The following is a 71,723-nucleotide window of genomic DNA, read 5'->3' as shown; positions in this document are numbered from 1 at the left end:
GGACCCCACTCAGCAGACCACACTCCATGGGGTGACACTAGAGTTTATGTACCTTGGTTTCGCTAACTTTTTTACTTATTTACTTCTTTATATATATGCACATTGTTACCAGAAGGCGGCGGACTGCAACTCCACTGCAACTTTAAGCTTTGAATAGTGTTGTGCCTAATATAGTACAACCCCATCAGGTGACCGTGCATACTGTGTACTGGTGTTTGTGGCTCCCTCAGAGTTAATTTTTCTGCACATGTATTTTTTTTCTTTTATAAATGCCCAGAATTTGTAATATTATATTATTCAAGAAAGTTATAGGGACCCTTAACCCTTAGGCGACCCTGGACGTACCCGTACGTCCAGGGCCACCTCCCCACGTTCAGAGCGGGGCCGTGCCCGCTAATCAGGTAATCGGAGGCAGCTGTCAAAGATGACAGCTGCCTCCGATTACCGGCTGCAACACTTCCCTGGTGTCTAGTGGGTGAGATCGCTCCTCCAGCGATCTCTGTACCTGATGCCGGCCGGGGACCTCTCCAAGATGGCACCGTCCCCGACTCGGCACTCGTTTGTTTTCGGCTGAAGCAGCCGAAAGCAAACGAGTGCCGATCTCATTGATCTTTGCTGTATAACTATACAGCAAAGATCTCAATGAGAGATCAAAGTGCATATACTAGAAGTCCCCCAGGGGGGCTTCTAGTATATGTGTAAAAGTAAAAATAAAAGTGATGTTATAAGTAAAAAGCCCCCTCCCCTAATAAAAGTCAGAATCTCCCCCCTTTTCTCATAAAAAATAAACATGTTTGCTATCGCCGCGTCCGTAATTGCCCGAACTATTAATTTATCACATTCCTGATCTCGCACGGTAAATGGCGTAAGCGCAAAAAAAATCCCAAAGTGCAAAATTGCGCATTTTTGGTCGCATCAAATCCAGAAAATTTTTTATAAAAAGCAATCAAAAAGTTGCATATGCGCAATCAAGGTACCGATAGAAAGAAAGAATCATGGCACAAAAAATGAAACCTCACACAGCCCCATAAACCAAAGGATAAAAGCGCTATAAGCCTGGGAATGGAGCGATTTTAAGTGACATATATTTGTTAACAAAGGTTTGAATTTTTTACAGGCCATCAGATACAATAAACGTTATACATGTTATATATAGTTTTAATTGTAACAACTTAAGGAACATATATAACAAGTCAATTTTACCCCAGGGCGAACGGCGTAAAAACACAAACCCCCCAAATAAAAGAAATGCAGGGTTTTTTTCAATGTCACCACACTTTGAATTTTCTTCTGGTTTCGCAGAGGAGAGGTTTTCGCAGAGGAGCGGTCCCTGCTTGTGAGCCAGCCGGGGGTCTGCGCCGTAATGGCACTGATCCCGCCTTAGTAATCTATTGCTCTTGGCTGCAGCAGCCAAGAGCAATAGAACACAGATCTTATTGATCTATGCAGGGAGACTTCTAGTTAGTGTATTTAAAAAAAAATAATAATTTATTAACCCCTTCAAGACCGAGGTCATTCGTGCCAGGATGTCCGGGCCAAATTAATGCAATGTTCCGCTCTGCCCTCTAAGAGCCATAGCGCTTTTATTTTTCCACCTACAGGGCTAATTGCGGTGTCTTTATTTGCGCCATGTTCTTTAGTTTTTATTAATATCATATTGGTGTAACAGAATAATTTTAATCGCTTTTTATTTAATTTTTTTCTGATATATATATAAAAAATCAGCAATCCTGGTGTTTTTTTTTTCCGTTTACACCATTCACCGTGTGGGAACAAGAATGTGATATTTCAATAGATCAGAAAATTCCGCACTTTTTTAATTTTAAGGCTATGTTCACACTACGTAAGTTTCCGGCCGTAGCGCGCTCTGTGATTAAGCGGCCAGAGATTTACGTAGTTTGCGTACAATGGAAAGTATAGGATCTACGGCTGCACAGTTCACACTACGTAAGAACTTACGCCCGGATCGTATGCGGCGCCGTAAAAAATAAACCAGACCATTGTTTCGGGACGGAAATGCTGTAACTTATGCCCGTAGCATTGATTTGCCAATCCAAAAGGTTCTGTGGGGTGTCCGGGGCTAGCCGAAAATATACAAGTAAAATACCGCTGTCAGATCGCTACGTATGCCGCTCGGGAAGCGTACGTACATTACGGGCGGAACCTACGTAGCCGGCCGCAACTTGCGTAAATCCCGGCCGGAGTTTTACACGTATATGTCCGGACGCGAAAAATATGCAGCTGGACATATACGTAGTGTGAACATAGCCTAAGGGTGCCTTCACACATACCGACTCGGAGCGTTAATAACGCTGCGAGTCGGCTAGGTCCTGGCAGATCACTGTCAGTACATACATGCAGCGGTCTGAACAACAGCTGCGTGTATGTAATTCTGCCGGCCGCTTAACCCCTTCTGATGCCGCCCGCCTCCCGCTCCGCTCTGTATACATACCTCCTCGCTCCACGGGGTCCCGGCGTCCTGCTCTCGCGCCTGGCCAATCAGTGTGTTGCCCTGCCGCAGCCACTGATTGGCCGGGCGGGAGAGCAGGACACTGGGACCCCGTGGAGCGAGGACAGGTAATGTATACAGAGCTGGAGCGGGAGGCGGCCAGCATCAGAAGGGGTTAAGCGGCCAGCAGAATTACATACACACAGCGGTTGTTCAGACCACTGCGTGTATGTAATGACAGTGATCTGCCAGGACTTACCCGACTCGCAGCGTTATTAACGCTGCAAGTCGGTATGTGTGAAGGCACCCTTTAACATGCAATCAATAGACTGCATATACTGATCTATGCTATTAGCATAGCATAGATCAGTGTTGTTGGCGATCTGTGCATAGAGCCTGTCTGAGAGCAGACTCTATGCACAGCTGGCCGAACAGACAGGACGGCGGTAAGAGGCTTACCCCTGCCCGTCGGTACAAGCTTCTCCTGTCACTGAGTACCTTAAACGCCATGATCTATATAGATCTGAATACACATATCTAATACAGCGACATCTAGTGGCAAAACTTTAGTACTACTTTCATCACCACTTCTGCACAATAAGTACAGGTGTCAGACTAACACAGACACAACCAGACAGTGGGCCCTATCTGAACCACCCACTGTCCCTGCCTAATTGCCTCAGCCGACCCTAGGCGGTCGCGGACAACCACGGAGACGTTCCCTGCACTATATACGTGATACACAAAACAATACAGACAGACGAACACAATAAGGAATAGTAAACCAGGCTGGGTCAAACCACACGGGCAACGTAGTACAAAATCAGTAATCCAAAAGAGTAGTCACAAGTTAGGCAGGAGGTAGAAAAACGAGTAGCAGTAGGAGGGATAGGACGGGGAGCGCAGGAATATACAAGGGAGAGCTGGGACCAGGAATACACCTAATTAGCCAGCGCTGGGACTCAGTCTGTGCTTAGCTTTTATGCTGACCAAGAGCCCGGTCTGGATCCTTATTGGACCGGCACTCTGATCTTCCAGGTACAGACAGGCAGAGAAACCTGTCAATCACAGCAACAACACAGGTGTAAAATCAAGACCAGGAGCTTCTCAGCTTAACTCCTGCATAGCCAGAAGCTGAGAAGCAATCGGGTGTGGCACACAAAGGCAAAACACCAGGTCCAGTTCACACAGGCTACTGTAGATTCCTGACAACAGGCTTTTACAAAGGGTGTATCCAATAGTAACACCCGTGGTAGGACACAATTGTCTTTTATTATTTCTAAAAACGTGCTTCCTTTGCTGCAGCTACAGGTTTCTGCTTTCCAGTTTAAATTGGGCTAGTTCATGTCCCCCATAATAATATCCTTATTCTGCTTTGCTGGCTCATCTATTTGTCTTATCAGGAGAATTTTTGCTCCTTTCACTATACTTGGAGACATATAACTTACTCCAATTGTTTTTATTTTTATTCCTCTCTTCTCTTATTTCCACCCAAAGAGACTCCACATTATCATCACATATATCCTCCCGAAGAATGGACTAAGGGCAGGATTTAACATATAGGCAGACACCTCCACCTTTCTTGTTTTACAATAATTTCTGAACAGGCCATAACCCTGCAGATTAACCGCACAGTCATACCTATCATCCAGCAATGTCTCGCTTATCCCCACTATATCATATTCCTCTTTTGCCATTATCATTTCTTATTTCTTTTTAAGGGTACAAACACACACAGCAGATACGCAGCAGATACGCAGCAGATTTGATACTGTATTTGATACTGTATTTGAAATCTACCATAGTTGTGTAATAAAGCAAGTTTGCAATTTACATACACAATTTTTGTTATCATGGAAAACACAGCACTTCCTTTCTTTAGACTTTTTTTCCCCAAAGAGTCTAAACACAGGAAGCATAGGAAACTTTACTTCACAACCGATGTTGATTTTGATTTTAAAAGTCTTAATTAATTCTGCTTTGTACAAAGCAAAACGAATCTGATTCGTTCATCTCTAGATATAATGACATTGACACATCACAGAATTTCAAATTTCCAATATGATCATACCAGTGCCTAAATTACATTTAGGGTGTGTTCACATGTACAGGATCTGCAGCAGATTTGAAGCTGCCGATTTGCTTTGAATCTGCAACTTCAAATCTGCGCCATCAAATCTGCTGCGGATCCTGTACGTGTGAAAGCACCCTTACACATAAAAACCTTACAATGATAATATTATCATCTGATGCCCAGGAAGAACTGCAAGGGCACCGATTTTTCATAACCAAAGATGTTCTTTCATTTGCACCATGCAACTTTGGGAGATCACAAATATGTCAGGGGGTACTGCATACCCCATTCACCCTTTTCTGCAAAACCCACCATGTCAAGCCTCTGCAAAGCTGCACCCCCACTTTATGCCCTCTGTCATATACAGATGTTACTTAAAATGTACCTGTCGTTAAAAACTTTCAAAATCGAAATCAACAGAAGATGTGATATAAAGCAGGTTTGCAATATACATTCTTATTTTTTTTTTTGTTGTTATCATGCTGAAAAACAAAGCTGAATTTACCAGAAATCCAGGTCCAGTCTCCTGGAGGCAGCTTTTCTGACTTGTGCTGGTTGAAAAAAAACTGACTAAACACAGTAGTTCCAGCCATTACATAGTGTCACAGCTCACTGTGTCCATCAACCACATGACTGTCTTCTCTGTGAGCGCTCATATAGCCTGGGATACACAGGACTTCCTGTTTTCTGACTCTCTGAGGAAAAAAAAGTGAGAAAACAGGAAGTGCCATGTTTCCCATGATAACTAAAAAAAATAATGAATGTAAATTGCAGACTTGCTTTATATCACATCTACTGTTGATTTAGATTTTGAAAGTTAGAACGACAGGTACACTTTAAGAAATATCCCTTAAAAGGACCCCCCTCCTCCTCTGTCTATTAGTGACATAGTATTGATCTGATGCACAACGTCACAAGGACAAAGCCTTGATTCCGCATTTCTCAATTTTTCCCTAAGACCGAACTAGAAGCTCAAGGCAGAAGTGGGGGCAGCACTTGATGGGATAGCTTCTAGTTTGAGCTTCAAATCCTGATTAAAATACATTAGACGGCCATAAAGAAATCATCATGGGCCCTTCTCCCATCTCCTAATTGTGTTTGTGGTAAATAAATGTAAAGTAATCAGCCCCTGGAGGCACATTGAGTCCTGATCATTAGACACAGGAGCTGCCTGCTGTCACCAGCAGGACACACACACTGCGACGCATAATAGTACACAGTACATGACATATAATACCCGACATAGCACAAATAAGACAGGAAGAGGACAACTAAACATTGATTTCTTTCTTAGAAGCAGCATTTCCTAGGCTGCCCAATACTTTGCTTATTGTATAACAGCCTCTCCCTTCTTCTTAAGTGCTCTTTCTCTAACTATGTATACTTTATTCAAAGAATGAATCTGTTTTTTTGTCAGGTTTATCGCAATAACAGATACACACGTCTTAAATAGAAATCTGGCAAGTTGCCATTTTTGCGAATGGTGCCAAAAAAAGAGTCCCAGATCTTGTAACACTGGTGTCACATATGGATTGTCAGTGGTAGAAAACCCTTTGCGAATAACTTATTAGGTAATTCTGAATGAATAAATAGAGGAGGTCCTCTATTTGGAGAGAAGTTACAAATATACTTTACCCCTGGAGAGCCTACCATGATAGTACATTACAGACACAGTTTATTTTGTAAGGCTATGTTCACACTACGTATATGTCCGGCTGCATATTTTTTGCGGCCGGACATATACGTGTAAAACTCCGGCCGTAATTTACGCAAGTTGCGGCCGGCTACGTACGGTCCGCGAACCTACGCCCGTAAGCTACGTACGCTTCCCGAGCGGCGCACGTAGCGATCTGACAGCGGTATTTTACTGGGATATCTTCGGCTAGCCCCTGACACCCCACAGAACCTTTTAGATCGGCAAAACAAAGTGGAAAAAAGAAGAAATCACCACTCCGTACAGGACCGCATGTTACGCTACGGGCGTAAGTTACAGCATTTCCGTCCCAAAACAATGGACTGGTTCATTTTTTATGGCGCCGCATACGATCCGGGCGTAAGTTCGTACGTAGTGTGAACTGTGCAGCCGTAGATCGTATACTTTGCATTGTACGCAAACTACGTAAATCTCCGTCCGCTTATTCACGGAGCGCGCTATGGCCGGAAACTTACGTAGTGTGAACATAGCCTAAAGCTTAAAGTGGTTCTCTGGACAAAACTCATATTTAATAATTGTATCGCCCCACAAAAGTTATACAATATCTAAAAATACTTTCTCTACTGCTTCTGGCCGCATACTGCTATTTTATCTGCACTTACTGCAACCAGAATTCTTGTACTCGTATAGGAAAATGCTTTCGTCATGTCTCGCTGGCTAGGATCAGGTGCCATCTTGGGTCTGTGAGTTGTCCAGCGTGATGTCTGCTTGGTGGGCCTGGTCTTAGCATTGGGGCACATAAGAGGCTTTTCCCCTCCCCACTACCCATGTGTTGCGAGACTTGGTAACTAAGAATATATACAGAGGCAGGGGCTATCAATTTCTGCTCAGTTACCAAGTCTTGCAAGACAGGGGAAGTGGGGTGGGAAAAGACAAGGCCCACCAACCAGGCGTCACTCTGGACATGGACTCAAGATGGCACCGATCCTAGCCAGCAAGATTTTTCTATGGAGTACAAGACTTTTAGTCATGGTAAGTGCAGATAATATAGCACTATGCGGCTGGAAGCGGTAAAGACAGTATATTTAAATATGATATATTTTTTGTGCAGCAATATGATAGTTAAATATCAATTTTGGCTGGAGTACCTCTTTAATTTTACCTGTGGTGGCACCATAGGGAATTAATGTTCCTCCAGACATTACAATTCATCAGGGTATTTTCTAGAGACCCTAATAACAAAGGACATATTAAATTATTTTTCAAGGCCCTGTAAAGATAAGTGGAAGTTTCTAGTGCCAACTAATACTGACGTTGGCTTTAACTGAGGGGACAAATGGTTAGTCAAGCGTAAGTCAGTACTGGGCATCAAGAATGAACTTGGGCCAGGAACCCAGAAGAACGATATGCGAAGAAACCAGCACAATGTTGGAGTCATAGGAGGTCACAGAGAATAAGAATAAGAAATACCAGCACTCCGGAACAGGATAAGGGCACTTAATGAATGGCACCAGGCATGAAGTGTGAGGAGGCAGGTGCCAAAATTACATTAAGGAAGGTGGAAAATACAAACCATTGGCTGCCATTGTTTATTACACTAAGATGGGCAACACCCTTGTGCTGCTCCCCTAAAGATGGAAAATTAGGTTATTCTGATAAACTGCACATATGCATTAACCATGATTAATGCAAACAAAATGTGAGGTCTATACATAGGTGACATTTGATAAGTTTGTCAAGAGTGTCCATTTGAGCACTATGTATAATAGAACATGTGCTGGATGTAAAAGACATGCAAAGAGTTAGAGGGCTGTGCTGGTCTCTTGAGGAGTCATGCAGTCCTGACATATCATAGCCTGAGAATCCCGCTCTAGTGCATGCATTGTATGCAGATAAAGCTAAAGCCAGTACAACTCGCTTCATATGCATATGGAGTCCTGGAAAACATGGATACAGGCTATGTCTATGTTCACATTATGTAAGAGACCAGCCGGGTAACGGAACGTCCGGTCTCAGAAAAGATCATCAGAAAAGATGATCTTTAGCGCTGCAGAGTTCTGATGCAGGCGCATCTGTACGCGCCCGCATCAGAACTTCCCACTGCTTACTATGGAGCGTGCGGCCGAGTGAGGCTCGAGTTGCGCTCATCTCACTCAGCACACTGATTGGCTAAGCGTCTTGTCAGGGATCCGGAGAAGCAGGCCAGAGAGCGGACAAGTAACATATTAGCCCGAAAGCAGATTTAGCTGTGAAACTTGCGTCATGAAATCAGTTGTAAGGGTAGCTTCACATGTACTGGATCCGCAGCGGATTTCGCGCTGCGAGTTTGCAGTGAAATCCGCTGCAGATCCTGTAGTGTGAAGCTGAATGGGTCCCATACACTCAGCGGATCCGCTGCCTGTATGGAACCCGGCTCCTTTAACCTCCTGCTGCTGGCCGCCCGCAGCCCTGGCCCCCAGCATACATTACCTGCTCTGCGCCGCGGCTGTGAGTGACGCTCCCGGCTCCCCTTGCTCCCCATCACTGGTTGTGCACTGATTGGCTGATGGGGAGCGAGGGGAGCCAGTTGCCTCACACACAGCCGGTGTGGCCCCGAACATACAGGTAATGTATGCTTGGGGCCGGGGCTGCGGGCTGCGTCATTTGTCTTTCAAGCATGTTGAAAGACAAACGACTTTAATAGCAGCTCCCCGTGGCAGCTGACAGCGCTCGTTTGCTCTTCACTTGTCGGCCCATGGAATAGGGGCTTAACCCATCGGCACCTTGTCTTCATTTTGCGGGATGCCAATCAAACACCCAACAGGTACGGCATTTGCCCATGTAAATGCTGCAATTTATTTTGATTGTGGCATTTAAAGTGACTCTGTACCCACAATCTGACACCCCCAAACTACTTGTACCTTCGGATAGCTGCTTTTAATCCAAGATCTGTCCTGGGGTCCGTTCGGCAGGTGATGCAGTTATTGTCATAAAAAAACTAACTTTTAAACTGGCAGCCCCGTACTTTTTGGCCGTGGCTTCAACATTTTTCCTATTCCTCTGCAGTGAAAACTACACAGGTGCCTTAACGATCCAGCCCATGTGCCATCCTTACACAGCTGATGAATAGGAGACAATCTGCCTGGAGCATTCCTAATGATGAGGAGGGTGGGGAGGAGGGACAGAGGGTGTGCCTGCCTAATGCATACACAATGTAAGCCACAGACAAAGGACACAGGGCTGCCAGTTTAAAAGTTGTTTTTTATGACATTAACTACATCACCTGCCGAACGGACCCCAGGACAGATCTTGGATTAAAAGCAGCTATCTGAAGGTACAAGTGGTTGTGGGGGGACAGATTGTGGGTACAGAGTCACTTTAAAGGTTTAATTGGCTGATATTGATCATTAGCACTGGGATCATCTGCTGCAGATAGCAGCCAGCCCCTGCTGTGTAATGGAGCAGTATCAATTCTTAAAGAGCCCCACAGCCCGCACAGCTCTGGGAGTTGGGTCATGACATCACCATTTTATCCAGGAAGTGAAGCCTTAATGCAGTAGTAAGTGCAGGGAAACAAACTTGCAGACCTGTGTCAAACTGGTGTCGCCTAAAGTTTCTAGGCCTGTGCCCTAGGCCTGCGACACCTCTCCACTCCTCCTCCCTGCCCTCTTCATCATTAGGAATGCCCTCAGGCAGGATTTCTTCTATTCATTGCTTGTCTAAACACTGCATATGTGCACCACTTAGGGCCTTATAACTCCAACAGATTATCTGACAGATTTTTGTAAGCCAAAGCCAGAAATGGATTCGAAAAGAGGAGAAATCTCAGTATTTCCTTTGTGTCCTGTTCTCTGTTTATAGTCCATTCCTGGCTTTGGCTTAAAAAAATCTGTCACATAATCTGTTGGTGTAATAGGGCCCTTAGACAGGTGATAATTAGAAATCCTGCCCAAGGGCATTCCTAATGGTGAGGAGGGACAGAGAGGCATTGCAGGCCTAGGGCACAGACACAGGGCTGCAAGTTAAAAAGTTGTTTTTTAGGACAATAACTGCATCACCTGCCGAACGGACCCCAGGACAGATCTTGGGGAAGAGGGGCAGATTGTGGGTACAGAGTCGCTTTAAGCCTGCTTCATACACCCTTGTCTGTCATGTTATCTAGGGCAGTCAGGTTACTGTATAGATATAGGTTAATGTACCTGTGCACATTTTAAATAAAACAAGTTTAAAAAAAAACAGAAACCAAACACCAAATAGCCGATACTGTATACAGATGACTATGCTTGAGCTATAAAGTTGCTCTCTATAAAGCCGAGCTGAGCCAACTAGTATTCAGAAAGGGCAAATGTCAATTCAAAAAAGTAGTTTTATTAGGACAGAAGGTTAAAAAGATGTTTTTATTAGCTTGTAAAAATGAGACCATCTTCTTGGTTTCTTACACACAGCTGTAATACTGCTACTTTAGTGCCATCTCCTGGACAGTTTAATAACAGACACAGATGCTGAATATCCAGATAAAAGTCCAAAAATGATGACAGAAAAAAATGGCCACAAATACAAAAGCTTATGTATTGCCTTGTTTGGGACATTGGCTCTTTAACCAGAGAGAGGTCATGTGATCTTTAATGCGGTTAGTTGAGATGTGCAGCCAATAACAATGCATTTAAAGGCCACAAGAATGTTGCAGCAAAGTGTTCATGTGGCCTGGCTGTGCGATTCATTGTCCCTTGTGGAGGCACTACAAGCCAGCACCTATATCACTGATTGACAGGCATGTATGGCAGCATATCGAGCCATGTAAAAGGGTCCTAACTAGAAATGAGCGAACCGGGTTCGGGACGATCTGAACCCGAACTTTCGGCCTTTGATTAGCTGGGGCTGCTGAACTTGGATAAAGCTCTAAGGTTGTCTGGAAAACATGGATACAGCCAATGACTATATCCATGATTTCCACATAGCCTTAAGGCTTTATCCAAGTTCAGCAGTCACCGCTAATCAAATGCCGAAAGTTCGGGTTCGGATCGACTCGTGCATGCTCGAGGTTTGCTCATCTCTACTCCTAATGTAAAAGATTACGCTGAACTAAGATGCATGATGGTGGCACAAACATATCAACATTTTCTGAAAGTTACCATTAACGTAAACTAGACATTATAGATATGGCAAACAAAGTGTATAAAACATAAATGTGTAGGAGATGAAAAGGAGAGGAGAGAAGGAAAACACACTGATACTAGAGATGAGCAAACCGGGTTCGGGTTCGAGTCCATCCGAACCTGAACGTTCGGCATTTGATTAGCTGGGGCTTCTGAACTTGGATAAAGCTCTAAGGTTGTCTGGAAAACATGGATACAGCCAATGACTATATCCATGTTTATCACATAGTCTTAGGCTTTATCCAACTTCAGCAGCCACCGCTAATCAAATGCCGAACATTCGGGTTCGGATGGACTCGAGCATGCTCCAGGTTCGCTCATCTCTAACTAATACCTCTCTCTATTAAGTCTTCTATTACCAGGATAAAGTGAACTGTACTGTATGAAGAGCTGTGTACAAGATAAGAGTTGTCACTTATATTAACCGCATAGAGGAGCACAGTTTATGGCTGGCTATACAGGAAAATGAATACTTGTTGTAGGTATTATACTGAACACAGTCCCTGAGGGGGCAGTCCAAGACTTTAATAGTCCTTAGACCCTGTGTCATGCCACATTCTCATGTCCTGCACATGCCATAACAGTGTTGCAGAGTGTTGTCCTAAATATTAAAATCACTTAAATTCTAAAAATTCAGGTTTACCTCCACTTAAAGGGGTTATCCAGCGCTACAAAAACATGGCCACTTTCTTCCAGAGACAGCCCCACTCTTGTCTCCAACTTGGGTGGGGTTTTGCTGCTCAGTTCCATTGAAGTGAATGGAGCTTAAAGGGGTTATCCAGCGCTACAAAGACGTGGCCACTTTTCCCCCTACTGTTGTCTCCAGTTCAGGTGCGGTTTGCAATGAAGCTTCATTTACTTCAATGGAACTGATTTTCAAAACCCCACCCAATCTGGAGACAACAGTAGGGGGAAAGTGGCCATGTTTTTGTAGTGCTGGATAACCCCTTTAATTGCAAAACGCACCTGAACTGGAGACAAGAGTCGTATTGTCTCTAAAAGAAAGTGGCCATGTTTTTGTAGGACTGGATAACCCCTTTAACCACACATTTTGATCAAACTATTAACAAGAGGTCAGCTTGTAAATAATGGATGGGTTAGCACAATCCAACCAAAAAGTGGACTAAATATAAATATAAACTAAATAACTATAATACAAGACCACAGAGTATGCGTTTGAGTACATCTAACTGGTGCAAAGTAGAATTGTCTTATTTGCCCCTAGCAACCTATCAGGTTGTACCTTTCATTTTTGACTCGGTGTGGAATCTGATTGGTTAAATCCCTAGGGGCATAGTGCTCAACACATCACTTATCTCTCGTTTTAGCAATCGGTGGAGGTTTCAGCACCCTAACCTCCACCAGTCAACTTCTGTTATGACACTATAACATGTCAAAGGCTGTTTTTTTTAATAACTTTCATCTGTCAGAAAAAAACTTTTGACATGTCCTAAGGCCACGAGTGTTCAGATCTGTACTCACAGCTCTGTGTCTATGGGAGCAAGATGGTCCCATAGACTTGTCGTGTGATACAGAACCAGGAAAGAAGTGCTAAATATGCACCCCTCCTGGCACATCCTAGTGACAGGTCAAGGTCTGAACACTTGTGATATATGTCTATGATACATCAAAAGTTTTTAGTACCAACAGTGCCCATTAAAATCAAGGATTTCAAAGTACTTTCCAATTATTCTGATTGCCATTGGAGTCAGGAAGGAATTTTCTCCCTGTGATGGGGCAATTGTCATCTGCCTCATAGGGGTTTTTGCCTTCCCCGGCATCAGCACAGTAGGGTTTCTGTAGGTTGAACCTGATGGACTCTTATCTTCTTTCAACCTTATTATTAACTATGTTACTATGTACATCTTACCTTATTTTACTCTGTACAAATCTTACTTTCAGAGTTTGAAATAAATCTGTATTGCTGGGAAGTTTAAAAGCTGTTGGTTCTATTTTTGTCATTTTCATGATCCAGTAGTGAGCTCCAGCGAACAAAGAAACATTGCCAAGAGTTGTCACTTGTGCCAGGCAATGTGACGATGTTTAGGCCAGGAATGAAGCACAGAGTAATCTTCTGGTCACGGCTTAGTACATTCCACAGGCGATAGACATCATTATCATTAATTACATTTGTAACAGTCCCATACTGTGATAGGTAAAGCACTGTAACGTGCAGAGTATTTAGCTAACACAAAATTTCCAGATCTGGCTCAGATTTACTATTGCAAATGCATTAGAATTTTACATTAGAATCTTTTACAAAAAAAAATAACACTAGTGGGATAAATCAAAGCTGTAGAAGAACTAAAGAAGTCATCAATACCCGTTCCTGATGTATGACAATATGGCTGGGGCTACATATGTAACCAGGAACAACATGTCACACAGCTGCATCACTCATACATTTGTATTACAATGTAAGCAGTACAATATGATGATTCCTGGTCACATGACTGGAAACTGCATGTAGCCCAAGCCTAAAGGCCCTATTACATGGCCTGATGACTTTCTGTAAGCAAGCGCTGATCTCCTAGATCAGTGCTCTCTTACTGAGTCCATACACTGACCGATAAGTGATAATCTTTAGTGATGTTCGTGCAGCCCTTGTAAAAAAACAAAACTGTTACATACAGTACTTCTCTGCACTCACCTTCGGTCCACTCCTGTCTGAAGTAACAGGCCGCTCAACCAATCATTGGCTAATCTGCCTGTCACTTCAGAAACTGCAGGTAGCGGGCCGAAGCTAGCAGGAAATCAGGCAGCATGGAGAGGTATGTAGGAGTTTTTTTTAAAACAGTCACCAGCCGTCATCACTCATCGCTATTACACGTAGCGATGACGGCCGACGATCACTTCATTAGCTGATCGTTGTCGATATAACACAAAGCGATAATTGTTCTGATTTAGCTGATTATCACTTTGTGTAATAGGGCTCCAAGGCTGGGTTCACACTACGTTTTCGTTTTGATCCGATTTTCCATAGACTTCTATTATAAATGAAACGTATCAAAACGCGTCTTTTTTTTTTTTTTTTTAACGTACACAAAAGTAAGGTCAGCTACGTTTTTGTGTACGTTAAAAAAAAAGGATGCACTTTGATCCTTTTTTTTATTATGGAAGTCAATGGAAAAATGGATCAAAACGGATGCAACAAATGCGTCAGTTTTTTCCATTCGTTTTTCATCATTTTTTTTGCAAAAACGTAGTGTGAACCCAGCCTAACTGAGATACCAAAATGGAGCTGCATTTCGAGCTTCTCGCAACCAAACACTGCATTCACACCTGCGTTTTTTTTTTATTTAAGCTAAGCACAAGAGTGTATTACTAAAAGTATAATAGTAATCTATTTCTTGTCTGGGTTGTATGTATGCCTGCCTTGACCTTCCGGATTCCACCATCCATCTAAAGAATGAACAGGTTCATTCTTTGGACGGACGGTAGTATACGTGCAACCATAGTATGGAGTCTATGGCACGGGCGGAAATGCGTGCGGCTGTGAGCAGGGGCGACCTGCAGATTGCATAGTGTGCACATACCCTTTGGACTCAAATTGCGAAAAAAAGATGTTGTGGGAACATAGCCATGTACTGACATCATGTAGTTAGCTCCTATGCTACCCCCTTTAGAGGTCTCTGAGTTCGAAAAATATCTGCCATAAAGGTGTATAAGAAAATCATTCAGCACATATTTGTGAATCTAAAAGCAAGACCGGTAAAGATTTCCAGAAAAGGAAATGTGATTGTCTAAGCAAGCAATTCCAGGTGCTGACACTGACACCAGGAAATGCAGCGGAACCTCTCTGTCAGAACAGCAGCAATTGGGGAGCAGGGAAGGTAAGTATAGGGTTTTTTCTATTTTACACCAGAGCTAAATTATTACACAGAATAATAAAACAGAATACCCCTTTACTACAGCCATCTCCAAACTGTCACAACTCCCGGCTTTAACCAATGTTTCATGAGTGCAGATAAAAGCCAGACACTGTGTTATATGCCATTTAATAGCTGGACAAAATTGTGAAACTCGGTGCAGGGATAAATTGTAACCTGGGTATAGCACAATGCAAAACAGCATTAATACATACCACTTGCTAAGCCAGGTTGTCAATTAATAGGGTTTACAACGATCCCCAGAGTGTGGGCACCAGATTTTTGGGGGGAGGGTAAGAGGAAAACACATGTGGGAATAGGAAGGGGCTAGAGAGTTTAAAAGGGATCAAGAATAGGACAACTCCGCCAAGTCCACACAGTCTAGTCTCAAAATTGTCCTTTTACGTTATCAATGGAAGAGAATGAAAGTTGAGTCCAAAGTGTGTCAGGAAAAATCAACCACAAGCGAGAAAGTTATGATTTTTTAGGGTCTTGTGTGCTTCTTCTCTTCAGATCATTGAGATCAACTGGCTTAAAAGCTAGAAAGACAGAAGGCAAAATACAATTAGGACTGAAACTAAAGAGATCTTATGGTGCGTTTACACAGAGAGATTTTTCTGACAGATCTTTGAAGCCAAAGCCAGGAACAGACTATAAACAGGGAACAGGTCATTAAGGAAAGACTAGGATATATGCTCTTTTCAAATCCATTCCTGGCTTTGGCTTCAAAAATCTGTTAGATAAATCTCTGTGTAAACGCACCATTATATAGTAATAAAACCATGCCTCATTTTCTATTCTCTTGAACATTCACCTTCCCCCAGCCACAACAGGCGACTACTGGAGACCTGCTCTGTACAAGATGCAGGGTGGGCCTTCTGGTGGTCTCAATGTAATCCAGAGAAGACCATATCAGCAAGGCCCCCAGGTCTGTCTGCTCATTAGGATAATTACTAATGGGCAGAGGTAATCCCACATCATGACCCCTTCCCTCTTCAGTCACTTTTCTGTTTTGCACTTTTGTTTTTTTCCTCATGTTTAAAAGGTCATAGAACTGGCATTTTTTCATGTACAGATCCATAAGAGTTCTTTTTTTTTTTTTTGCAACACCAATAGTACAAAAAAAAAAAAATATTTAAAATTTTCTGGCTTTGACGTTTAAAGATCTGTAGTTTTGCGCTTTGCTGTTTTTACGCTTATGCTGTTTACTGTGCCAGATCAGGGATGTGGCGTGTGTTAAAGTAAATAAAGTGTGTGAAAATAAATAAGTCTAAATTAAAGGGGTAGTGGGGAGTTTGACTTTTATTCACTTAATAACACACATTACAAAGTTATACAACTTTTTAATGTGTGTTATTTAAGTGAATAGCCCCCTTCCCCATGTTCCCCCCACCCCGGAAGTGTTGGTGCATTATACTTACGTGTTCGCTGTCGACCCAAGATGGTGGCTGGGGTTGACAGCGAACGCGTAAGTATAATGCACCAACACTTCTGGGGTGGGGGCAACATGGGGAAGGGGGCCATTCACTTAAATAACACACATTACAAAGTTGTATAACTTTGTAATGTGTGTTATTTAGTGAATAAAAGTTAAACGCCACACTACCCCTTTAATACATTTCGTGAACTGAAACATATACAATGTATAAGCATTTCTAAAAATTTAATGTTTGAGAGATATAGACTTACTAATACCCCATGAGTCTGATAACCTGTTGCTCTTGGTTATGACCCGTCATCCATTAAGGTGGGTTACACACATGCTGAGCTCAACTGCAATGTCTTTATCTCTCCCATTAATATAGGCAGTTGATCTTCACTGAAAATACAAGAATGGGGGATTGTAGGAAAGTGTGTGCTCTGGTGAATGGCAACGGCAGGGTCACAGCTCAGTGGAAATCGGGAAGTGATCGGATCCATGGAGGAGACAAACTATACAAGTTCATTTGCTTAAAAACAGAATGTTTGTGTATCTATTACAAATCTAATTTTACAAACTTTATTTCATTGGACAACCCCTTTAAAGGGAGAAGTCTGGTGAAAATATTTAATAAAGTATTGTTTCGGCCCCCAGAAGTTATACAAATCACCAATATACACTTATTACTGGAAATGCACATAAAGGGCTTTTTTTCCTCCGTACTTACTACTGCATTAAGGCTTCACTTCCTGGATAACATGGTGATGTCACTTCCTGGATAACTTGGTGATGTCACAACCCGACTCCCAGAACTGTGCGGGCTGTGGCTGCTGGAGAGGATGATGGCAGAGGGATGCTCAGTGTCCCTCCAGTGCCCTGTGTCCCTCAGTGTCCCCCTGACATAACCATTTTATCCAGGAAGTGACATCAGTGACATCACTTCCTGGATAAAATGGTTATGTCACTACCTGAATAAAATGGTGATGTCACGACCCGACTCCCAGAGCTGTGTGGGCTGTGGTTGCTGGAGAGGATGATGGCAGGGGGACACTGAGGGACACAGGGCACTGGAGGGACACTGAGCATCCCTCTGCCATCATCTTCTCCAGCAGCTACAGCCTGCACAGTTCTGGGAGTCGTGTCGTGACATCACCAAGTTATCCAGGAAGTGACATCACCATGTTATCCAGGAAGTGAAGTTTTGATGCAGTAGTAAGTACAGAGGAAAAAAGCACTTTATGTGCATTTCCCGTAATAAGTGTATATTGGTGATTTGTACTTCTCCTTTAAGTTATCCTTTATGCACAGAATTGAAGATAAGCTGATCATGAGCGTCTGATTGCTGGGACCCCCACAAGTCCAAAGAAGAAGGATGAAATAGTCTCCTAAATGAATGTTGCATATGTGTGGTCACTGCTCCACTCGTTCACTATGGAGTCACAAACATTTCCACGGCCCCACAAGTTATGACTGGAGCAATGGCTGCACACACACTGTCTACACTACATATTCTGGGAATAATTATGTCTCTGTTCTCCGGATAAGGGGGGGTCCCACCAGTCAAACCATTAATTAGCTTGTTATGAGATGGTAATACTCCTTTAAATGAAGGGATTATGTATCTAATGTGAACCTCTGGCATTCAAACAGAGCTACAGTATTTAGTTTTTTTGACAATAAATTAAGGGTTTATTGAGACTTCCAAAACATGGTCACTTTCTTCTGGAAGCAGCACCACTCTTTTCCCCAGTTTGGCTGTTGTTTACAGCTCAGCTCCATTAGAGGTGTACCACATACATATATGTAAAAAAATACAAATATGCAGGTTTTGTAAAGCAACTTACATCCCTGTACTGCTCCCCCTCCCCCCACACACTCCCATAGATTTAATCATTCCCTGCTTTCCTCTCTAAACGGAGACCCTGTCATTGCCATGTAACAGTGCCCACATTTTCCCACAATCCCTCTTGCTTGCAGACTCAGTGGAGACCAACTGCCAGTATTTCCTGGAGACAGCAATTGAACTGAGCATACCTGGCCCAACTTAAAGGGGTAGTTCACCTAAAAACTTTTTCTTTCAAATCAACTGCCGCCATGAAGTGCCAGAGATTTGTAATTTACTTCTATTAAAAAATCTCAAGCCTTCCAGTACTTATCAGCTGCTGTATGCCCAGCAGGAAGTTGTATTATTTCCAGTCTGGAGAGCAGGAGAATTTTTCTATAGGGATTTGCTGCTGCTCTGGACAGTTCCTGACATGGACAGAGGTGGCAGCAGAGAGAACTATGTCAGACAGGAAAGAAAACACCACTTCCTGCTGGACACACAGAAGCTGATAAGTACTGGAAGACTTAAGATTTTTTAATAGAAGTAAATTACAAATCTCTGGCACTTTATGGCACCAGTTTATTTGAAAGAAATTTATTTTTGGTGCACTACCCCTTTAAGGCCCCGTTCCCACTGAGGAAAGGTAGCGGAATTCCGCGACGGAATTGTCCGCCGCGGAATGCCGTTAGCCTCCCGCTCATAATGGGAGTCTATGGGAGGCGCGGGCTCCTGCCCTGTCCGCGCTGAAGAATGAACATGTTCATTCTTCAGCGCGGACAGGGCAGGAGCGCGCGCCTCCCATAGACTCCCATTATGAGCGGGAGGCTAACGGCATTCCGCGGCGGACAATTCCGTCGCGGAATTCCGCTAACTTTCCTCAGTGGGAACGGAGCCTAAAGCAACAAAAGCAACAGTTTATCAAAACAAAGCAAGCGCATGGGAGGACTACCAAGTCTATGGGGGTGATTTATCAAACATGGTGTAAAGTGAAACTGGTTCAGTTGCCCCTAGCAACCAATCAGATTCCACCTTTCATTCTTCACAGACTCTTTGGAAAATGAAAAGTGGAATCTGATTGGTTGCTAGGGGCAACTGAGCCAGTTTCACTTTACACCATGTTTGATAAATCTCCCCCTATATCTCTTAAACAGTACAGTTTCAGAAAATCTTGAACATTAGAAATAGGTTTTATTTAACATAATGCATCGATTTAGACCAAGTTTTCTTAATTAAAAAAAAAAAAAAAAACTTTAAGCTAATATTGGCAAATGTTTTCTTCATTTTATACGGCATTAATACTTACATTTCAAGTTGTTGCTTGGCTGTTTCTCCACATATTCTTCCACAAGTTGACGGTCAACGCCAGATACAGGGTTTCTTAGGTCCCGCTCCACACACTGCCACGCTGAGATGTTAAAAAAAATAAAAAAATCATTGTAGAATTATCAATTTGTATATCACAGTATCAAACAGTGCAAGGACTCGCCATCCCAGGTGATTTATTTAAATCATACATGTTTATTAGAAATAACAGAGAAATGGCATAACACAGAGCTGTAAAAATATGCTCCCGAATTATTTAATGAAGAGCAGCAATATTTACTACAATTGACATTTGAAGCAAGGTGACAGACTTTCTTTAAAGGGAAATTGACAGCACGGATATATCCATACTATCAGTAATGAGTGTTCTTAGGAATGCTCATTTGCCTGATAATCGTAAAAGGAACAGCGATCAGCTGACTAAATCTTTTTGTAGCCATAAGATATCCAAAAGGTGATGTGCAGCCGATAACACTGCATTTAAATGTGTGCATAAGCAGCCCAGCAATCGTTGGTGCTACCCGGCCTCTGGCCGAGACAGGAACTGTCCAGAGCAGAGGTTTTCTATGGGGATTCATGGAGATGTCAGCAGAGAGCACTGTGTCAGAAAAACTAAAACAACATTTCCTGCAAGAGATATAGTAGCTAATAAGTATAAGAAGACTTGAGATTTTTTCAATCAAAGTAAATTACAAATCTATATAACTTTTTGACACCAGTTAATTTGAAAGAAACAGATTTTCGCTGGACAACCCCTTTAACATGCTTGATCCTTGTCTCCCCTGACACAGATATCATGGGACAGTCCTGCTGCTTCCATGTGCATAAGATACTTGACAGGATCTGTTCATGTTTCTTACCTTCGTAGATAAAACGCACGTTCTCCTCATGGGCTGGGGTGAATATCTCACTGCTACTAGGAGAGCGCGTGCTGCTCGTTGGCCGCTTCCCATTAAACACTACACGAGACACTGGGGAGCTAATAAAAAGAAAGCATTTGTTTTAATGGGGATGAACTGCAATACCAGAGGTATCCTGTGGACAAGTGTGGCACTCTTTCTGCCACAAAACAGACCCTTTAACAAGACAGAAGTACATTTCTTAATGTATGATCTTGATGATACAATTACCTGGTCATTGCTGAGCAGTCAGGTGTTTTGTCTGGAAAGTGATGTGCACTTTCTGGTCAGAAGGCTTGAGATTCTGAGAAGAGGAAAAGAGAAGTCAAAATTATCCATGTATTCATCACACAGAGAACATACGGCCAGCACACACTGCTAAGAGGGTATATAACATAACCCACAACAAATGTCATGCACAAGACCATTTACAAGCAATAAACAGAGAACGATGACATGACAGGATATATAAGCAGAGGGTAAGGGTCCTTTAAGGGTCTATTTACACAGAAAGATTATCTGACATTATCTGCCAAAGATTTGAAGCCAAAGCCAGAAACAGACTATAAACAGAGATCACATCATAAAGGAAAGCTTGAGATTTTTCCTCTTTTCAAATCCATTCCTGGCTTTGGCTTCAAACCTTTGGCAGATAATCTGTCAAATAATCTTTCTGTGTAAATGGACCCTTACACGGTCAATTTTCATCAGGCATGTAAAAGGGCCAGCGAACAGCTGACAAATGAGAAATGTGTTAATTGTCCGCTGATCGAATCTTTTTTGGGACCATTTAAATCATCGCTGGTTGACACTCATTTTCAGGTTTAAACCTGATGAAGTTTCCAGGCTACACGACTGAGCATTCTATCTGCCACTATAAAAGGGCCCTAAATTAGGTATGGTTCATAACAAGCAGCCAATATCATGAGGGGGCAGTGTAACTACACAGTATAGATGCTTAGTTGTGTAATAGGTTGGACCATGTATATCTGTAAGCAAGTATGAAAGAAGCATGGAAGGGGCTATTTGTTTCATGTTTGACATCTACCATATTTTCTAAACTATAAGACAAACCTTTTTTTTTAGCAAGAAAACATCTTGCTAAAAAATACCTACATCTTATAATCAACAGTGAGGGTCACTCAACGGGTAGACCCCTCATTGCTTCACCAGGTGATTGGGTATAGTGATTTTGTGCTGTGCCCAACCACAACTCCTACCTACACAGTGCTCTCCCTGCTGCCACCATCTGGGCAGGAGAGGAAGCCGATACCATGAGCACCTTACATCTAGCTTCCTTCAACACAGGGCTTGTCTAGGAAAACATACCCTAAACTCCCATTAACTAGGTAACAGAGGTATTGAAATGTGAATATGTGCCTGTTGGCATGGCAGAGCAGGGTGTGCGTATGTCCCTGTCAGTTACCACACCCATCAATCCTGGAAAGATAACGCTTTGGCTGGTCGGGTATGATGGGAATTGTAGTTTTACAACAGCTGTAGCATTGCATAATCTAATGATGCATTTACAGACAGACTTATCTGACACATTATTGAAGCCGAAACCAGGAATGGATATGAAAAAGAGAGAAATCTCAGTCTATGCTCTATGACCTGATCTCTGTATATAATCTGTTTCTGGCTTTGGCTTCAAAGATCTGTCAGATAATCTGTCTGTGTAAACGCATCATAAGGGTATAAACACACAAACCATATACGCAGCGTATTTACCGATACGCAGCAAATACGCAGCAAATTAGATCTAAATAACTGAACACAGCATCAAATCTGCTGCGTATACGGTGTGTGTGTGTGTTTATACCCTAAGGGTGCGTTCACACCTACAGGATCTGCTGTGGATCCGCAGCAGGAAATAAGCTGCGGATCCGGTAAGTGTGAACGTACCCTAAGGGTACAAACACACACAGCAGATATGCAGCAGATTTGATACTGTGTTCATTAATTTAGATCTAATCTGCTGCGTATGGCAGCAGTAAATACGCAGCGTATATGCCGTGTGTGTTTGTACCCTTAGGCAGTGTTTTTCAACTCCAGTCCTAAAGTACCCCAGCAGGTCATGTGTTCATAATTTATATAAATGGTCTTTTAGAATAGTAATTTATTATAGTCAGTGCATTAGTTATTACCACAGATGTTCTTTGTATGGGAGATGCTCAAAGGATCACCTGTTGGGGGTACTTAAAGTGAATGTACCATTAGGTACAGGCTTTGGTTTTTTTTACATGGATAGATTGGCGTCGGTGCCACAGTCCTTTTTTTTGACCCGCAGGGGGTTTATGGCGGGCCGGTGCATGGGAATAGACTGGCGCTGGGCGTGGGAACCGAAAGCAGTTTTAAAAAAAAGAACCTAGACCTGTGTACACACAGCTGCTATTTGTTACAATGTATCAGGACAGGCCATCTGTAGGGCACAGGGGACCCCAGTAATAGGGACATTGGGTGCCGGGATATGGCCGATTTTTCCGTTTCTGTCACGTCGCCTACATTTGGTTCAGGAGTTCGCTCCCATACACGGGGTCCATCCCACACACCGCACCATAGGCTAACATGGGACCTGGGGCTGAAGGAAAGACACTGCTGGGCACCTATCCTATGCCAGGGCAGAGGGAACACATGGATGCAGCCTGGCTACAGTATAATACAATGACCTGGGCACATGGGGGGAGGAGAGGTCACGGCTGATCTCCACATACAGGAAAGCGACCCCGGCACGGGGGGGGGGCTGCTGGGACTTGTAGTTATATCACATCTCACACAAAACCGGGCTACAGACGCCGCCCACGCTACGATCTCACATTCTACCGACCCCTTGAAGTAAACCGCCGTATCACGGTACCACCGCCATCTTCCGGTTTATAACAGCCACTTCCGGCGTCTTACCACTACTGTTGTTGTTGTTGTTTCTCCGGTTCCCAGCTGGCAGGCCCGGAGCGGAAGTGACGTCACGCCGCGCCCCCGAACGGAAGTGTCTAGAGGTGGAGCGCGCGCCCGAGAGAGAAAGGAGGCGGAGGAGCCGCGAGGTCTGTTGGCGCATGCGCAGGAGACACCAGTCGTTTGTTATAGTCACAGTTTGACTGAATGGTGTGGTCGGTGAGGACCGTATCGGTAGATAGAATGTAACGAATGCTCCTGCTGTGAGAAGGTGATTGCAGTGAAGCGCTCAGCCATTCGCTTCTCTCTGCTCTATCAATTGGTCAAGGTCTTAAAGCGAAAATCTTTTTCTTTTAAGTCAACTGGTGTCAGAAAGTTATATAGATTTGTAATTTATTTCTATTAAAAAAAAAGTTCTCCCATACTTATTAGATGCTGTATGTCATGCAGGAAATGGTTTATTTTCAGCCTGGCACAGTGCTCTCTGCTGACATCTCTGGCCTAGACAGGAACTGCCCATATTATGAGGGTTTTTATGGGGATCCTCTTAGGAAAACCTCTCCTGCTCAGGACAGTTCCTGTCTCCACCAGAGAAGTCAGCAGAGAGCACCGGGTCTGAATGAAAATAAAACAATATTTTTCAGCCTACCGATTTAAATCTAAATTTTTTGCTAGTGATAATAGGTGTAGTAGTACAGGTATAGTACATATGGGGATTAGTAGTAGATAATGGGAGTATCCGTATTGTCAGTAGTAGTTTTAGTTATTTGGTAGGCAGGGAGAGGTGGAGTGTCGTGTCAAGTCCTTATCTGCTCTCCATTAATGGCACAGCGGTCTTCCCTGACCGGGGGACTCGTCAGTGCCTGGCAGCAGCTGCTGCGCCTGGAGGGTCTTTTACATGCAAGCAGTGGGATCTCCTGTGTGCGGATGCAGCAGCCTCGATCTAGAAGGGGCGCTGTGACCTCCAGGAGGAGCAGCTTTCAGCTCCAGCCCCATCAGACTCAAGCTGGTGGCCACCGGTAACCGCACCTCCCGGGCCCTGAGCACTACTGCTCCCCCTGCTGGTCACAGCACCCCAGCTGGATCCAGGCTGCACAGGATATCCCCGCTGCCCACACGTGAGAGACCCTCTAGGAGGGAGTGCGCTAAGGAGAGAATGCTGTTAGGTCTGGAGTCTTGGGCAGGGTAGGCGGCTGCCACTGGGGTGCCCTATGAGTCCTGTGAGAAGCAGTTGGCTCCATACTAGTGTGGTGACGATGCTGTGGATAGTTTATCAATTTTTTTTGTCCCTAGAATACCCCTTTAAATTGATATTTTGGTATCAGAAAATTCTATATTATAACCTGTAAACTATCACCTCAAGATATAACTTATTAATACTGTATAGAGTTATCAATAATAGTACAGGCTTCAGTGTGGTTTTGCTTGCTTCACCACTAGCAGGAAGTTGAGAAGATGTGTATTGTCTCCAGCTCCCCGGCTCATTTCTATCTACACAAAAAACGCATCATCCTCTGACGTCACAGGAAAATGGCCTCTGAGCTCTCCCCCATGTCACTATCAATGACAAGCCCTTCCAGCCTACATCACCATTTCTTTGTCGTATACACGTAGCTGGCGTGTTGTCATACTGCATTGGGCTAAGCAGGCAGCTTTGTCCGGGAACTGACAGGGATAATGTGGGAAAGGAGCAGTAGGGTGTACTGTGGTGGGGATCTGAGAGAAAGAAATACATTGTGGGAATTGTAGTATTGAACCCCTCAACCAGAAAGTGCAACCACAAAACTTCTAGGGAATCTGTGACTAGGTTTATGCTGCAGCATATACTAGTGCCAGAAATGCTGGAAAGAACAGTGTATCATTCTGTTCAGCCTTTTCCTAAAATGCCAGAGGATGGGCTTTGTGCTTCTGCTTTCTTCACCCTCTGGCTACTGATTGACAGCTGACTGCCTGTATACAGTATAGATAGACAACTGCTAATCAGCGGCTGGTGATCAGAGAGAGCTGGTGCTCATGAATATCGAGGACTTCTGAGTACACACATACTGGAGAGGACTAGTGTGGGGTGCTTAGAGTCCTCCTTATTCAGGAGAATATCTCAACCTATACTACCCCACTGCCATGCACAGTATAACATTGAGTGTATTGGCTGTGTACTGTATGGCCCTCTAATGATTTTATAACCCCCCATATGGCCCTCAACGGGGAAAAGGTTCCCCAACCCTTGCATTTAATTATTTCTTACCCAAAACATACTGACTATCTACAATGTGTTTACATGCAGGTGCTTTGGCTCGACAGGTGTTGGCAGGAATAGATGGCCTATCCTGAGAATCAGCACCAGTAAAGGACCAAGGTTAAGGAGTTGGTACAGGAGTGGTGCTGTGTCTTAAGAAACGCCATGTTAGTTACTGTGCCTTATGGAGAGCTGCACTACTACTGTTCTAGTTGCTGGTGGAATCCCAGTATTGTCTCTCCAACCAGTCATATATCAATAATACATCCTATTTATATGATTAGATATGAGTAAATTTATAATAAGTTCAGGTTTGCAATGCTTGGCATTTGACTTCTGGTGGCTGGAGAAGATGGATGCATCCCCTTTGTCCTCTCCACTCACAAACAAGCCCAGCATGCATGTGCACTAAAGCGTTGGGAGATATAACTGTCCTGGCCAAAAAACTATATAAAGAATTTGGCAGACTTTTCTTTATTGGGGGGGATTAGTATTTTTTTGTGATTTATCAGTTTTTTGTGTAGGTTTTAGCTAAAATTCACCATTACCTAGTTTTCTGAAAAAGGCCTATAGAGGTAACCCCTTCAATGGAACTTGTATGAGGAGGATGGGCAGTGGGGGAGTAACTTACTTGATGCCCTAAAGGGGTTATCCAGCGCTACAAAAACATAGCCACTTTCCCCCCTACTGTTGTCTCCAGTTTGAGTGGGGTTTTGAAACTCAGTTCCATTGAAGTAAATGGAGCTTAATTGCAAACCGCACCTGGACTGGAGACAACAGTAGGGGGAAAAGTGGCCATGTTTTTGTAGCGCTGGATAACCCCTTTAATATCAGGCAGTGTAATAGGACCCTTAGTGGTACATTCACTTCAAAGTGATTATCTCAAGATTGTCCACAGGTAGGTGATAAGTGTCTGATCAGACCCCCAAGGGAACACCATTCTTGTCATCATCTGGGGTACCTGCAATTAAAGGGGTTATCCAGTGCTACAAAAACATGGCCACTTTCTTTCAGAGACAACACGACTCTTGTCTCCAGTTCAGGTGCGGTTTGCAATTAAGCTCCATTCACTTCAATGGAACTGAGCAGCAAAACCCTGCCCAAGCTGGAGACAAGAGTGGGGCTGTCTCTGGAAGAAAGTGGCCAAGTTTTTGTAGCGCTGGATAACCCCTTTGAATAGTAACTAGCCTATATTGTAGCTTTATGACATCTATTGTCACATTACCATTGTACACCAAAGGCACTATATTTATCAGACCATTAACATATATTGCATACTGTTACTGTCCTTTTTTAATTGCTTCTGTGTTTGTAATCAGTCGTTATTCTAAGGGCCCGTTCACTATTACGGAATCAGCACCGAAATTCCATGCAGGAAACACACGTCACACGTTGAGTGGAGAGCTGAGGTTCTCGAGCCCTCTCATTCAGAACTATTTTGGCGCTGACAATCTATGGAGACAGACGTAGCATTACTAGCATAGAGTACATACATTCTTACAATACAGTCTTTTGTGAATGCAGCAGGGTGCACGCATAAACAAATTTATTAAAGTAAAAATTATATATTTGAGGCCATACAGAAATTTTTCAGGTGTTGGATCATTTCATTCCCTGTAAATGCTATAGTGCTATAAAATAACAGGTTTACAACGATGCACCTTACAAAATAAGCACAGACATGAACTATGGCTGTAGTAATACATCAGCCTCACACACCTACAACTACACATTGACACTTACAGCATTTTCACCTTAATGTTTAGAAGAAATTACAGACCTTTCCCCACTTACTTTGCGACATTCTTAATCCAAGTACGTACTGTAGTATGGGTGAAGTCTACTGCTCAGGGCAAGAAGACGTCACCAAGCACCATGTGGTGGCAGAGCAGTGGCAAGTAAGATGATTTAGCTCAGAGAGATGTAGCTGTCACAATTTGGAAAGCTTAAAGAAGTTATCCAGCGCTACAAAAACATGGCCACTTTCTTTCAGACACAGCACCACTCTTGTCTCAAGCTCAGGTGCGGTTTGTAATTAAGCTCCATTCACTGCAATGGAACCAAGTTGCGAAACTCCACCCAAACTGGAGACAAGAGCGGTGCTGTCTCTGGAAGAAATCGGCCATGTTTTTGCAGCGCTGGATAACCCATTTAACTACAACCCCATACTGACCAATAGCTATATCATCAGCTTGGAAGAGTTGCAGGGTTTGTAGCTATGTAGGGGGACTTATAATTAGTACCTGTGAACCTACGGCAAATCCAGGCCAGAAACATCCTATAGATAGGGGTTCAACCTCTGGGAAATACATCTATATGGAGAATGGGGGTACTTTCTTTCCATTCACCTCAGTTGAGTAATCGATCATGCCTGGTCACCTCTCCCTTCATTTCCTGTCTCACCAATGAGCTTGGGAGATCCTCATTCTCCACATAGGTGCAAGCCCCATAGCTTGGCACAATTTATGAGGTGTAAAGTGTACCAGTCGTTATAACTTTCAAAATCTAACCCAAAAGACAGAAAACAGGAAGTCCTGTGTATCCCAGGCCATCTGAGCGCTCACAGAGAGAAGGCAGTCATGTGATTGACAGACACACTGAGCCGTGACTCTCTGTACTGGCCAGAATTCCTGTGTTTAGTCAGTTTTTTTCAACCATCACAATTCAGAAAATCTGCCTTCAGGAGACTGGACCTGGATTTCTGGTAAGTTCAGCTTTGTTTTACAGCATAATAAAAAATAACGAATGTATATCGCAATCTTGCTTTATACATATACCGTTTATTTTAGATTTTGAAAGTTATAATGACAGGTATTCTTTAAGCCATCCTGGGTTTCCATTTAACTACTGCAGATAACCTGAAGATATTTTCTTAAATCGATAGAATTTTGTATCTATTTAGGTACAGTAATATTACATTCTATGTAAACTTTAGCCCTTTACTGCCCTACACCAACCTTTATAATATGATCAACCCCTTCACTGTCCTAAACCACCCAAGAGCACCAGAAACATTGGCCCAGATGTATTTGTCTGTCTGAGATGACAACCAATCACAGCTCATTTTGGGAACCAATAGCTGAGCTGTGATTGGTTTACATATATTTATTTCTGAAAGATTGATCATTTGGGGCCATTGTGTGTTAACCCATAACCACTAATATTACCTTCAGCCCAGTACTACCTTAGACCAGAGACATTACATATTACCCTAGGCCACTGTAGACCTCCAGGAATTATCTGGCACACTATTAACCCCCAAACCCACCGGTATAAAAACACCTTATAGTACATGTAATAAATATATTGTTTTTGCTTTTTCCACCATGGGTAAAAATGAGTATTTGCAAGTCAGTGTATTTATTCCCATGCTAAATAAACATTAGTATACCTTCTGATAGAGGGGTAGGTGGGATCTGCCGAGGTGGCTGTGAGTGTTTGGTCACAGTTAAAGGGGTACTCCAGAGACAGAGAGTTTGCTAATACATTGCTTTAGTAAAGTTATATTACTTTGTAAAAATATCAATAAAATGTATAGTGTTTTATGTACATATATACTTGCATTGACTGGCAGCAGTAAGGGTCGACACGGCTCCCTATGCTGCCACCATTTGTGTCGGGAACTGCAGGGCGACCCTGCAGTTCCTGATCCCCTGCAATGTTCAAGGGACCCATTCCTCCCCCTGTAGTGTATATTCTTATATACATTACATGTGGGGGGGAGGGGTGCTTCCTGCCACAACGCAATGTCCGGCAGCCTCTGCACAGTAAACAGTGGTTGCTATCAGTTGCTAAGCAGTGATAACCGATCCCTCTGCAGAGGCTGCCAGACACCGCAGTGGTCAGCCAGCCTCCTCACCTGTCATCCATTCCCGGCAGCCGCGTGTCTCCTGCCATGTTCCCGGCTCAGGCAGTGTGATGCAGAGACACTGCCTGCGCCGGAAGTCCCTGAAGCCTCTGCAATTCTCCCGGCAGCCAAGTGTCTCCGAGCTTCTCTGATGAGGCGCTCAGCTGCCCGGGAGAGCTTCTGGGACCTCTGGTGCATGCAGTGTCTCTGCATTACGCTACCTGTGCCGGGAACATGATGGGAGACACGCGGCTGCCATGAACGGGTGACAGGTGAGTTTAATCATTTGTATGTTATAGCAGTTGCTGCATATGGTGGAAATGCAGCCATTTTTGAGCTCCCTTACCATATGCAGCGACCATTCCTGGCGTATAGGGCGACCCCTGACTTCTGGGCAGATTTCTCAGGGTTAAAAAGCTGTCTTATACGCCAGAAAATTTGGTAACTTTATTAAATCAATGTATTAAAAGCATTTTTGTATCCAGAGTACCCCTTTAAACGTGAACATTTATAGTGGTAACTAGAACCTGTGCATTATCAGGATAGCGTGGTTTCATTTTGACATTATACAATATGGATGCTGTGGAAGTACTGAGTCATTGATGAAAGAATGTAATATTTTATATTTTATGGACTTTGTCCAGTTACATTGTACAGATTGATATGATATTTTGTCAGTTCTGGGACAATTTTGTTTATGGAAGGATGTTCCCAGTTATGCCAACTAAGATGGCATTGACTGAGATCTCTATAGTTCTGCAAATATTCTAGACATTGGTTAACCTGTTCTTTTAATATGATGACACAGACTATGTAAACACATGGCTATATACACATATATCTACATTCCAAGACACTTCACAAACATACACGGCTCTGTACACAAGAATGAATGATGTCATCTGTCCCATTTTGCAGCACCTCCAGGAAGAGTCTTGTTCATATCAGTGATAAGTCCACCAATGGTCACCCTGCTTCCAGAGGGAATCCAAACAGGCTTTCCATTTGCCAGTAAAGACTTGTGTTGCTCTCTCAACATCCCGTCCTTTCCAGTATTTGTGTGACGGTCGCCAAATATGAAACTCCTCGGGCATGAGATAGATTGAGAAAGTGAGAGCTCAGGAAGAAACCTCTGCAGTCTTCATTCTCTCACCTCAAAGGATCAGCAAAAGTAAAAAAAAAAATGCCCACCCTGCTGGGGTTAGCTGGGGCTCCGAGGTCCATCAGACTCCCTCCTTCTTGGAGAAGAGCTGCACTAGCTCCTCGCAGTCTGAGTCTATTAGTTCACATGGTTTTTCTCCATCGCTGTTTACAACATCTTTTTCTGCTCCAATAGAGAGTAGGTACCTGGGTGGAGACAAAAGGATTTTGGTGGGGTCACATGTGTTATACAGTGGCATTGCACAGTATAGTATGTGTCACTGTTGTGTGTGTTTTTTTTTGTTGTTTTTTTTCAGAAATCAATAGTACAGGCGATTTTAAGAAGCTTTGTAATTTGGGTTTATTAGGCCAATATGCCATTATCTGCATTCAAAAAGACCCCCCCCCCCTCCCTCCTCTCTCTCATCCACTGCTCATTATCAGGAAATCTCGACTCTTTTACATCAGTCAAGCCCTGTCTGTTCTATGAAAAGGGGAGGAGGGAGATTAGTCAACAGCAAGGAACAAAGGATTACACAGTGGGACCTGTGTGAAAGCCGTATAGAGAGGTCAGTGCTGACTTAAGAGGAGATAGCCCAGTGATGTAGCTGTAAATTAACATTTTGTTGTCCTGTTTAGGTGCCTCATCTCCCTCCCCTCTCCATAGACAGCCATGAAGACAGGGGGGAGAGCTTCAAACTGTTTTTTTATGATAAAAATGCATTTTTCGGCTAATAAACCCAATTACAAAGTTTCTTAGAATCGCCTGTACCATTTATCTCTGCAAAAAAATTACTATTTACTTTAAAGTAGATAGTTAGTGTCCTACATCGGCAGTGGACAAAAGAGAAGCCTTCATTCAGAACTAGGAATTTTGAAAACCCATTTTCATATACCCTATCGGCAGTAGTGGATTATAATAGGGGCGTTTTGGGCGGCAGCCCGGGGCCCTGAGCTCCTGGGGGGCCCATGACCACCCTAAAAGACTTATACTTTCAATTGTGTACTGTCTCCTGGCTATACTTCTGCCATTATTTGCAAAAAATCACAGTTTTTGTATGGCAATTTTGCACATCAGGACATCATGACATTATCTATCCTGTACTATGAACGCCAGGCTAGTGCTTCCATAGTTACAGTGGGGTGGGGGGGCCCAGGCTTGGTGAACAGCCCGGGGGCTATGGTAAAGTTAATCCGCCCCTGCCTATCGGTAAATTCTGACAGCAGAGCTGGAGAGCTGTTGTTCATTGGTTCTGTCCTGCATGAAAACCTGTGGATTTAAATGTGTAATGCTTCAGTTTCCCCCTTGGTGGCACTGCAGGGCAGTTGAACACTTACTGCCAGGTTCTCCCATAGATTACAGCTGATTGCTGTGGGATCCAGAGAGGGGACACTTTATGATCCCAAGATCCTTAAAGAAGAGGACATGGATGTGTTTTAGGTCTATATTTGATTTGTATTAGTTTTGCCCCCCCCCCCCCCCCCCCCCCAAAAAAAAAGAGTGAATCTTATATCTGGCAGAAAAACTTTGCCAATCTGGGGTGGTGTCACAAAGCAAAGAAGGTAAAATCCCCATGTATCTGTTCACTTCCTGGTTTCCTCTTTGAACTGTGACCCTGCTGTTGCCACGCAACAGTGCAGACACTTAAAGTGACACTGTCACCCCCAATAATAATTTTTCAATCTTTATAGGTGTGTGTAACCCGCCTATATCTCTCTGCATACCTGTAATTGTTTTTCTGTTTCATGAGGTGGCTTTGCCTGAAATTGTAACTTTGCCGAGTATCTTCTAGCGCCACTGGGCGGGGCTTGGTCCCTGAAGCGCCACATAGCCCCGCCCATTACAGCGCCGTTGACCCCGCCCCCTTGGACACGTCATATGTCCCGGCCGCCGCTCCTTGTTTTGAGGCCTCCTTGACGTCTGTGACGTGCGCCGTCTTCCGCGTGCGGGAGTGTCATGTGGCGCGCAGGCACAGAAGGTGACCGCCAGGTCACCCACAGCCGGGCTGTGCGTGCGGTTGCACAGCCCGCCGATTACACCGGCCGCACCGTCCCTTGTTGTTTGGGACTCTCCGGAGGCCTCCCTGCGGCTGTGAAACCCTCCTCACTGCCAGCATCGAGGCGCAGACATAGTGCGCAGGCGCACTGCGGCGTCTGCCGCGCACTGCGCATGCGCCGAAAAGGACCGCCACAGTGCGCCTGCGCACTATGTCTGCGCCTCGCTGCTGGCTGTGAGGAGGGTTTCACAGCCGCAGCGAGGCCTCCGGAGAGTCCCAAACAACAAGGGACGGTGTGGCCAGTGTAATCGGCGGGCTGTGCGCAGCGGTCACCTTCTGCACCTGCACGCCACATGGCGCTCCCGCACGCGAAAGACGGCGGGGGATGTGGATGCGCACGTCACCGACGTCAAGGAGGCCTCAAAACAGGGAGCGGCGGCCGGGACATATGACGTGCCCAAGGGGGCGGGGTCAACGGCGCTGTAATGGGCGGGGCTATGTGGCGCTTCAGGGACCAAGCCCCGCCCAGTGGCGCTAGAAGATACTCGGCAAAGTTACAATTTCAGGCAAAGCCACCTCAATGTGACTAGTTACAGCTCTCTGTCCTGTTAGCATGCTCTGCGGGATGATTGACAGGCAAGGAGGCCCGTTAGCCTGCGAGGTGCGAGCATCCGTCCTGGAACCAAATAAGCACAAATGTGCTGACTGGTTCTGTTTAACCCCTTAAGGACAGAGCCCAAAATGGCTTTAAGTATCGGGCCAATTTTCATTCTTGCATTTTCCTCCTCGCCTTCTAAGAGCTATAACTCTTTTATTTTCCATCTACAGGGCCATGTGAGGTCTTGTTTTTTTTTTTCAGGAAAAACTGTACTTTTGTAATGGCGCCTTTGAATCTACCATACAACTAATGACAGAACCCCCAAAATATCATTTATGATGTGAAATTGGGGGGAAAATGCAATTCCGCTAATTTTTTTTTTCGTGTTTACGTAATGCACTTTATGGTAAAACTGAAATTTTATCTTCATTCTTTAGGTCGGTCTAAACACAGCGATATGCATGTTTATATAGCTTTTCTAATGTTTTACATTTTTTAATAACAGTAAGGGTAAATTCACACGGGCGGAACTGCTGCGAGTTTCCCGAAAAAAATTGCATCTAGTCCGCAATGACAAAACCAAACATTACAAACACGCTGGGAGTTGAGTTTGCCATTGACTTACATGACAAACATTCTCGCAGCGTTTTAATCTGCAGATTTATCGCAATCGTTAAACTCGCGGCAGATCCGCCTGTGTAAATTTACCCTAAAACATATTTTTTGCAAATAGGTATATTCAAAATGGCCCTATTGTAACTCTTATAACGCTTTAATTTTTTCACCTACAGGGCTGTATGGGGCATCATTTTTTGCGCCACGATCTCTATTTTTTACTAGTATCACATTCGTGTAAATCTGACTTATTGATCACTTTTAATTAATTTTTTTACATATAAAATGTAATAAAAAATCTGCAATCCTGGCATTTCTTTTACCGTTTTTTGTTCACGTTGTTCACTGTGCGGGAATAATATTGTTTTATTTTAATAGATAGGACGATTACGCACGCTGCAACATATAATATGTTTAAGGCCCAGGCACCGAGGGGTTAACCACATTTCCCCTTGCTTGCATGTGAAGTGAAAACCAACTGCCAGTACTAATGGGACAGATCATGTGATGATTGAACTGAGCATGTGCGACCCAAGAAAGTGGATGCCTAGTGGGTCGTAACCATGGGAAACGATATCAATATCTTTTAAACCATACATTATAAGAAATGTGTGTACATTGGAAATATGTTTCATTTTACATTATGTATCAGTATAGTTTTCTTAGTAACACCCCTTTAAGGGATCCGCTCCTGTTTTCAGCAAAAATCCAAATCTAATGGACCTGAAATAGCGCTGTATGAAGGTGCCCTAATACAGTCGTCTGAATGAAAGGATTTGCCAAGACTGCTGCCAAATTGCTTGTCCCATGCTGTGCTGCCAGCACTGTGCCAATTTAACTGAGCTGATCAGCTGGCTCACGTCTAAGGGTCTGCTGGCCAGAAATACCCTGCTTTACAACCATAGTCTGTTAATGGGGTTTGTATGCACATCCCTAGAATCTCAGATTACTCAGCTCAAGGCAGATTTGTCACTGAACTGAGGGCAAATCAAGGGCAATGAAGCTTGGCAGGACTTAAAGGGGTACTCTGGAGAAAAAAATTAGTTTTCAAATCGACTGGAATCAGAAAGTTACACAGATTTATAAATTCATTCTACTTATAAATCTAAAGCCTTCCAGTACTTATCAGTTGCTGTACGTCTTGCAGAAGTGGTGTATTCTTTCCAGTCTGACACAGTGCTCTCTGCTGCCATCTCTGTCTGTGACAAGAACTGTCCAGAACAGAACATGTGTGCGTGCACAACTGTCACAGCCAAAAAAAACTGCACCACGTCACATCTCAGCGGCCAATGAACAGAATTTCATATACCTAGGGGAGGTGTCTGTATCAGAGAGCACTCCATGCTTACGTGTAAGCGAAGAAGGAAAGTAACTATATAAGGCTACTTAAAGGGGTTATCCAGCGCTACAAAAACATGGCCACTTTTCCCCCTATTGTTGTCTCCAGTTCAGGTGCAGTTTGCAATTAAGCTCCATTTACTTCAATGGAACTGAGTTTCAAAACCCCACCCAAACTGGAGACAAGAGAGGGGGAAAGTGGCCATGTTTTTGTAGCACTGGATAACCCCTTTAAAGAGCAACTAGGTATATATAGGTAAGTACACTCACCGGCCACTTTATTAGGTACACCTGTCCAACTGCACGTTACCACTTAATTTCTAATCAGCCAATCACATGGCGGCAATTTAGGCATGTAGACACGGTCAAGACAATCTCCTGCAGTTCAAACCGAGCATCAGTATGGGGAAGAAAGGTGATTTGAGGGCCTTTGAACGTGGCTTGGTTGTTGGTGCCAGAAGCGCTGGTCTGAGTATTTCAGAAACTGCTGATCTACTGGGATTTTCACGCACAACCATCTCTAGGGTTTACAGAGAATGGTCCGAAAAAGAAACAACATCCAGTGAGCGGCAGTTCTGTGGGCGGAAATGCCTTGTTGATGCCAGAGGTCAGAGGAGAATGGGCAGACTGGTTCGAGCTGATAGAAAGGCAACAGTGACTCAAATAGCCAACCGTTACAACCAAGGTAGGCAGAAGAGCATCTCTGAACGCACAGTACGTCGAACCTTGAGGCAGATGGGCTACAGCAGCAGAAGACCACACCGGGTGCCACTCCTTTCAGCTAAGAACAGGAAACTGAGGCTACAATTTGCACAAGCTCATCGAAATTGGACAGTAGAAGATTGGAAAAATGTTGCCTGGTCTGATGAGTCTCGATTTCTGCTGCGACATACGGATGGTAGGGTCAGAATTTGGCGTCAACAACATGAAAGCATGGATCCATCCTGCCTTGTATCAACGGTTCAGGCTGCTGGTGGTGGTGTCATGGTGTGGGGAATATTTTCTTGGCACTCTTTGGGCCCCTTGGTACCAATTGAGCATCGTTGCAACGCCACAGCCTACCTGAGTATTGTTGCTGACCATGTCCATCCCTTTATGACCACAATGTACCCAACATCTGATGGCTACTTTCAGCAGGATAATGCGCCATGTCATAAAGCTAGAATCATCTCTGGTTTCTTGAACATGACAATGAGTTTACTGTACTCCAATGGCCTCCACAGTCACCAGATCTCAATCCAATAGAGCATCTTTGGGATGTGGTGGAACGGGAGATTCGCATCATGGATGTGCAGCCAACAAATCTGCGGCAACTGTGTGATGCCATCATGTCAATATGGACCAAAATCTCTGAGGAATGCTTCCAGCACCTTGTTGTATCTATGCCACGAAGAATTGAGGCAGTTCTGAAGGCAAAAGGGGGTCCAACTCGTTACTAGCATGGTGTACCTAATAAAGTGGCCGGTGAGTGTATACCACACATACATGGATCAGGGTTTTTTTTGCAGCTCAGTGCCATTAAAGTGAATTGAGCTGAATTGTAATACCACACACAACCTGAGGACAGGTGTGGTGCAAAATAGTAGTGGTGTTTTTTTCCCTCATCCTGGATAACCTGTGTAAACTCACTATAGTCAAGAGTGTAGAGAGCATGGGATGCTGCTAAGAAGTGCTCCTGTCCCTCCTTCTCCACCTCCAGAATCTTCTGGACAGGCAGTTTAATAAATAACCAGGGAAAAAACCTTGTCCTGTCTTCTTCCACATGTGAGGATACTCCCTCTGCGGGGGGCTTCTCATTCCTCTACAAAAGATCTTGGGGCTAAAAATGGGGAAGGTGGTATATAGGAGAATAAAGGAGAGGGTAGCTGAAACTGGAAGAGGGGTTGAGGGTCAGTGCTGCCACTGGTAGAGGTGCTGAGGGGTCAACAATGCAAAAGGTGCTGAAGGGTCAGTGCTGACACAGGAAGAGAAGTTGAGGGTCAGTTTTGCCAGTAACAGAGGCGCTGAAGGGTCAGTGCTGACACAGCAAGAGGTGCTTGGGGTCAGGGCTATAAGCGAGGCTAGGGGGTAAAGGCCCTATTACACGAAATTGGCCATTACGGCCAATAATCGTCTTGTGTAATAGAAGGCAATGTTCAGCCAACGTGAACGATTTTGACTGATCGTTGCAGTCGTTTGTCTTCCAACATGTTGAAAGACAAACGACTAATATAACAACGCAACAGGAGCGGCAGCAGCAGACCGCTGCTATCTGCTATGGGCTGCCCGCTCCCCCATGCTCCAATTTGAAGTTCCGCCCATCACATAGGCTCCATTATACGACATGCCAATTCGCTCGACCATAGAATGGAGTCTATGAAGCCAGCAGAGAGGGAAGCGGGAGCGCGCAGGGACAAGCAGCAGATTGAACACATTGTTTTCGTCGAGAATTACTCCGTGTGCATATACTCTAAGGGTACAAACCCACACACCGTATACACAGCAGATACGCAACAAATACGCAGCAGATTTGATGGTGAAGATTTGATGCTGTGTTCAGTTATTTAGATCTAATCTGCTGCGTATTTGCTGCGTATCGCAGCAGTAAATACGCTGCGTATACGGTGTGTGGGTTTATACCCTAAGGCCCCATTCACACGTTCAGTGTTTTTCCTGTTCTAGGATTGTGGTCTGCTAGCTACCTCTGTGATACGTGCAAAACCGCTCATGTTGTCATCTGTTTTGCATCCGTGTCCATGTTTTTTACCGATCTGTTTAAAGCATTTTAAATTAAATTGATTACATCACATCTGTGTTTGTTATGGATGAACATGGATGTCTCATCCGTGTGTAGCAATGAAAAATAGATCTTATTGATTTCTATGGGCAATCCATTCCGCGCTTCCATTCCGAGTTATGACATGCCCTATTTTTAAACTGAATGGATTGGAGATCTGTGAAAACACTGAACATATCAATAGACCAATACAAAGCAATGGGCTAGAAACTTGTCCCTTCGTACGGACAACTTCACGAACGTGTGACTGCAGCCTAAGAAGAGATATTATGTGCACTTTGTGGTGTTATTTGGTTGGAGCTGATATGGATTCAGTATATAGCTATGTTCTCACCACATAAGTTTCGTAGTAATCACAGCCGTTGTTGCCGATTTGCAACAATGGCCGATTACTACGGAACTAACGTAGTGAAGCAGGCTAAGGGAATCCCTGGACAGAGTGTATACACATAGCATACACTCCGGCCTGGATTCATTGAATAGCGGCCACAGAGAACCTGTCAGTGCATCTGTCCGGCTGTACTTTCCATTGTGTGCAGCAGGGAATTCAGCGGCAGTGACGATCATCTGGCTGGTACCGCAATACCGTCCGGGATGATCTTCTCGCGGAACGGCCCAGTGTCTCCCGCTATGGGAACATGGCCTATGGCAGTATTTAGTGGTATTAGATAAAAGGAAAAAGAGTCTGTGATATACAAAGCTGAGGTACAGCAACCTCACAGAAAGAGGCATAACACCCCCAGAGCATGAATGGTGTTCTTCCGTTTGTCAGTGAGCCCCCAGCATCAACATGGATTGCACTAGATGACGCTATATAACAAGAGCTATGTCTGCTCTACGTTAACATATGATATACTTGGAGAAGAAATGGGAGGAGGAGGGGGGAATGCCAAGAGGCATTTTAAGAAGTGGAAAGGTATGCACAGCCTATTCTTGAAACTACGCCTGGTCTTAAGTAGAAGACCATCATGTGATGCAATGAGGGGACAGAAGAAGCCCACACATGATCTCATCTCCTGCACCATGTGGAGGTTTCAGTCCAGCATCATACCCGATTACATTAATCCCCCCATATAAACTTGTCAGATTACATTAGAATTTATAGCATTGCTTCATTTGCTTATAAAACCGATCCAAATAAAACTTCTATCAGATCAGACGTAATAAAACAACTAGCTAAACATGAAAGGGTCCCCGTCAGCACAGACGCTGCCAGATTAGCTCCCAGCTGACAGGTACCATTTACTATGTTCTGATCATCTCATTCCTTCATTTTCCAAGCACAGAATACAAGAAGAAAGCGGCGTTGGGATTGGTTGCTATGGGCAACAGTTTTTTTAAATCTCCCCAATGTGTCCTGACTGTCGCCAAGTTGCTCTCTCAACTGTTCTCCACCCAGTGCACTCAGCTCTATTCTGACGGGTTGGTAGGGACATGTAGACGGTGCTGTGGAGCAGTGTTTCCATAGTAACCAGTGTGTTTCAGACTACTTCTTTATTCAGATTATGCAGGCTCCATAATTGCAAATTAAAGTTTTCTGATGGGGTATGGTCAGGACGACTGGCACCTTGCCAATAAGTGTCAGATTCCCACTGATCAGATAGTTACATAGTTGATAAGTTTAAAAAAAAAAAAAAGAAAAGAGTCAATCAAGTTCAACCTTTAACCCTACTGTGTTGATCCAGAGGAAGGCAACAAAAAAAACATATTCCTAAAAATTTCTTCCTGACTCCAAATATGGCAGGATCAGAATCAGTGTCCTTTCAGGAGAAATCTACTACACATAACTTTTAATAAAGCGTCCATTACCCCCTTATGTAAAGCGTCATTCCTAGAACCATCACGAGGCAGAGAGTTCCACTGCTCTTACAGGAAAGAATCCCCCCAAATATTTTATCTACATTAGATGTTAAAAGTACAGGCCTTTCATATCCAGGATGACTTTTTGACCCCCTAGTTCAGGGGTACTCAACAACTTTTAGTGAAGGTCCACTTACCGGGGTCTATTGTCAGGTGAAGGTCCGAGCTGAACATCAGTAGGAAACGTGTTTTGTTACTTTGTCACAAACGTTCAACTATTTATATACAGAATTGCTGCTTATTAGCGAGAAAACTGGCATTTTTTTCTCTCTCACCAGGCCTTTGATATTAGGTACAAAGGGGGTGACTGCCCTGGTAGTATATAGCCCCCCTGTTGCTCCCCCAGTAGTGTATAGCCCCCCCTGTGTGCTCTCCCTCAGTAGTATATAGCCCCGTTGCTCCCCCAGTAGTATATAGCCCCCCTGTGCGCTCTCCCCCTGTAGTATATAGCCCCCTGTGAGCTCCCCCCAGCAGTGGCGCCGCAATGATGAGGCGACCTGAGTCGTCTGCCTCAGGCGGCGCCACCAGCTATCTTCATGGGGGCGGCATTCAGTGGCAGATTATAATATGGGCGGTTCGGGCGGCCGCCCACATTATAATCCGCCACTGACTGTACCATGTACTGGAGACTGTATTCATAAGCGCTGTGCTGTACTGAATCAGCCGCGCCGTGCTGATACTACAGCGCGGCGCTTATGAATACAGTCTCCCCCGCTCCCAGCATCTAATTACAGATGCTGTCCGGGGGCGGGGGGGCTCCAGTACATGCATTCCACGTCCATGATCCGTCAGGATCACGGAACGTGGGAATGCAGCCCTTAGTCCCCCTGATGTGATGTGCGGCTGCCGGGGGTGTCCCGTCCTGTCCCCGGCAGCGCGCGCATCAGAGAGCTCCCCGTGCGCCGGAAGTCACAGCCACAGGCGCACGGGGAGCTCTCTGATGCGCGCGCTGCCGGGGACAGGACGGGACACCCCGGGCAGCCGCACATCAGCCGGGACCAGACCAGAGAGGCTCGACGGGGGAACGGAGGGCAGGTGAGTTGTGTGCTGTTTTTGTTTTATCTGCTGTGCAGGGGGGGGGGAACATCTATAAGGGAGGGGGAGAGGGGGACCATCTATAAGGGAGGGGGGAGAGGGGGACCATCTATAAGGGAGGGGGGAGAGGGGGACCATCTATAAGGGAGGGGGGAGAGGGGGACCATCTAAAAGGGAGGGGGAGAGGGGGACCATCTATAAGGAAGGGGGGAGAGGGGGACCATCTATAAGGGAGGGGGGAAGAGGGGGACCATCTAAAAGGGAGGGGGAGAGGGGGACCATCTATAAGGAAGGGGGGAGAGGGGGACCATCTAAAAGGGAGGGGGAGAGGGGGACCATCTAAAAGGGAGGGGAAAGAGGGGGACCATCTAAAAGGGAGGGGGAGAGGGGGACCATCTAAAAGGGAGGGGGAGAGGGGGACCATCTAAAAGGGAGGGGGAGAGGGGGACCATCTAAAAGGGAGGGGGAGAGGGGGACCATCTAAAAGGGAGGAGGAGAGGGGGACCATCTATAAGGAAGGGGGGAGAGGGGGACCATCTATAAGGGAGGGGGGAGAGGGGGACCATCTATAAGGGAGGGGAAAGAGGGGGGCCATCTAAAAGGGAGGGGGAGAGGGGGACCATCTATAAGGAAGGGGGGAGAGGGGGACCATCTATAAGGGAGGGGAAAGAGGGGGACCATCTAAAAGGGAGGGGAAAGAGGGGGACCATCTATAAGGAAGGGGGGAGAGGGGGACCATCTATAAGGGAGGGGGGAGAGGGGGACCATCTATAAGGGAGGGGAAAGAGGGGGACCATCTATAAGGGAGGGGGGAGAGGGGGACCATCTATAAGGGAGAGGGGACCATCTATAAGGGGGGGAAGTGGGGGTCCATCTATAAGGGAGGGGAAAGAGGGGGACCATCTATAAGGGAGGGGAAAGAGGGGGACCATCTATAAGGGAGGGGAAAGAGGGGGACCATCTAAAAGGGAGGGGGAGAGGGGGACCATCTATAAGGGAGGGGGGAGAGGGGGACCATCTATAAGGGAGGGGGGGAAAGGGGGACCATCTATAAGGGAGGGGGGAGAGGGGGACCATCTATAAGGAAGGGGGGAGAGGGGGACCATCTATAAGGGAGGGGGGAGAGGGGGACCATCTATAAGGGAGGGGGGGAGGGGGACCATCTATAAGGGAGGGGGGAGAGGGGGACCATCTATAAGGGAGGGGGGAGAGGGGGACCATCTATAAGGGAGGGGGGAGAGGGGGACCATCTATAAGGGAGGGGGGAGAGGGGGACCATCTATAAGGAAGGGGGGAGAGGGGGACCATCTATAAGGGAGGGGGGAGAGGGGGACCATCTATAAGGGAGGGGGGAGAGGGGGACCATCTATAAGGGAGGGGGGAGAGGGGGACCATCTATAAGGGAGGGGGGAGAGGGGGACCATCTATAAGGGAGGGGGGAGAGGGGGACCATCTCCTAAAAGATCAGCACCCTCCTCTCCTGACATCCTCTGTGCTGCTGGGACTTCTCCTATAGGATTAGCACCCTCCTCTCCTGACATCCTCTGTGCTGCTGGGACATCTCCTATAGGATTAGCCCCCTCCTCTCCTGACATCCTCTGTGCTGCTGGGACCTCTCCTATAGGATTAGTCCCCTCCTCTCCTGACATCCTCTGTGCAGCAAGTGACCAAACATTGTTTATTGGGGACAGCAGTGGGGGGGGAGCAGTAGTGGATTGTAATGTGGGCGGATTGACGGGGGGGGGGGGCGTCATTCTATAGTTCGCCTCGGGCAGCAGAGAGGCTAGAATCACCCCTGCCCCCCAGTAGTATATAGCCTCCCCGTGCGCTCTCCCCCTGTAGAATATAGCCCCCTGTGAGCTCCCCCCAGTAGTGTATAGCCCCCCTGTGCGCTCTCCCCCTGTAGTATATAGCCCCCTGTGCGCTGTCCACCCAGTAGTATATAGCGCCCCTGTGAGCTCCCCCTGTAGTATATAGCCCCCTGTGAGCTCCCCCTGTAGTATATAGCCCCCCCCCCGTGCGCTGTCCCCCTGTAGTATATAGCCCCCTGTGAGCTCCCCCCAGTAGTATATAGCCCCCCTGTGCTCTCCCCCCAGTAGTATATAGCCACCTGTGGGGTCCCCCCCAGTAGTATATAGCCCCCCTTGTGCTTTCCCCCTGTAGTATATAGCCCCTGTGAGGTCCCCCCTGTAGTATATAACCCCCTGTGCGCTCCCCCCAGTAGTATATAGCCCCCTCAGTAGTATATAGCCCCCTGTGAGGTCCCCCCTGTAGTATATAGCCCCCTGTGCGCTCCCCCCAGTAGTATATAGCCCCCTCAGTAGTATATAGCCCCCTGTGAGGTCCCCCCTGTGCGCTCCCCCCAGTAGTATATAGCCCCCTCAGTAGTATATAGCCCCCTGTGAGGTCCCCCCTGTAGTATATAGCCCCCTGTGCACTCCCCCCAGTAGTATATAGCCCCCTCAGTAGTATATAGCCCCCTGTAAGGTCCCCCCTGTAGTATATAGCCCCCTGTGCGCTCCCCCCAGTAGTATATAGCCCCCTCAGTAGTATATAGCCCCCTGTGAGGTCCCCCCTGTAGTATATAGTCCACCTGTGCGCTCTCCCCTTGTAGATGCCCCCCAGACAGAAAAAAAAAAATAACAAAAACAACTCACCTAGCACCTCGTTCCCCGCTGCGCCTGTCTTCTTCTCTTCCCGTCGGTCCGGCCCCCGGCTGATACGCGCTCTGTAGGGATGTCCCGGGGATTCCCCAGCAGAGCGCGCATCAGTGATCTCAGCGTACGCCGCCGGCCTGCACTTCCGGGAAGGACAGGCCGGCAGCGTACACTGAGGTCTGTGGTGCGCGCTCTGCTGGGGAATCCCCGGGACATCCCCAGAGAGCGCGTATCAGCTGGGGGCCGGACCGACACTGCCCCCAGCCCCACAGGCGTACTGACATCTAAGGACAGTACGCCTATGGGGCGGAAGGCAGTGCGGTGGGGAGCGGGACCTCCTAACCGCCCCGGGACGGACCGGATCCGGGGCGGTTAGGAGGTCTGACCAGGGGTCCGGACAGCTGGCCTCCGCGGTCCGGGTTCGGACCGCGGTCCGCCAGTTGAGGACCCCTGCCCTATTATGCGCCAGTCCTGTGGAACAATCTCTGTCATTATACAGTTTTTAAATATTAGGAATTAGGGTATTCCTAGCAAGGTAATTAATTTCTGCAAAATTTGGGGATGGATGCCATCTGGGCCTGATGATTTGTGTAAGTTATGGTGCGTTTACACAGATAGATTTATCTGACAGATTTTTTAAGCCAAAGCCAGGAACAGACTATAAACAGGGAACAGGTCATAAAGGAAAGGCTGAGATTTCTTATCTTTTCAAATCCATTCCTGGCTTTGGCTTCCAAAATCTGTCAGATAAATCTGCCTGTGTAAATGCACCATAAATGTTTTTAATTGTTGGGTTACAGGTGATCATCAAAATTGAGTATAGACCATCAATAATAATAATTTTAAAAATCTGAAACATTTTTTTTTACCTGGCTATACACCTCCTATAGATGTCTATCTCTGCTATCACTTCTGAACCCTCTATACACATGATGGGGGAGATCTCCCCCGATGTGTTCTAAATGGGTAGAGGTGGCAGCTTATCCGCCTGAGAACAAAAGGACTGTAAATGTAGAATCCAGTAGGCTCCATTGCAGCAGATCAGGCAGCTGAACCAATAAAGGCTGCAGGACAAATGTGGTGTTACATGGTACCTATTCAAAGAAATGGATGACCATGTAATATTTGTTCCTCCTGAGCCCTCCAAATTACCCTCAGTTATGGCTACATGATCAGTGAAAGAAACAATTGTGTAAGAGCCTCTAGAGGTCTGAAACGCACATGCGTAGTACAGGCAGATTGCGGACGTGAATCCGTTACCGTCTGTAACCTAATTGTAGAAATGGGTGATCTGTGCCACAACTAAGGTCCGCACTAGGGCCTGACAGTATTTTTTGGATTTCTTGATGAATCCGTAACAACTACGGATGTGTGCATGGGGCTATAGAAATAAATGGGTCTGCTATGTGTCCACTGCACATGCAGATGTGTGAATGAGGCCTTAGGCTTATGTTTGTCAAATTTGTTGCCTGCTTCCAACAGAAACCCACTGAAGATGTAGCCCTGTACTAAATATGGGCAGTTGCTGAAATATTCCCAGCATATAGACATACTATGACCTTACTGCGTGGCACGACATACTATGATAGTTTGACGTGTACATAGGAAGGAGGATATGAAGTCATCCTAGAAGCACATGATGTTAGGTTACCTGGCAATGTGCGGATGTGCATCACTACATGCCATATGCAAGGGGGTCCAGCCGTTCTCATCCCTCTGCTCGATGTCCGCTCCATATTTCACCAGCAGCTTCACACAGTCTAGATTCCCGGAGAGGACCGCTTCATGCAGAGCACCCATGCCTGAGGGTAGAAAACAGGTGTCAGATGCAAATGTTCAACCCTGTTAGGTTTCTAAAACTGTAGGATATAAAACATTAAAGGGTATTAAATAGGATTTTCTTACATTCAACATTACGTACCAAAACTCACGATGCAAATCTTGAAGACTAGTTTGATTATATTGTGCTGAACATTCTTACATGGTCAGACATGGGCAGTCTAGATCTGTGATCTGTCTCTACCCTAAATGAGTCTTTGGCTGGGTTAACACATAAGAGGGGGGATTGATCATCATGTGTGCCACTGCAAAAAGTCACTTTTTTTTTTTTTTTTTTTTTTTTTTTTTTTTTTTTTTTTTTTTGGCACAAATCTCAAATTCACCCCTGCTTATACCAAAGGGACGTATGGGAAGTGGATGTGGTCTCTGGACATACTGGTAAAAATTGTAGCTTAAATTTGTGACCGCTCCAACATGGCGTACATTTGATCAGAAAAGAACATGACTGAAACCAATACAGAGAAAAACTATAATGGAAAGATGTGCACCTTGTCCTGTGTTTTAGATCCATTCCTGGTTTGGGCTAAAAAAATACAACCAAATGCTATTACTTTCTCATAGTAAAATTAACTTTGTTGCCCATACCAACCAATCACAGGTCAGCTTTTATTTCTCATATTGTGCTGGTAAAAAGAAAGCTGAGCTGTGATTGGTGGGTATGGGCAACAAGGAGAATCTTATGATAAAGGGCAATAGCACGGATAGCACTTGGATTATGCTTATTATACAATTGTAAGCTCAGCCTGCAAGCAGAGGCATAGGAGAGGATTTCTTATAGACAAGCATTTTATATAATGGTCTTAAGGGACCTATTCCATGGAACGATTCGGCCGATTATCGCTCCGTGGAATAGAGAGAACGATCAGCTGATGATCGTGTCATCGGCTGATCATTCATTTAGGTTCAGACCTAAAATCATTGTTCGCCACCAGCGCATCGCTACGGTGGAACAGAGGTGCGCGGCGGCAACTGACGATTTCAGAAGCATCGTACATTAGCTGTCTGAACAGCCAGTCACTGGCTGGAACCGCTGCGACCAGTAATTGGCTGAGCGGTCTGTCAGTTCAGACAGCCCCGCTCCAAAGCTGCTGCGGCGCGGCACCGGGAGGAAGAAGGAGAAGACTTGCAGCCCGGACAGGTAATGTATGAAACAAAGGCTGCAAGGAAATCGGTAACAATGTCCCTGCAGCCCTCGCTTAACGATCATCGCGGCCGTGGAATAGGCCCAGTAAACAAGCGCCGATCTAGCAGAAACGGCGCTCATTACATTGTTGATCAGGCCCTGCTCGGCTTCAAATCTTTGTAGATAATCTTTCTGTGTAAATGGACCCTAAAATGCCACAAATCAAAAAAGAGCTGCAGGACAATTTGTACATTCATTCACTAATCGTTCAGTGTAATTGCACATTGTTCATTCTTTTGCTGGGATCAGATAGAGTAAACGATCGTAGTAATGATCGCAACTAATGCTGCGTTTACACGGAACGATTATCGTTCGAATTTTCGTATAAACTATCGCATTTGAGCGATAATCGTACCGTGTAAACACAGCAAACGACAAGCGAGAAATCGTTCATTTTGATCTTTTAACATGTTCTTAAATCGTCGTTCGTTGAAAATTCGCCGGTCGCTTCGTGTAAACAGTGTTTCACCGATTTACCCTATGTAAAAGATGGGCTTAAGCGATCTTAAAAAACGATTGCAATAACTATTTTTCTTACGAATTTTCAAACGATTTTTTTAACGATTTATTCATCTAAACGCTGATCATTATAAAAATCAAATCGTTGCTTCAAAATCGTTCAACGATTGGGCGAATTATCGCTCCGTGTAAACGTAGCATAACGGCTATTGTTTTGTGTAATATGGTGAACGATTTCAGATTAACAAAAAAATAACAATAACAATAAACTATCATCTTGTTTGCGATCGTTAATCTTTAAAAATCACGTCCAATAAGACCCTTAGTAGCAGACTTATAAAAGATCCCATCCAGTCCACCTCCCCTTATGCTACGTTTACACGGAACGATAATTCGCCCGATCGTACAATTAATGATGTCGAAGTAACGATGTGTTTTTCATAACGATCATCGTTTAGACGGTACGATATATCGTACGGAAAATTCGTTTTGCGATCTCACACAGGGTAAATCGGTGAACGACTGTTTACACGGAACGATCTGCGAATTTTTTGCGAATGATCAACGACGATTTGAGAACTTGTTGAAAGATCAAAATAAACGATTTATCGCTCGTCGCTTGATCGTTCGAGGCGTTTACACGTACGATTATCATTCAAATTCGATCGTTATTGTGCGAATTCACACGATAATCACTCCGTGTAAACGCAGCATCAGAGTGCAGACTATAATTTATAGTAGCCTATAACCTGCAATGGATTGCTAATATCACATTGATATGTAGATTTGGCTGCAGCCAGTGAGACAGGAAGCTGGGAGGTAAATATATATATATATATATATATATATATATATATATATATATATATATATATATTATATTCATATTCTTTCTGATGTGGTCCCAGAGCATTTAGTAAATTGCTATTGAAGAAAATCCCTACAGAGCATGTTATATGGAAATGTGCAAATGTGTCCTGTATTGATGAGATCAAGGTCCCGGTAAGAAATAACGGTAAATAACCATATAAAGAAGGCGTAACTTCATCTCCTGAACCACAGGGGCTTGGGTTATCTAGCGTCTGTGACCATAGGTATATACTATTTGGACCACAGAAACTGGAAGTTTCCATATGTGCAACTCAACTACACATAAACAAGTGTCACATATGTGATTGGCAAATATGCCCAAGACTGGAAAAGTCTCAGGGGGCCAGGAGCCATGTGCATAAAACCTCGGGCTATTTTTACTTATGGGTACACTACTTCTTTACTTCCTATTTGACTTGAAATGAGATATAGTTCCCTGAATGTGATAAGATGCATTTACCTGTCAAGTAGATTGTATCCATCGTCACCTTTCGAGCCCGTATAAATCTCCCAACTTGCTCCAGGTCACCCTGCCGTATATGATCCAGAAAAAGCACGTCATTTGGAAAACGCACTGTACGCGCCGACCTTAGGCTGCGGGAAGGCCTGCGGGTAGAGTAGTACCTCATCTTGAGGATGCCGTGATCGGGGGTCGCGGAAGATGAACTTAGCGCCAGCGCTGTCACTTAAGTTATTTCCACTTGAGCAGAATCCGGTTTACCTCCTTTCCCACAAATTGTGGTAAATTCCCAAGCCACCTTTAGGGTTTGTAACTCTGTAACACAGATCCGAATACTGATAACCAATTCCACGCATAGAGCAGCGGCACACAAAACCCCCCTTTTTATAGCTCTGCCTTCCCATCTATTTAAGGGACTCTCATCTCATCGCACTGTAAGGCAAATGACCAGTGCAGACGCCCACTGCAGTTCAAGAGAGGCTCATCTTACCAGGTCAACTGATCGTGAGAGCAGCTGCTACTCCGAGCTTTGCAGGGTCACAAGCAAGATACAAAAAATTGGCTGCAAGTTTGGGTGGGGAGAGTGTGACCACGGTTCTCAGTGAGAGGACGGTAAACATGATCACACAACTATGACTCCACCCACCATCTAGGAAATTACAAGGTGGCACACTAAATAGGGGTCAATAAAGCTAGGTCAGTCCGTCTAGCCAGATCCAAAATAATACATGACAATGAAGTGCAAAGAGAAGGTTTAATGCTGAAGCAAAATGGCTCCCCTAGTGCCAAGAAAGAAATCTCCCTGCTGACAAATGGCACATGGTTTAAATTGCAAGACAGATTAAGAAAAGAATTAGAAGACTTTAATGTGGATGACTCCAAATGAAATAACTGCATTACAAAACAAGTTACCAGCAGCGAGTACAAATAACCTGCTGGTATTCTACCATGTTTAACTCTGCGACAGAACTACAGAACCTGGTTACAAGTGGAGACTATATTGGTGAAATTGTAGAGAAAACTCGTAGTGAGGAATGTGATCAATGTGGGTTCCCAAGATCAAAAACCGATTTCAGTACAGATTAGACGCTCTAATATTTCTCTGATTTAGTTTCAGTGGCGGCTCGGTCTAGAGCTGCGCAGATGTCTAAGCCATTCCTGACTGGTTGCTAATAATGTGATGCCAGCCTCTCTCATGGAAAAGCTGTAGCTGTGTTTTCCTAGCAACCAATCCACCATATATCAAGCTATCGTTTAGCACAAAGCCAGACTCAGGATGGCCGTACACTCCAGATAGCTGTTTGCAGGTACGTGTTCTGAATAGGGAGATTAGAATAAACTTCTGTTTGAGGCCAATCTCCTCAGGGAGCAAAAGGATTGACCATGCTGGATTTTACACTATTGTCGTCACCCAACATTCTTCATCAGGGGAGAGTCAGGATGCTCCTACACACTTAAGATGGCTAGCCAATCCTGCGGAAATTGCACTTTTGGCTAATATTAAAGCAGCACTCCAGGATTTTTTTTGTTGTTTATATACTTAAGTACGGGCAACTATAGGAGAAAACTGTGAAAGGGTCTTGTGTATTCCTTCTGCTAACCTGTTTTCATAAAATTATTTTCTAATGCTACCTAAATTTCCCATAAAGCATCTGGCTTTGCAGAGAGTAGGTAGAGTCATAGCACAATATTTTTTTGAATGAAGCATCTGATGATCAAATGCCTTGGCTGGTGGATTATAGGATTTTATTTTATTTTTTTTAATTCAAAGTGTGTTTATTAGAGAAGTATTGCCATGAGGAGAAACTCTCCCCCTCCTGCTACTTATCCTTGACTATAACCTAGAGGTGATAAGTGTGCATGATATGCCTTGTACAAGAAAAAAGCTAGAGACTATAAAATAAAGCCCACACCACTATATATAAAGGAAACTACTTACAATGTTCATTTATTTCCCCCATATGTAAGTGTGCATGATATGGGCAAAATAAAAACCCTGGACTATATGGATTCTAACTATTGAGTGGCAGCTGCAGTCCTTAGGATTGTGTAGAGCTCAATGTGTTGCATTGGGCTGCAGTTTTAAAGCCACACATCTACGTAGACATTAAAAAAATAAAAGTGGACCATAAGGTAATTCTTATTCTCTAGGTTTGCTGTACAGAATGTTTAGAATTTAAGATTCAAGCCTTAGTGTGGCGTCTGCTATTTTTTGAGAAATGTGACCCCGGCGTCCAGGTCATTCTGAATTTGGTAAGGTCACTCACCCCCTACAACTAGCTTCCTGCCTGAGTAAATGGATGCACATGGGCATAGTATGTAGTCATTGTATATTAAACATTTAATGTGGACAATCTATAGGTTATAGCTTCTAAATGTTTCTACGGTATTATTCATTGTGTGTGTGTGTGTGTGCACGCGTGTGTGTGTGTGAACTAAACTAATTGCAAATTGTGCAATATGACTAAACCCATCACAAGGGGGGGGGGGGGGGGGGGGGGGAGTGTGTAGTTCACTGTCAGAAAGGTGATCTTAAAGCTTAACTAGGAATTAAAGATGGAGGCCCTGAATCTTGACATTATTGGTTATGTCCTCCAGCCCAGCAGCACATGATATCATTGTGTACTGATAAAGGGAACCGGTCAGCTGTAATTCACAATCCAAACTGACACTAATGGTGTGTTTACACAGATTTATCTAACAGATTTTGGAATGGCTTTGACGAGAGGAGAAATCTCAGTCTTTTCTTTATGACTCGTTTATAGTCTGTTCCTGGCTTTGGCTTAAAAAATCTGTCAGAAAAAATTTCTGTGTAAGCGCACCATAAGGCCAAGGAGACCCTTCATATAACTAGTTGTGCCTCTAGAATGTAGGAGTGTACCTGTCAACACAACCACTGGCAGATTAGCGAGGATTTCCTCTTGAGGCAGAATTTTGGGTCTCCACAGATGCATGCATTGCCCGTTTGTATTACAGTCCCATTGTGGGTTCATATCCACGGAGACCCAAACTGCTGCTGATCAGTAGTGGCCATGTCGACAGGTTCACTTTAATGAATGAGTTGGAGGTAGAAAACAGGAAGCTTTGAGCAGCAGGGATTGCAAGGGGGAGGTAAGCATTTGCATCCCCCCTATTACCCAGAGCACATTTAGGACAAATTTTAATGCAGTTGTCAAAGTAATGTCCATTAAAGGGCTTTCCATAGATTTTAGGCCTCAGTTACACTTTAAGTTTTAGCACTGGTTTAAGATGGCAATGGCTGCATTCTCAGAGGAATGAAAATCTGCCATAGGCCATAAAAGTACCAAGTAGCGCAGCAGATTTTGCTGCTGAACTCTCAGCATGTAATCCGCTGCGATACGGTACATGTAAATCCACCCTCAAGCTTATGTGGAGTAAGGTCACACTCATGCTGTAGCTGCTACATGGATAAAACACTTATTGCGGCATTACAAGCAAAATCCTGCTTCTATTGGGGACCAGATCTGAACATGGTAACATGGCAAGCGCATGGCAGCCCTACTAAAAGCTCTGCAGGGATTGTTGCTATAGGTGATATGTTCAGACTTCGTTATCACATTACAAGCCTATATAGGAATCTTTCTTGGGACCTTCCCCAACAATTTACAGAAAATAAAGACCCAAATAGTTTTATTAAAATTTTTTTTTTTTTTTATTTGGCCAACACGCCCCAACTTAAATATGATGGAATGCTTTCATGATCAGACGTTTCAAACAGTTTAGTGACAAAAAAAATATAAAATAAAACAAAAGTGTCATATGTTGCAATCTCAGAGGCTGGGGTCCCTTAAGACAGGACAAACACAAATGGCATTAATGTATTAAAAGTACCATGTGGAGGGGCTACATCCAGTGGGAGCCTTTACCAGGGAGGACCTCACACTGCATGAAATACTGAAAGCTGCCACAGAGACACCCACAGACCATTGTAGGGCAGCATGGAAAGGTGCTAACATGGGGAGAAATTACCATTTATACAGCTGTTATCGTAGAAATCCCCACTTATTCCAATCTAAGAGTGGCCGAAATAGGGGGAAGGACAGCCCTTTGTTCAGGTCACCAGCCATGCATTTGCACTCGTGCCATCTTAATGACATTCAAAAGAAAATAAAAATAAGACAGGACAACAATACAAGAAGCAACAAGTGCCAAACTTACATCAGGGCAAATTGAAAAAAAATAAAAATAAGTGTTAAAAAAAATTGCATCACAGTGAAAAATAAACTCTGCTGACCATAAAACATGAGGTCAAAGCTCCCCTTACACCCCCCCCCCCCCCCCAAAAAAAAACAAAAAACAAAAAAAAAAACCCTAATGTACAGATTTAGATGAAGAGTTTCCCTGGATTTTTCAGAGCTCTGAAAATGTAAAACATTCCTAGTTGTTGTTAATCCCCCTCCACTCTTAGTGTCTTCTGGCTGCCTATTTCTTATCTTAAATGGTCCTTATAATTCATCTTTCTTGTGTTCGTCATCTTCCTCCTCCAGATCTGGCTCATCTGCCTCATCGAGATCCTCAAGGTCCTATAGGGAACACAAGTGGCGTTAATAGAGATCGGGACAACATGCTTGGTGACCAGCAAGACAGAATGTACAGGACACATTACCTCATCTGCTGCGCCATCCTGTCCACCACTTGTCAAGAAGTTTGAAAAGCCTTCTAATGTTCTCTCCCCATTGTAGTCGACCACCTAGGAAGAGAGCCACACACACACACATTAGCCTAGCCATACAAGCCAGTATAAGGAGGTAACCTGGGGCTAGTAAGACCTTCAGGCCATGAGATCTTAATGGAGACTGGTTAATTCCTGTGGCACAAGAACCAATGCATTTGTTTCTTCTCTCCCCCCCCCTTTGCTTATACTTTAGTACAGTTCCTGAGATTAGAGCAACCATTCTTCAAGGGATGTAACAAGCACAAGTAACATAAATGTTATTATCCAAGCAATTATAGCAACATGTACAGTATGTAGAGGTATATAATAAACACTCCCGTGAGTGACAGCCTAAACCCAGATCTTTGTGTCAGTTTATATTCTTGTGGGTGCGCAGCAGCACCACCACACACACACAGGACTGAACTAAAGATACATGTGGGGCTGATGACCTACCTTTCTCTCTGGTCCTGCTGGGAAGTATTTCAGGGTGGGGAAGCTGTGTATCTTTACTGCTTCAATTTCATTGGCTGTGGAATCCATTTTAGCAACAACAATGTTGGGATGGTCCTTGAACTTCTCCCCCAGTTGGTCCCAGATTGGCGTCAGCTGCTTGCAGTGACCGCACCATGGAGCATCTGAACAGAAAATCAGTCAGTATCACTTTAGGCAAACCAGAATCTTGCAGGAATGGACTTGTAGCCTATACTCACAGAACTCAACAAATACATTCTTCTCCTCATCAAAGGCCACTTCCTCAAAGTTCTTTCCGACCAACACTTTCACTGGGTTCTTGTCCCAGTCATCAGGGATATCCTGGCTCATAAGATGGGGCTATGTAGGGAAGATGAGAGTTGCCTTAAAGGGGGGTGTCCCACAAAAGGTTTTTGAAACCAGAAGTGTACCACAGACATACATGATATATGTGCCAAAACAAAACAAAAAAAACAAAACAAAAACAAACAAAAAAAAAAAAACACACCACACTTTCTTTCCTGTACAGTTCCTCTCCTATGGCGCTGATTCACTTCCAACCACCCCCATTGCTTACATATGTAGTAAACTACTGTCAGAACTAACTGAACTGCTCAAGAGACCGCTTTTAGAGCATGTGTGACCCCACTTTAGTGAATGCCCAAAGGCTGGTTGTAACAGAGGGGAACAAATAAAAGGGGTATTCCCCAGCTCAGTTCCTATGCAAGGTAACAAGCTGATTGTTATGTTAGGAGTCAAGACTGCTGGGACCCCCACTGATTCCAAGAACGGGCAGACTGGAATATCTCTTCTCAAACAGGATATTTTCAGTAATGCTTGTGTGTTTGAACTATGGTTCATTTTACTTAATGCGTCAGTTTAGACCCAATATATATATATATATATATATATATATATATATATATATATATATATATATATATATATATATATCTTTGTGGGACAACCCCCTTCATGGCCATGTCCACCTATGCCAACGTGTAACTATTTTCTTCAGTGTACATACAATGAGAAAAAGTTTTTTTGACAGTGGCAGCATTTTGTTTCTACAGCTCCTGTGCATAGCAATGGAAAACAGTGATCATACAGTCAAATCCCAGTCCATTTTCTACATTAGGACAAAGTGAAAAGCATTATTAGACCTACAGATATGGTAGTACCAAAAACAATGACACCCCACAGCATGTGACATGAAGACTTCATTAACACACTTGCCAAAGAGAGAAATACAGCCTCCACCAGATGTTTCACCTAAAGAGCTTCCTCAGTTTACAGCCCCCACAATCACTTTGGCCAGAAAATTATATCCATCTATCTATATCACACACAAACATGCAGCGTTACAAACCTGCAAAACAAGAGGGCCCCCGACAGACCATTAAAACCAATGGGATCCCTTTTAGGATAAGCAGTGCATGTACATACGGAACAGCACTAGATTGTTACATTACCTTGTATGTGGCATTCCCCCTCTAAATATATTTGTAATTTGGTCCCTGAGCTAGCTACAAGTTGTAACCAGTGAACAAACGCCATTGTCAAGCAGATTTTTTTTTTTTCAGGAGGGGAGAACTGTTAAAGCAGAGTTTACATATCAGGCAAGTCATGTCCTTTTTGACAACTGATGGCAGAAATGCATCAGTTGTCCTGTCCTTTTTTACATTATCAAGGCCGTACGTCAGAACACAGTTCTGACGTACAGCAGGTACTATTAACACGCCGCATGCTTTAAAACTGTCCCACTGAAATCAATGGGATCTGGTCAAAGATGAGTTTCTCTCCAGTGCTTTTCTACTGAACTGGAGAGAAATGCCGTCGGATCGCCAGATAAGTGTAAACCCGGCCTTACAGGAATCGATCTGCTGAAACTGCTCATTTGAGTTGTTGCATTCTATCGAGCAGGCATGGGGAACCTTCAGCTCTCCAGTTATAAAACTACAATTCCCACCATGCCACAATTGTGGCTGTCTAGGCATGACAGGAGAGGGTGGAGGTTCCCTAACTCTGCTACAAACAGACTCTGACCATTATCAGCCTTAGAGCATGCTAGCAGAATTCTAAGGCAAAGCAACATATGTTTTACCTTGACTTTGCCATCCAAGAACCGTTCACAGAAGTCCTTAATCTTATCAGCTGAAAGGTCATCGGATTCTGGCTTGTACTTTGTCATCTCCTCCTCCAAGGTGATCAGTCTAACAGCTGGGCATTCCTCCTTTTTCAAACCAAAGAACTCCAGAATACGTTGGTTGTCGGTGTGATCACTATCAATGAAAATGAAGAGGATCTGGGGAAAAAAAAAAAAAAAAAAAAAAAAGCAGCAGCCTTTAAACAAACGTTTAAGAGCAAGGCAACTATTTTTGGGACCGTACCTACATTTACATGTATGCTTACCTTTCCCTTAAAGCTTCCAGCTGCTTTCTTAAAGTTATCCAGTTTTTCTTGGTAGTCAGATGCACTCTTTGGCAGGAACAGCAGAATGTGTGTCTTAATTTCCCCACCGAAGATCTTTGGTGCAGTCTACAAAAGGACATTTTAGACAAAGATATTGAATGTTTGACAGGATAACATGAAGATCAGCTGCACAGCAGCTAAAGACCTAGCCGTCTCAATGCTTTTGTAAAGGGTCTGGTTACCCTTACCTGTTCAGTAAACTCAATGACCAGAGGCAGTTGATTGGATTTTATGAAGTTCAAGACTTGTTCCTTTGTTGCTTCCCCTTCATAGTTGTTTCTGCCTTCATCAAACTTTAAAGAGATGGAAAAAGGTAACTGGTTACTCCGGTTGGATATTCAGCTGCGTGTTATACTGGCAGATATGAGAAAGTAATTTGGGACCAATTAACTGAGAAGGGTAAGCAGATGTAGCTAGTGGCCTTCATGATACCAACACATTCTTGGAGAGATTACTACAATAAACGTAACAGGCTAGTAATATACAGGTCTTGCACAAACGACGCTCAAGTCACCCAGGTACAAATGGATAAACGGCCCAACTTCCTGCTCAAATATAATGGAGATTTGCCAGGAAGCTCATAGTAAAAGCTGCACACCCCTTCTCACATTTCCTGGTAAGTTCCTAGAAGTCAACAATCTGCAGCATAGAATCAGCCAAGCCCGAGAAACTTCAGGCAATGTATGTAGCAAATCTCAGCTGTTCAAAGAGCATGTGTTGTATGTATTGAGGCCATTTCCATTAGACATGGATTCATTTAAAGGGAAACCATCAGCAGTTTAGAAGTATCTAACCTGCTTATCTCCCTATAGTAAACAATGTTTTGGGGATGAAGGAAAGTTTCTTATCTTCAGCGCTGTTTTTGTACAGTTTGTAGTTAAAGGGAATCTCACTAGGTTAAAGAGACTCTGTACCCACTGTCCCCCCCCCCCCCCCCCCATATACCTGTTTGTAGTTTATGTAAAGTCCATTCTTATGTTTGTCCACGCTGGTTGAGCTTTCGTTCGGCTAAAAAACAAACCTTAGTTGAGGAGATGGTGTGCCTAAGAGGCCAAGAGCGTTCGTGCCCAGGCGAAGTGCCGCCTGTGTGGTCTTTGTCTGTGTCTCCCCCTCTTCTCTTTCCGCCCTCACAGGACACGTTATTGCGCCGTTGCAGGTCACGCTGCGCCTCATCCACGCCCTGTGTTAGCGATACGCTTGTGCCTGCCCCACCTCCCATGTTTGTCTGAGCCACCTCCCACTGTCCCTGCACCGTCTCCCACGGCCACCACACCCCGCTTATGCTCTTTCAGTTTGCATCCCGAGTCCTCCGGCGTGGTGGCCGCAGACAGACATGGGAGGCAGGCATGGACGACGTGCAGCGTGACCCACAACTTCTCGCCAACGGTGCAACAACGTGTCCTGTGGAGGGCGGAACGAGAGGAGGGGGGAGACACAGACCAAGACCATACAGGCAGCGCTTCACCTGGGCACGAACGCACTAGGCCCCGCCTCTTAGACACACCATCTGCTCAACTAAAGTTCGTTTTTCAGCCAAACAAAAAGCTCAACCAGCATGAGCATACACAACAGAAGGATGGACTTTACATGAGCTACAAACAGGTATAAGTAGTTGGGGGGGGGGGGGGGGGGGAGAAAGTGGGTACAGAGTCGCTTTAAGCCTTAAATCAGGGCAACATAAACTGATAAATGCTGAACAAATCATTGTATGACTAACATTTTTGTTCAGCTGGTTTCCTAATATGCAGGAGAATAGGATTCTTGCAGCACCCCTCCCCCCATTTGCTGATTGACCAGTGACTGCCTATACACACAGCATGGATAGACAGCATGGATACACAGCCTATACACAGCTCCTCACAAATATCCAGGACTACTGGGCTCATGCACATAATGGAGAGAACTACTTATCAGGAGGATCTCTCTACCTCAGCTGCACAAAAAGTGATACATCCTTCTGTTCAGCTTCTGTCACTATTCTATGCTACACTTAGATAAGGACAACCTAAACCTGATGACAGAGTCGCTTTAAAGGGGTTATCCAGCATTAGAAAGACATGACTGCTTTCTTCCAGAGATAGCACAACTGTTGTCTCTAGTTTGGGTGGGGTTTTGCAACTGTTTCATTGGAATGGAGTGGATAGGGCTTAACTGCAAACCACTCCTGAACTGGAGACAAGAGCAGTCTCTAAAGGAAGTTGTTGTTTTTTTTCTAACACTGTATAACCCTTTAAATACTTATCATTTGGTATACTAGGGGTGGGGCTACCATCCGCAGCAAATAGGTGTACTGGGGTGTTAGTCCCATCCCCAAAGCACCAAACCACCTCATTAGCATAGGGATTTAACTAAAAACTACACAAAAATGACACTACACTGTGGGGATACTTCCAACCTGCTGATGTTTCCCTTTAAGTAGCTTGGTGACATCCTGAAGAGGTTTGGTAATCTTAATTTCTTACCTTCTTGAAGAGAACAATGTTGTCCTTCTCAACTTCATACTTGGAAAATGCAGCACTGTCTGAAGTGATCCCAAATGGAATATCATCCACAGCCTCTGCTGCCTGCAGGAATGCCTTGGCTAGCTCAGACTCTGGGTCCTGTGTAGAAAGGGGGGGGGGGGGGGGGAACCAAAAAAACAAAAAACATTTACTATCATATTGAATGGCTCAAAATGAAACAGCTCACAGATTCATGTGATGACAAATCTCCTTCAGGTGTCCCAGTGAGACCACTGAAAAAAAACAAAACAAAAAAAACAACCTGTTCTTGTGATTAATGGGGGTCCCCATCATTTACTTATCTACAGGATAGGCAATACATTTTCGTCTTGTGAATACAAATTTCAGTACTTAAAGGGGTTGTCCCATCTGAGCTAGCAGATCACTGCAGGATGCCAGATAATGCCAAGAACATGGAAGCAATTGGCACACAATCAAGAAGAATTTAATCTCACTGTCAACACGGACAACAGCATTTAAGTGGCTTTTGGCCTTCCAGAATGTCATTGGTGATGCAGTGGCATGGATCAGCTATCCGTGACATCGTTGCAGGGAGCCAATTAGTTGTTAGGTAGCCATGGGAGGCCTCAGGCTGACCTGACTCTGCAATTGTCTGCATCAGTGGAGCTCATTTGAAATAAACAAACACACACAAAACCTGGGGACAGAAGAGGTGCTGTCTTTGCAAGTAGCTGTGCTTTCTCAAGTTATATGGGTCAAATTGTTTAACTTGCAACCAGCTTTCCCACTTTCGTTTTTCCAGAGACCAAATGCAAGCAGTAGTGGAGCAAGTCTTAGTCTTTAGAGGCCCTATTACACAAAGCAATTACCAGCCGATAATCGGTTTGTGTACTGATGAGTTTACACAGACAGATTTATCCGACAGATCTTTGAAGCCAAAACCAGGAGCAGACTATAAACAGGGATCAGGTCATAAAAGGAAAGACTGGGATCTATCCTCTTTAAATCCATTCCTGGCTTTGGCTTCCAAAATCTGTCAGATAAATCTGTTTACACACACCCTAATAGAAGACAACGTTCAGCAGACAGGCAAGGTATCAGCTGATCATTGTCTTTCAACAGGCTGAAACATCAACTATTAGTCTGGCAATGATCTGCTGCCATCACTTCGTGCAACAGTAGCGGCGGCAGCAGACCGCCGCTATCTCCTATGGGCTGCCCAGATGAACTGATAATCGCGCGGGCAGCTCCCCGCGGCTCTTGCCCGCTCCTGGCTGTCAGCGTATGTAATAGTGGTGGCAGCAAGCGAGGAACGAGGAGCAAGCAAACGATGACCTAACAGGTTGGCGCTCGCTTGCTCTCCACATCGCCCCGTCTAATAGGGCCTTAAAGGCACCCTAAGGGTGCCTTTACACAGATTTATCTGACAGATTTTTGAAGCCAAAACCAGGAACAGACAATAAAGACTGAGACTTCTATTCTTAAATCCATTCCTGGCTTTGGCTTCAAAAAATCTGTCAGATAAATCTCTGTGTAAAGGCACCCTTGGTGTAGCCTACACATATCTATAAAGAACTCTCCAATTGATCAGGCAAATCACTGGTATATATATCACCATCCTGTCAAGAGAGGGATAAAGTTGTATTCTGTGGTGTCCTGCAGCAAGCCTAATTTAAGGGCCCATTAGTAGTCCACTTGGGACTGGATTTCCAGCTATAAATTTCACAGGACTAAAAAGTGCAGCAGACATCACTTTTGGCTCCTGTTAAACCTACATGCAGGAGATGGCTGCTAGACACTGTTTTGGGTCATTAAACCAATTAGGACCACTGCAGTACACATAGGCATTTTTTTTTTCTTCTTACAGGATGCTAGCAAATAGCTATGACTAATGCTGCATTGTGTATACAAGGAGCTATTAAAATAAATTAAAGATAAATCGTACCTTAAAGAAACCAATAACTGCAACTTCGCTGGACTCCACCAGAGCAGCCACAGCGGCATCATCAGCCAGAGTAGTAGCAGCTGGACCAGTACGTTTCTTCAGCCAGTTAATAATGTCGGCTGCCTCTCTGCCAGCTGTGAGAAGGACAGATGTTACTCATACAACGCAGAGATTACTATGCCCTTGCCCAGAACGGTCACACCACTGAATTCCTGAGAAGTCTTGTAAACCGATCCCCTTGCAGAAGAGCAATCCACACAAGCCAGTTTTATCATTCATTTACAGGGGAAATAAGGCATTTTACCTGAATATTCTTTGGGTGAAGATTTGTCTCCATTTTTAAAAAATTTGATAGTTGGATACCCCCTTACACCGAACTCTTGTGCCAACTCGGACTCTTCTGTGGCATCTACCTTGGCCAAACGGATTTTTGAACCTTCCTCTTTTAGTTTCTTAGCAGCCTTCTCGTATTCTGGAGCAAGAGCCTTGCAGTGTCCACACCAGGGAGCAACTGAAGAAAAAAAAAAAAAACGTTTGATTATATAAATAATTTCTCTCTTTTTTAAATAACCAACAGCCGCTGCTAGAATTAGTTTAACATGTTGGGGAGCTATCCACAGGGCTCCAGATGGCGACCAAAATGGTCGCCAATGCGACTAATATTTTGCAAATGGCGCCCAGATTTATTAATCTGGGCGCCATTTGCGACTGGCCCCGGCGGCGGCGCGCTGTCTCTTTAAGTCCGGTCCCCGGCTGATGCGCGGCTGCCGGGGGTGTCCCGTCCTATCCCCGGCAGCGCGGCGCATCAGTGAGCTGCCTGGGGCCCTGACTTCCGGCACAGGAAGCGCGCGTCAGAGACGCTTCCTGTGTCAGAAGTCAGGGCCCCAGGCAGCTCACTGATGCGCCGCGCTGCCGGGGATAGGACGGGACACCCCCGGCAGCCGCGCATCAGCCGCGCATCAGCCGGGGACCGGACTTAAAGAGACAGCGCGCCGCCGCCGGGGACAGCGCCTGAAGAAGAAGAGGATCGCCGGGGGAGCGGGTTGTCAGGTGAGTTTGTGTGTTTATTTTTTTTAAATACTGCTTAGCATAGAGGAGGAGGGGGGGGGGGGCATCTATAATGGGGGGAGAAGAGGGGCCATGTTCAAGGGGGGGAGAGGGGGCTAGCTATAAGGGGAGGGGGCATCTATAATGGGGGGGAAGAGGGGGCATCTATAATGGGGGGGGGGAGAGGGGGCATCTATAATGGGGGGGGGAGAGGGGGCATCTATAATGGGGGGAGAAGGGGGCATCTATAATGGGGGGGAAGAGGGGGCATCTATAATGGGGGGGGGAGAGGGGGCATCTATAATGGGGGGGGGAGAGGGGGCATCTATAATGGGGGGGAGAGGGGGCATCTATAATGGGGGGGGAGGAGGGGGCATCTATAATGGGGGGGAGGAGGGGGCATCTATAATGGGGGGGAGAAGGGGGCATCTATAATGGGGGGGGGAGAGGGGGCATCTATAATGGGGGGGAGAGGGGGCATCTATAATGGGGGGGGAGAGGGGGCATCTATAATGGGGGGGGAGAGGGGGCATCTATAATGGGGGGGGAGAGGGGGCATCTATAATGGGGGGGAGAGGGGGCATCTATAAGGGGAGAGGGGGCATCTATAAGTGTAGGGCAAACTGGCTGCAGACACTGGGAGATAGATATATGCACAATTATTATTATCAGGGCCCCTCAGGTGTCTGTATTGTAGGGGGTCACTTGCATTAGTCACTAGGTGAGAGATATATCTATCTATATACACATCTTGTGGGGGGTCACTATGGCTGCAGTCAGAAGTCTAGCTCAGTATGTATAGACTGTTGCAAGCTTTTAAAGGGAACCTGTCACCCCCGGTGCCGGGGTGACAGGCTCCCAACCCCCCGTTAGAGCCCCCTATACTCACCTCATCGCGCCGGGTCCCGCTTCTGGAGGTGGTCAGGTCACGGAGATCTCAGCCGCTGCAGCCCGGCGCGCACACTGAGAGATGAGTCCAACGCTCATAGAGAATGACGGAGCGCTGGACTCTCCCGTCATTCTCTGAGCGTTGGACTCATCTCTCAGCGCACGCCGGGCTGCAGCGGCTGAGATCTCCGTGACCCGACCATCTTCAGAAGCGGGATCCGGCGCAATGAGGTGAGTATAGGGGGCTCTAACGGGGGGTTGGGAGCCTGTCACCCTGGCACGGGGGTCAACAGGTTCCCTTTAAGTTCAAGTTCAGAAGAGTAAGCCTCATTAAAAGCTGAAGTACTGAGTCAGACTGTATATGGTTGTCAGACTGTATATGGTTGTCAGACTGTATATGGTTGTCAGGTTGCAAGTTTCCATGTTGAACATTTTCAAACTAAGAAAAGAGAGAATCTAAAGGAGGAGGAGGCTGCCGTGGCCTCTGCACACAGTAAGTCCCATGTAACATAACATTAATTTTACATGGTTTAAAATGTTGGCGACCAAATATTCTATTTGGCGCCTAAATTTTTCAGGTTAGGAGCCAATGGCTCCTAGGTAAATTTTTTAGTCTGGAGCCCTGATCCACCTAGTACAGATCATCCTATGAATGGTTTAGTTAAAGCTACCATGGCAGGGGACCAGAGTTCAGGCAGACGGGCCCACATTAAACACTCATTAAAGGCATTACAGAGCGGACATAGCTGAAGATGGCTTTGTTTTAATGCCTGGTCCTAAAAAAGGCAGGACAGCTGTGCACAAGTTCATCTATTCCTTAGGGATGTAGAATACCGCAGATCACTACACCACAAATAGCGCTAATGTTGCATGGGCTAAAGTATTAGCAATTGGCTAGGTGCTCAGGGTCCACAGTCTAACTGCTGTACAGCTGAGAAAAGGACAGACAAGTCGATTCCAGGAACAGCCACACTGCAACCACCTGTTCACCTATGACCGTCCCCCTATACTGTACATGTGCCACACAAAGAACGTTCCTAGATCTGCTTCAATGGAAAGTAATGTCACCATGCCCGCCACAGCTGCCTGCTTCTGAGTCATCCACAACATTGCTTCATCCTAAACTCTATCATCCCATCTGAATAGTAATATATATATATATATATATATATATATATATATATATATATATATATATATATATATATATATATATATATATATAATCATTGTACCTTGAGGCACAAGGAAGCAGTAGCCACTTTATCTGTACTCCGGACACTTACTGGAAAACCTGCCAGGTTATGAACTGTGACCTGCACCCAATACACAGGTTGTACATTGTCACCAGCCTCAATCACACAATGACTACCCATCAGGTAAAAGGCCCTTCATCAGATGTCTGCACCCACCTTATTGTGGTTTTTTACTTAAGTGCATACTGGTAATATGCCCAGAATCATGGAGCAGGTATCTGACCCCCAGTATGTGAAGATGGTATCCTTACAGGGTTCTAAAAGCTAAATAAAGGTGACTAAATAGTGCCAGCCCATATTATCTTGTCAGCTGATCAATGTAAAGTAGAAGTATCAGGAACACACCCTGCGTTTGGACACATGGGTATCATCAGTGGGGATCCTCAGCCTGGGACCTCCCCAGTCATAGAAAACCTTGCCAGACAAGCAATGGCCAAAGCTTCCTTAGCTGCAGCTTCTCCCACCCCCCTTTCCCCTTCCATTAACTGGGAAGCTATAATATAAATAGAACTATATTTATGTAGTATAAATGCCTGACCCCTTAGTTTCAGCACCTGGACAAGAAAGTATGAAGAACATTTTGACGGCCAAATTTAAAACTTTGCATATACCCTGGCCAGATAACAGATTCACCAATGCACAATATCAACCAGCATGGCCGGGCAACATCTGCCACACACACCAGGAATAGTCAGGTAACATCAGGCACAATAAAGAACAAGCAAACGTGTACAATCCAACATGTTCAGACTCCAATCACTGCAACAAGGAAACAATTTCCACTGACTTTGATAGGACCGGCACCGACACACAAACTGGCACACTGAGCCACCGATTGATAACATGTAACATTTAAAGTACACATCAACAGACGATTGTTTGCTACAACTTACAGTAGTTAAAAAGCATACTTTTTAGTAGTATGTAAATTCAACTACTTGAACAGCCGACAAAAGTGGCATAAAGGCTTCTTATATGAGGACACCCTAGTGATGTCATAGCAGTGGTATAGCTGGGGGGACGAAGCACTTGGACCTCCACTGATCATGATAGTGGGAGGTGACAGCACTGGTGTAGCGAGCCCCCCCCCCCTATTTACCTAGGGTGGGGGTGACTACTGCCATTCACTGCTGGGCTGTGTAGAGGATCAGTAAAGGGGAAGCAGCCATGGGACCACCGCTGATCACACATGATATTATACCCCAGCACTTTGCTATAACTCTGCAGTATGGGAACAAGCTTGTATGTGACATTTCTAGACCTCAGCACCAAGTGACTAAATTACATCTCAGTGTTCCCAGGGAGGGCAGGAGCCATGATAATCCTAGCTGTATGGAGTGAGAACTCCTGCACTAAGACAAGTCATGGCCACAGATCTGCACCACCTCCACTACCAAGCCCCTCCAGCATTGGCATCAGGGCAGGTAAGTCAGCAGCAGGGCCAGGTGGGCATGTGCCCCAGGAGAGGGTGAGAGGGCCCAGGCTAAAGTTCAGACGTCACACACCAAGCGGGGGAGAACATGTCTCCATTACTAAGTACACGTCAACCAAACTTCAGGCTCCTCCCACCACTCCCTACTACACGCCCTGATTGGCTGAAGCCGTTGACAAACTCCTCTGATTGGCTAAAGCGGCTGCCCATCACTACCAGGACGTAGACCTGTCGTCTCCCTCCCAGGTGTGCCCGAATTAGGGGGTCCTCTCCAGCCGACTCCTTGTACCCGGATTATCCCTCTGCAGCACTGTACAGCCCTCCCCAGTGTACACAGCTGTGCACAGCTCCCCAGCACACTCACAGAACTCCACCATCAAGAAATCATTCTCCAGCGCCTTGTCAAACGTGTCCTTCTTCAGCACCAACACATCGTTTTCTTCGGGGATGTCCGCCCGGACTAGAAGGGCGCCGAGCACTAGAAGTACTGTAGAGGGCAACATGACGGATCCGGTGTACGGGACGTGGCGCTGTGAGGGCCGCTCGACGCGCATGCGCTTTATATCACCGGCTCAGCGGCTCGTGGTGCGTTCTGACTGGGCCGTTGGACAGGACGTCGGACGTGGGAGGCGGGAAGCTCTGTGATTGGCTGGGCGGCGTGTCACTCACCGCTGGAACGTAGGACGAACTTGTGAGGTAGTTGCGCGGCGTAGGCTCTGCTGCTGCCGCCTGAGACTCGGCGCTGTGAGCCGCCCCCCGCCCTCACCCCCCTCCGCTGTACGGACGTGACTCGGGGAGCATATGCCCCACAGCCCCCTCCTGCACCCCATGCCTCCCCACTCCGGCTGCGACACGTCATGGCAGCCTCTCGTGTGTGGGGAGGAGGCTCAGGCATGTTCGCTATAATATATGACCCAACATTGTATAGTTCTGTGGCGGCTATACTGGGCCTGTCCCGCTGGAGGCAATGGTCAGGACGTTCTGATTCAGCTACTGTGAAATGGCTGCCAGGAAGCTCTGTCCCTGCTAAACCCTGTAATGTTTCTTTATTATGGGGGTCAGTAACATTACCGCCAGGCTTAGTGTATTATTCCCTGCACCAGCGTGGGGCGGCAAAACTAAGAGAAGGTTACTAGACCTAATATGTAAACCAGATGGTTTGGCGCGCTGGTTGTGGCACTACAGCCCCTGGCGCGCTGGTTGTGGCACTACAGCCCCTGGGGCGCTGGTTGTGGCACTACAGCCCCTGGGGTGCTGGTTGTGGCACTAAAGCCCCTGGCGCGCTGGTTGTGGCACTAAAGCCCCTGGCGCGCTGGTTGTGGCACTACAGCCCCTGGGGCGCTGGTTGTGGCACTACAGCCCCTGGGGCGCTGGTTGTGGCACTACAGCCCCTGGCGCGCTGGTTGTGGCACTACAGCCCCTGGTTCGCTGGTTATGGCACTACAGCCCCTGGCGCGCTGGTTGTGGCACTACAGCCCCTGGCGCGCTGGTTGTGGCACTACAGCCCCTGGCGCGCTGGTTGTGGCACTACAGCCCCTGGCGCGCTGGTTGTGGCACTACAGCCCCTGGTTCGCTGGTTGTGGCACTACAGCCCCTGGCGCGCTGGTTGTGGCACTACAGCCCCTGGCTCGCTGGTTGTGGCACTACAGCCCCTGGCGCGCTGGTTGTGGCACTACAGCCCCTGGCGCGCTGGTTGTGGCACTACAGCCCCTGGCGCGCTGGTTGTGGCACTACAGCCCCTGGCGCGCTGGTTGTGGCACTACAGCCCCTGGCGCGCTGGTTGTGGCACTACAGCCCCTGGCGCGCTGGTTGTGGCACTACAGCCCCTGGGGCGCTGGTTGTGGCACTACAGCCCCTGGCGCGCTGGTTGTGGCACTACAGCCCCTGGCGCGCTGGTTGTGGCACTACAGCCCCTGGGGCGCTGGTTGTGGCACTACAGCCCCTGGCTCGCTGGTTGTGGCACTACAGCCCCTGGCGCGCTGGTTGTGGCACTACAGCCCCTGGGGCGCTGGTTGTGGCACTACAGCCCCTGGGGCGCTGGTTGTGGCACTACAGCCCCTGGGGCGCTGGTTGTGGCACTACAGCCCCTGGCGCGCTGGTTGTGGCACTACAGCCCCTGGCGCGCTGGTTGTGGCACTACAGCCCCTGGCTCGCTGGTTATGGCACTACAGCCCCTGGCGCGCTGGTTGTGGCACTACAGCCCCTGGCGCGCTGGTTGTGGCACTACAGCCCCTGGCGCGCTGGTTGTGGCACTACAGCCCCTGGGGCGCTGGTTGTGGCACTACAGCCCCTGGGGCGCTGGTTGTGGCACTACAGCCCCTGGGGCGCTGGTTGTGGCACTACAGCCCCTGGGGCGCTGGTTGTGGCACTACAGCCCCTGGGGCGCTGGTTGTGGCACTACAGCCCCTGGGGCGCTGGTTGTGGCACTACAGCCCCTGGGGCGCTGGTTGTGGCACTACAGCCCCTGGGGCGCTGGTTGTGGCACTACAGCCCCTGGGGCGCTGGTTGTGGCACTACAGCCCCTGGGGCGCTGGTTGTGGCACTACAGCCCCTGGGGCGCTGGTTGTGGCACTACAGCCCCTGGGGCGCTGGTTGTGGCACTACAGCCCCTGGCGCGCTGGTTGTGGCACTACAGCCCCTGGCGCGCTGGTTGTGGCACTACAGCCCCTGGCGCGCTGGTTGTGGCACTACAGCCCCTGGGGCGCTGGTTGTGGCACTACAGCCCCTGGGGCGCTGGTTGTGGCACTACAGCCCCTGGCGCGCTGGTTGTGGCACTACAGCCCCTGGCTCGCTGGTTGTGGCACTACAGCCCCTGGCGCGCTGGTTGTGGCACTACAGCCCCTGGCGCGCTGGTTGTGGCACTACAGCCCCTGGCGCGCTGGTTGTGGCACTACAGCCCCTGGGGCGCTGGTTGTGGCACTACAGCCCCTGGCGCGCTGGTTTGTGGCACTACAGCCCCTGGCGCGCTGGTTGTGGCACTACAGCCCCTGGCGCGCTGGTTGTGGCACTACAGCCCCTGGCGCGCTGGTTGTGGCACTACAGCCCCTGGCGCGCTGGTTGTGGCACTACAGCCCCTGGCGCGCTGGTTGTGGCACTACAGCCCCTGGCGCGCTGGTTGTGGCACTACAGCCCCTGGTGTACCAATTCACCCCTCATGAATATTGAGGTGACGGTCTGCAGCTGCTCATCCTTGCACAGCACTGGATGAATATTCATGGAGTGGATTAGTGTGGACCACTGCCATTGCACCAAATCACTTTTACATATTAAAGAGCTTAAAAAAAATGAAATGCTCCCACACCTAGCTGGTCTTACTTGCCAAGTCCCCCTGAGTATTTTGAGCTGTCTCCCGTCTTTTTAGCTGCTTCCATTCCATAGTTACAAGTTTTTAAAAAGCTGATCTATATGCAACATGGTGCTGTCCAGAAAACTACATCTCCCATCATGCAATGCTTATGCCTTATTGGTCCATGATGTAGCAGAGCTGATATCCACAAGATAGAGTTAAGGTACTGACATAGTGAGTTGAGGCTAGGGGGGATATTCAGGATTGGGGGCGCAGGGCGTGCAGTGGGTGTTCCCGGGGGGGGGGGGGGGGGGTGGCACACAGTACAGGTGACCAAGGAGGAGGGAGACAGTGAGCAGCAGCTGTCACTGTCTCAGTGTCCTCCCTCACTTATGGGGGCTGGGTTAGAAAAGCTAACCCGGCCCATTGAAGACACAGAGAGGACACATGATCCTGACACGGAGGGTGGGGGCCAGGAGCAGGCACTACAGCCTGGAGTGGACTGAGATTTCATGATTCTATGCGTTTAGTGGGGGTGAATGCATCTAGATAACAGCAAGACTGTGCAGAATCCATAATAAATTGATATTGGAAAGCTATGGGTGGGCAACGTATTACTGCAAAAATAATTTTGGGGATGGGAAGATTCTTTGAAAAACGGCACTCAGCATCTCATGTGCTATGGGGCAAACAATAGGTTAGAGTCTTCTAACCCGCTGTTAAAGGGGTTATCCAGCGGAGGGGCACTTTTTGGGGGGGGCTGAAATAAGACGTCCACTCACCTCCCCGGTTCCAGCGGCTACGTCTCAGGGCCGCTCAGCCACTCACTGAAGGAGGCGGGATCTGTGTCAAGTCCGCTCGGATCCCGCCTCCTTCAATGAGTGGCTGAGCGGCCCTGAGACGTAGCGTCTCGGGCGGCGTCAGACACCCGGAAGCGGCCGGGAACCGGAGCGCCGTGATGCGGGACCTGCCGCTGGAGCCGGGGAGGTGAGTGGACGTCTTTTATTTCAGCCACCTCCTCCACGGTCCCCCCCAGAAAGTGCCCCCATGCTGGAGCACCCCTTTAAAGGGAACCTGTCACCCAGCATTTCGGCGCATACACTGAAGACCACCAGCTCCTACTTTCCATGTGCTGTTCTCTCAACCTTAAAGGGGTATTCCGGGAAATTCACTTTTCCCCTATGCACAGGATAGGGGAAAAGTAGGCGATCGCGGGGGTCCGACCACTAAACCCACCGGTGATCTTATCGGACCCCCATCAGCTCTGCTATAAATAGAGCCCCGGATTGGCATGTGACCCGCAGCTCTATTCATTCCTATGGAGCATCAGAAAGAGCCAAGTACATTGCTCTTCCAGCGTCCAAACTAGGGGCTCAGACTAGGAGCTGGCGGGGTCCAATATGGATATCACCCGGGGGTTCAGGGTTCGGACCCCCGCGATCTCCTACTTTTCCCCTATCCTGTGGATAGGGGAAAAGTTAATTTTTCCTGGAAAACCCTTTAAGGACTCTTTTCTCTCCTGGTTCTCTTCCTACCTCTCTGACCGCTCCTTTAGTGTATCCTTTTCTGGCTCTACTTTTTATCCCTTACCTCTTTCTGTTGGGGTTTCCCAGGGGTCAGTCCTGGGCCCCTCATGTTCTCCTTCTATACAGCCTCCATTGGACAGACCACCAGCAGGTTTTGCCTTCAAAACCATATCTACGCTCTACATGTCATCCTGTTACATCATTCTAAGTTAAAGTCTCTTAGTATATATATTGGTTTTCATTTAATTCAGGCAGATAAAGACAGTGGAACATGAAAACTAATATTTGCAAAAGTGTGAATTTATTTACAGTGATAGAACGGTACACATTAGTATCGTACTGTACCAGTATAAAGTCCAGCAAATGACCAGATAGCATGCAGGGACCAAATGTGGAGAGCCAGCGGTCCAATAGCTTATCACATCAACATCATTTCAGTTTCCTTGCACGGTAAAATGACTGTGTGTATAGCAATGGTGTTACCGTGATTCAGTAGTTCTCACTGGTCAAAGTTACCGGTCAGCGGACTAGTCTCCTGCGTCCAACGCGTTTCCTGCATAAGCATTCATCAGGGACGAAGCTAGGAGCTGTGTGGAGAGTGGTGTCTGCATGGCTCTGATGGCGGCCATGTACTAAAGTCAATGATACAGGTTTAAATAGCCTGAGCGCGGCGCGCGCTCCGCCTATCCTATGTGTCAGCTGGTCCGGGAAGCCCGGTCACCTGACGGTGACGTATGCTGGCTCCCGGTCATGTGCCTCTGACGTATGATGCAGGGGGCGGGCGGCCGGTCTCATATTGTATACATCTGGGATCATGGGGAATCTACGCCCCGTTCCCGGCTAAAGGTATGGCAAAGTGAAGTAAATGGCAGTAGCATATGTAAGTATGGTGTATTCATAACAGCAAGTGCTGAGTGCGCAGTTATAGTTAAATATATAGTAATGTTTGACATAACAGTGATCAGGAAGCGATAATGGAGACGTAGCAGGGGGTTAGAGAGAGTAACAAACGCATAGCCACTAGGTAGCAACCACGTAACAGACGTGTAGTAGATAGGCAGCAACATAGTGATACATAGGTATCTGTACAGCCAGGCAAGCACATACACGGAGAGTGTATACCCGTAGATCTGACCACATATCCCTAGAGCAGTGTAGAGCCTGCGTATGATAGTTGGTCAGCGGGCTTAGTGTGTCATAATCTTATTAATGCATACATCCGTGGGGCGCTTAGCCCCTGCCGTGGTCAGTTCTTGCCACATAGTTTAGTCCGTATGCCCTACTATGTATCAACATACGCTTGCGCATACAGTTATATAGTGTTCATCTTGTGGTCCTTATTCACATGCGCTAAATGAAGCTGCTATATTGGATATAGTCATTTAGTCCATGCGGTTTGAGGGATCTCATTTTGAATGTCCACTCAGCTTCTTTGCGCAGAATCAGGTTTTCCCAGTCACCGCCTCTCACATTAGTTTTGATGACATCAAGGACCTGAAATGAGATATGTCTGGGGTCACAATTATGCACATCTCTGCAATGCAATCCTATCGGGGTATCCCTCCCATGAGTTACGTCGCCTACATGTTCTCTCATCCTCTCTCTTAGGGGTCTGATGGTTTTCCCCACATAGTTCAGGGGGCATGAGCATGTAAGTACATACACTACACCTCTCGTAGAGCAATTCGTAAACTCTTTGATAGGGTACTGAATGCCCGTGGCTGTACTGACTACTATTTTGCTTTGGTTGACAAACCGGCACATAGAGCAGTGCCCGCATCTGAATGTACCCGGTGTCTGTCTATCTAGC

At 45.9% G+C, this 71,723-nt stretch overlaps 3 protein-coding genes across 6 annotated transcripts; all 3 read right to left on the bottom strand.

Moving 5' to 3' along the window:
• Positions 1-15,294: 15,294 nt before the first annotated feature.
• MCRIP1 (MAPK regulated corepressor interacting protein 1) lies at positions 15,295-23,658 on the bottom strand. Of its 4 annotated transcripts, none has more exons than XM_069951647.1 (5): positions 23,550-23,658; positions 20,880-20,952; positions 20,610-20,728; positions 19,730-19,831; positions 15,295-15,720 (listed from the first exon to the last, which is right to left on the bottom strand). In XM_069951647.1, the coding sequence occupies exons 2-5, from the start codon at positions 20,885-20,887 to the stop codon at positions 15,656-15,658; spliced, it is 294 nt and encodes a 97-aa protein (XP_069807748.1). In that variant the 5' UTR covers positions 20,888-20,952; positions 23,550-23,658; the 3' UTR covers positions 15,295-15,655. The 4 variants fall into 4 exon arrangements, with proteins under 4 accessions (XP_069807748.1, XP_069807749.1, XP_069807750.1 ...); XM_069951648.1 differs by having other exon boundaries at positions 23,476-23,562; XM_069951649.1 differs by lacking the exon at positions 23,550-23,658 and adding an exon at positions 23,318-23,460.
• Positions 23,659-27,355: 3,697 nt separating this feature from the next.
• Positions 27,356-48,934, bottom strand: PPP1R27 (protein phosphatase 1 regulatory subunit 27). The gene is made up of 3 exons (XM_069953242.1): positions 48,451-48,934; positions 45,291-45,441; positions 27,356-30,970 (listed from the first exon to the last, which is right to left on the bottom strand). Exons 1-3 carry the CDS (start codon positions 48,617-48,619, stop codon positions 30,847-30,849), a joined length of 444 nt encoding a protein of 147 aa, XP_069809343.1. The 5' UTR covers positions 48,620-48,934; the 3' UTR covers positions 27,356-30,846.
• Positions 48,935-52,099: 3,165 nt separating this feature from the next.
• P4HB (prolyl 4-hydroxylase subunit beta) lies at positions 52,100-65,672 on the bottom strand. The gene is made up of 11 exons (XM_069953938.1): positions 65,466-65,672; positions 60,783-60,989; positions 60,479-60,612; positions 58,534-58,671; positions 56,260-56,364; positions 56,012-56,137; positions 55,704-55,904; positions 53,839-53,959; positions 53,582-53,763; positions 53,078-53,161; positions 52,100-52,994 (listed from the first exon to the last, which is right to left on the bottom strand). The coding sequence occupies exons 1-11, from the start codon at positions 65,653-65,655 to the stop codon at positions 52,917-52,919; spliced, it is 1,566 nt and encodes a 521-aa protein (XP_069810039.1). The 5' UTR covers positions 65,656-65,672; the 3' UTR covers positions 52,100-52,916.
• Between the last annotated feature and the right edge of the window lie 6,051 nt (positions 65,673-71,723).

This window comes from Dendropsophus ebraccatus, chromosome 14 (assembly GCF_027789765.1).
Source record: "Dendropsophus ebraccatus isolate aDenEbr1 chromosome 14, aDenEbr1.pat, whole genome shotgun sequence".
Taxonomy (NCBI): Eukaryota; Metazoa; Chordata; class Amphibia; order Anura; family Hylidae; genus Dendropsophus; species Dendropsophus ebraccatus.
The sequence above is the reverse complement of the archived record's forward strand: the minus strand, read 5'-3'. Positions and strand labels throughout refer to the sequence as shown.

Coding starts and splice junctions, on each gene's coding strand:
- P4HB (XM_069953938.1), bottom strand. CDS start 65,655: ATGCGCGTCGAGCGGCCCTCACAGCGCCACGTCCCGTACACCGGATCC. Junction 60,613..60,782: donor TTCACCCAAAGAATATTCAG/GTAAAATGCCTT, acceptor TCCTTCTCACAG/CTGGCAGAGAGGCAGCCGAC. Junction 53,960..55,703: donor TCTTGGATGGCAAAGTCAAG/GTAAAACATATG, acceptor TTCCCTACATAG/CCCCATCTTATGAGCCAGGA.
- PPP1R27 (XM_069953242.1), bottom strand. CDS start 48,619: ATGAGGTACTACTCTACCCGCAGGCCTTCCCGCAGCCTAAGGTCGGCG. Junction 45,442..48,450: donor GGATACAATCTACTTGACAG/GTAAATGCATCT, acceptor TTCTACCCTCAG/GCATGGGTGCTCTGCATGAA. Junction 30,971..45,290: donor GCACATCCGCACATTGCCAG/GTAACCTAACAT, acceptor GTCTCCACCCAG/GTACCTACTCTCTATTGGAG.
- MCRIP1 (XM_069951647.1), bottom strand. Junction 19,832..20,609: donor CGTGCGTTTTATCTACGAAG/GTAAGAAACATG, acceptor TTAACATCTCAG/CGTGGCAGTGTGTGGAGCGG. Junction 15,721..19,729: donor GCCAAGCAACAACTTGAAAT/GTAAGTATTAAT, acceptor CTGTCTTTCTAG/CTTTTAAGCCAGTTGATCTC.